Genomic DNA, 72,089 nt, shown 5'->3' on the forward strand with positions numbered 1-72,089 from the left:
CCATAGTAGTTGAGTTCGACATATAGACCCATACATAAGTTCGATTACATACTAACGATTAAAAACTCGAAATTTGGCGATAGCCCGGACGCATTTGACGATACCCTGGACTCACTAGGCGGCGCGCAGGCACGCGGTGGAAGAGTACCACAACGAGATGTAGCGATAAGGCTACATCAACGTCGGAGAGGACGAACGAATCCTGGTAGCTGGCGGTGATAGAAGGTAGGGACAGGACCCTGTGTCCCGTTGTGACTCTGGTGACGGTACCGCATCCAGTCGAGGAGCTGAGGTCCAAGTGCAGGGGTTCTACCCCCAACATCTGTCCACTCGAGAGCTGATGGTAGCTCTGTCCTGCTCGGCTCGCGGATGCGCAAAGGGGGAACCCTCGGATAGTGTGATGGCTGCAGCTCTGTCAACGCGTCGTAAAGACGAGCACGCGTAGCATACAACTCCACAGTCAGAGCTCGGAAAGCACGATCCATTGCCTCAGTGTACTGCACCAGAATCCGCGCGTCGTAGCGACGCGTCACGTAGGGGGCGCAGACAGCGACGTAGGAACGGTCGCTGCGCTCCCGAACGTCAGAAGCGTAGGCAGTGAGATCAGACCCAGTCTCATCCCCAGCAGGAGCATGCGGGATGTATCTGAAAGGGCTCTCCTCCAGGTGAGGGTACGCTCCACGGAGACGGGTGATGGCGATGTAGGCCGCATCATGGACGGCCATCTCGACCGACACTCCAATACCACAGAACACGTGGCGCTCGAGGGTCTCGCCGCCCCTCTGGTCGAAGATGCGAACCTCAGCCTGGTACTGGTACTGGTTATACTCGTGGAAATCCTCGAACACAGTGTACTCGGGGTACCAGCGATATCCCAGCCTGGTCAGGAGATCGACCAAAATGGCCGGGAACCCAGTCGTCTCAGTGGCCTGGGTCAGGCGCACGTGCTGCCTTGCGGGACGCATCTGAAAATAAGATTGACGGATGTCAATGACAGTGTGTGTAATACATATTCACGAGAAAAAGAGTAGATAGTCCAGCGCTCCGGATTGATGTGATTCGAGAACCTAATGTTAGAGTTAGTAAAATCTTTGACCCGAAAGAGAAGAGAAAGTAGAGCCCAGAGTATAGGAAAGGAGTAAAAGATACTAATACCACCCAATTGAGATGTGGGCCCGTAAGCCACAACATCAGTGTTAGTAAAGTTTTTCAAACACTAGACTCAACTTCGGCCAAGGAGTTGGAAAGGGGGCTACCTACAGGCAGTTGGCTCTGATACCAACTTGTGACGCCCTCGGCTTAATCGTACGCTAATCATACACGCAAATGCGTACGATCAAACCCAAGGACTCACGGGGAGATATCACAACACAACTCTAGACACAAATAAAATAACATCAGCTTCATATTACAAGCCAGGGGCCTCGAGGGCTAGAATACGAAAGCTCGATAAACACACGAGTCAGCGGAAGCAACAAATATCTGAGTACAGACATAAAACATGGGGTGCCTTAGAGAAGGCTAGCGCAAAAGATACAACGATCGAACGAGGCGAGGCCTCCTGCCTGGGAACCTCCTAACTACTCCTGATCATCAGCGGCCTCCACGTAGAAGTAGGCACCGTCGGGGTAGCAATCGTCGGTGGCGGGGACCTCCATCTCCTGGGCTTCATCATCTGGTCGCAGCAAACGGATCAAGGGAACAAGGGGGGAGCAAAGCAGCGGTGAGTACTCATCCAAAGTACTCGCAAGTCTTACATCAGAACTATTCTAATAATGCATCAGTATCAAAGAAGGGGGTTATATGTGGACTGACTGCAGCAATGCGAGAATAGAGGGAGAAGGCCTAGTCCTATCGAAGACTAGCATCTTCAGGGTCTTGCAGCAATAGACGAGAGTAGAACAGGGGGGGGTAACACATTAATAGTCATATTGTTGCAGCAATATTAAAGTGAGGTCATGCCTGAAGATCCTCCCTCGACTCCCTGCGAGGAAGCAATCCCGAGGCAAACTAATTCCAGTTAAGTAAAAATTGTAGTTGTAAAAGATCGGGGCACAACTCCAAGTCGTCCTGTAACCGTGGACACGGCTATCCGAATAGTTAATTTTCATCCCTGCAGGGGTGCACCACATGTCCCGTCACGCTCGATAACACTCTGGCCGGACATACTTTTCTGGGTCCTGCCCGGCCTCGGAATATCGACACGTCGCAGCCCCACCTAAGACTAATCAGAGAGGCCAGCCCGCCGGTCTAAAACCTGAGCACAAAGGGTTCATGGGCCCAGTTCCCCTTCACGCTCCTGCACGTGGCGTGGGCGGCCGACGTTAGTCCTAGCATCCCTTAATCACAAGCGCGATGCATCTCGGGACCACTTGGGCGCGCGCCGCTACACTGCTGGCATCTGAAAAGCTTCGGCTGATACCGCGACGCCGAGTACCCATAATTCTTCCCCCGTAGCCGGTTAGTGCGAAAAGGTCTCCGACCAACCCAGATCAAATACCCAAATCCATTAGCATTTTAATTAGGCCAACAACACAGTCTCGCGGGAATCCACCCGTCTTACAACTAAACACCGAAGATCCCGGTAACATGGTCGAGTAACTGTGTGGCTGTAACATCAGGGGAATCCGAGGAATCACCCTCATTGGATTCCGAACGATGTACTCGTCAAGGTGGGCTTAGAGGAATCACCCTCGGGGGTCCCACACTCGCGGGGTGGCACGACAGAGACGTCATCGGGAATGGTGAAAGAGGAATCACCCTCGATAACCACGACCGACTAGCTATACTACAGAGATATCATCAGGAGTACTTAACGAGGTGTCACCCTCGGTACCCGATAGTATCCCTATAGCGTCGTACAACGAAGGGGGGGTGAATGTGATGTGTCGGGTCTGGCTTGTCGATCAGAGATCGACATTTGAAAACAAGCGGGGCAACTGATCTATGGGGTCAAAGGGGATGACTGCTCCACCTATACTAAGCAGGTTAAAGGTACATGACTGAAAGTAGCAGTTCATCAAAAACAGGCTATGCATCAGATATAGGAGCTAACTACAACAGTAGCAAAATACTAATGCAAGCAGTAGAAAGAAAGACATAGGCGATATAGGAATGATCAAGGGGAGTTTGCTTGCCTTGCTGCTCTGCGGCAAAGGACTGATCGGCAGGGTCGTAGATGTACCCGGCAGCAGCGTCAGTCTCGGGGTCTACCGGTAAGAAGAGGGGGAAGAAACAATAAATAATAGCACCGATGCAACACAAAGCATGACATGGAAAGATGCAGGCTAGACATGAGTTAACGCAGCAACATCCGTCATAGACGGGTCGGAAGAATATCTGACGATATTTTCCCGGGTCTCGGGCTACTACCGGTTACACTGGAAACGATGGAAAAGTTCCATGTTTGCTATGCTAGGGACGCGTGACAGACGAACGGGCCGTGTATCCGGGTTCGTCTCGCTTTGCTGATCAACTTTCATGTTGAAATTATTTTGATCTGACTTACGGATTATTTAATATTAATTTTCAAAGTTTTATTAATTATTTAGGAATTAAAAACAGATTTAAAAGATTTAATAAAATCCTATTATGACATCATCGCGATGTCAGGCTGACATCACATTTGACCGGTCAACTAACCAGCGGGTCCCGAACGTCATAGGCACAAGTTTTATTTAAGATTAAATATTTATTAATCAGGTTAATTCAACGAGGGACCCACGTGTCATACTCTAATTATGTTAATTAATTATTTTAACTAAATATCTATTTATTTATCTATTTTAAGAAAACATTATTTTTAATCATCGCGTGGGGCCTCCCTGTCATAGACCCGGGTGCATTGGCCCCACCGGTAAGTGGCCTAAGGCTATTTTCTCATTTATTTTTATTAGATACCTAACCGTGCAAATACCGTATTTCTCTAAATATCCAAATACACAAATACATACATCACATCTCATACATACATACGGAATACAACCTTTGTTTTTATTTCTTTTTCTTTTCTCTCAACACTCATCTCTCATCTCTCTGTTAACAGAGACAGAGAAGTTCTTTTGCTACTCCACCTAGAAGAACACAAACTTCGAATCCTTCTACCGGAGTCCACCGTCGACGGATCGAGGCCCCGTTTGCCGGAACGGAACCGTGACGTCGAGGAGAACGGTAAGGTGGGAGGAGCCCGAGGAGGGGCTCACCGACGGTGACGTGACGGCCCGGTGAAGCCGGAGTTCGCACGTAGTTGACGGTGGAGACGGACGTGGAGGCGGTGACGGTGACGGTGATGGTGACGTGCCGGCGAGGAGGAGCCGGTGAGGAGGGCCCCTGGTGAGGAGAGGCCCCCGGAGGTGGAGCCGCCGACGGGGAGGGGCGGCCACCGTAGAGAGGGCCGCCGGAGAGGGACCTCCCGGAAGGGGCCGGCCGCCGAGATGGGGGGGGCCGAGGTGGCCGGCACCCCTGCCGGCGGGGTGGAGGCCGAGAGGGGGCTCGCCGCGGAGAGAGGGGAGGAGCCGCCGGGGGGTGAGGGGGATGAGGGGCCGCCGGGGGTGAGGGGGATGAGGGAGGCGGCCGTGGGGAGAGGAGGCCGCCGGCGTGGTGAGGGGGACCGAGGGGGGCGCCGGTGGGAGGAGGAGTGGCCGCCGGGGGGGAGGCCGCCGGCGGGAGGAGTGGCCGCCGGTTGGGGAGGGAGAGGGGCGAGGTGGAGGCGACGTGGGAGGGAGAGGCGAGAGGGGCAGAGGGGGGCGACGGGATCTCGGGGGTGGGGGGGCTCGGTCATGGGAGGGAGCCACGGGAGGGGGTGGGGCCCTCGTGGGGGAGGGCTGGCGACGTGGGGTGGGGCCCCCCACGAGGGGGGGGGCTGGCGGCGGCGGCGCACAGGGGAGGGGAGGGAGCAGCGAGGGGAGGGTGGCGCCCAGGAGGGCGTTAGGGTTTGGGGGGGCCGGCTGGGCCACTTGGCCCAGTTTGGGCCGGCTGGGAGGGGGGCTTTCTCTTTTTTTTTTTGATTTGTTTTATTTTGTTTTCTCTTTTCCCTTTTCTTTTTATTATTTCTTTCTTTCAGTTTTCTTTCTTTCTTTTATCATTATATTTACTATTTGAATTTTTCTTTTGAAACACTTTCTCTTATTATATTTTCTTTTACAAATTATTATACGTACTTTTAATCCTATCTTTCATATACCTATTCTTTTAATATTCGTAATGAACTTATAAGGTACTTTTCTTTTGTTTCCAAATCTTTTAATCCGGACAGACGCGAATCAACGCGGGTCGGAGATGGGAATTCGATGACGCGGCATCGTTAACGGTTGATCACTGTAGCTTAATTACAATTACTACTGTAGCAAAAGTCGAGGATGTCACAGTCACGCGAAGTAATGGAGTCCTTGTAGCTTGCTACAACTCGTCTACATTCGCTGGTGACCGGCACCTGCTTTGCTCGGTCATGTATGCATGTCCCTGTGCGGAACTGCCACTTTGGTTTATGACTAGACATGTCGATCCGGGTTCTTTGTCATTGGATTGCTAGCGACACAATTGCATACGCGAGTCAAAAGGCGCAAACGGTCCCGGCTAAGGTAAGGCTGCAGCCGTGGGGTTAACCGTGCATGAGACCGCGAAGAGATGCGATGTGTTACAGGCTGGATTCCTATGGCTTAGGATCGGGGTCCCGACAATCTCTCACTCTTGATCATCAGTATAGTGATCATCGCATCTTCACTTTGATCGATCTGATGTAATTCTTTTGTGCGGTGCGTTTGCTGGGATCGGATGAATTGTGGGTTTATGTTCAGCTTATTCATGATAAATGTTTGAGTCTTCTCTGAATTCTAAATAAGATTCTTATGTGTATTATCATTTGCTTTTGCCAAGTAGATTGATCTTTCTTCACTCAGAGGGGTGCGTTGTAGTGGGTTCAGTGTGACAGATTTCTATATCCCCGTGACAGAAAGGGACAAGATATGTCTTTGTATTGTTGCCACTAAGGATAAAACAATGGGGTTAGTTCATATTAATTTAATTCTCTTTGTCTACATCATGTCAATGTTCTCCAAGCATTACTTTGTTTTACTTAATACTCTAGATGCATGCTGGGTAGTGGTTGATGTATGGAGTAATAGTAATAGGTGGAGGTAGGAGTCAGCCTATTTGCGTATGGACGTGATGCCTATATACACATGATCATTGCCGTGAATATCACATAACTATGCGCTTTTCTATCAATTGCCCAACAGTAATTTGTTTGCCCATCGTACGCTTACTTTCATGAGAAATGCCATTAGGGAAAACTATGGCCCCTGGGTCTCTTCACTTATAAGTTTACAAATGTTATAATTTTCTTGGTGGCTTTGTTTATTTTTATTTACTTTTCACTTTGCAACTTCTATCTACACATTTTACTTGCTTGCAAATAATGAGACAAGGGGATTGACAACCCTCTTGCCCGCATTGAGTGCAAGTGTTTGTTCTTTTGTGTACAGTCGTTGAAGGCAGGGGTTGGTTGTTACTCCTATTGGTTTGATGATCCTTGGTTCTCTACCGAGATAAATACTTACCTATATTGTGTTGCATCACCCGTTCCTCTTCACGGAAAACCCAACACACATCACAAGTATCACACACGGGGGTTCAAGTGCTGGTGCTCGCATTATTCGTGGATTTCTTTCAAGATTTCTGGCGATGTGCATTCATTGGGAGAGATGTTCCTTTTGATGACGAGGCACCTACAGTGACTTCATAAATCTCAAGATGATATGCCGGCTCAGTCTATCGAGGTGCTCACAGGTGTAGGGTGTGTGTGTTTGTTCATAGGGGTAAGTGTATGTGCGTTTATATGAGTGCTTGCGTCTGTACAATGTTAAAAAAGGATGGTACTGCAGCTTCATGATATAATCCTTAAGTAGCTCCAACAATCTCCTTTGCCTTATGTTCAACTCCTTCTTCGTGAATATATACTTCAGGATCTTGTGATCGGTGAACACCTTGCAAGTCTTCCCTAGCAGATACTACCTTCACTGCTTCATGGGATCCAGGAAGCATCAAAGTAGACTTGGAAGGGCTTCTCAATGTCAGGTAAGCACAAAACAAGTGTGGTCACCAATCTCTTCTTCAACTCCTAGAAACTTTCCTCACAATCTTCCACCCATCAAAACTTCTTCTCTTTATTAAGCAGATCGGTCATGGGTTTTGCTATCTTCGAGAAGTTGTCAATGAATTTATGGTAGTAACCAGCCATTCCGAGAAAGCTGCGGATCTCACCCACATTCTTAGGGGAAACCCATTCATATACTGTTGACAAATTGGACTGATCCAGTGCCAATCCTACCCCTTGATATGACATCACCTACGAATCCCACCTCTTTTAGCAAAAAATTACAATTTTTGAATTTGGCGTACAGTTGGTGTACCCTCAACTTTTGCAAAACCAATCTAAGGTGCTCCATGTGCTCCTCCTCATTCCTTGAGTATATTACAATGTTCTCGATAAATAGAACTACAAATTTGTCCAAATACTCCATGAATACCTTGTTTATCATCATGTCCATGAAGTATGTAGGAGCGTTTGTCAGCCTGAAGGACATGACTGTGTACTCGTATAGACCATACCTTGTGGTGAAAGATGTATTAGGTATGTTTGCTTCTCCTATCTTGAGTTGTAAATAACTAGACGTCAAATTAATCTTTGGGAACACCTTGGATCCATCCAACTAGTCAAAAAGATCGTTGATGCGGGGTATAGGGTACTTGTTCTTGATTGTGACCTCGTTCAAGTCCCTATACCCCACACACATACATACTAAAGGTTCCATCTTTCTTCATCGCAAATAGGATAGGTACTCCCCAAGGTGAGCAACTAGGCCTTATAAATCCTTTTCCAACTACTCTCTGAGATGCTTCTTCATCTCCGCCAGATCATCAACTCCCATCTTGTATGACCTCTTGGCTATTGGTATGGCTCTAGCAAGCAAGTCAATCAGAAATTCCACATGTCAGTCGAGTGGCATGCCCGGCAATTCCCCTGGAAAAGCATCCAGAAATCACTGTACTACCCATACTCCTCGATGCTAACCCCCTTAAGAGAATTCAACTTGACTCCTGGAATATCACAAGATAGATTATGCATATATCTTTGTGTGTGTGAAGTTGATTCCCAAGTATTTTCATGGTGCATCCCTCTTAATAGTGTGGTTGCCCTATGGACTCAAAAAGACAATGAAAAATACTGGCAACACTTATTTTCCTTTTTTTAGTAGAGGGGAACCTAACCATCCATTCACTCTTCCATGATTTGACAACACCGTTTACAACTAGAGCGCGGCGATAGAGCAATGTGTATGGTGTCATAAATACCAAAAACATTAAGAGCATAAATTTTCTTTCACGTAACAAGGTTCGGATGTTTGAGTGGTTATTCAACCTTGACACGCTAAACACATGAGAAAATTTACACTAGAAAACGCTGCTCAACTCCACCACATGCGAGATCTATGGATTGCCCATTGAGGATAGGAATCACTTGATCTTCACTTTCCCGACTCCTACATGTATTTGGGTTCCTCTTGGTGTGCACCAATATTCTCACCAATCAGCTCTATTGGGTCTGGTCCACTGCCCAATTGACACAATGTGTTGGTTTGGTCTTTTATTCTTCTCTTAGTTTTCTGGAAAATTTGGGATGCAAGAATCAATTTTGTAATCTCTAACATCCTCCTCAGCCCACACTCTGGTCACACCGCTTGAGGCAAGCCAGCCTAAAGGAATATGTCAGTTTGTGGAGCATTTTTTGTTTGCTCACTTGTCTTCACTCTTGTAAAACAAAAAATAGAAATATTCAGGTGGGAGCCGCCCCCCGCCCTCGATGGCAATTTCAAAAAAAGATACTCCGGTAAAGGTGGGCATAGAATGCTTAGGGTTGGGTTGCTCGTCAAGGGATAACAATTACAACCAGGGGAATCATATGTATCTGTACTATTAAAGGGGGATCTGACGTCGTGATGGTTCGACCTGGAGCGACCTCCCCCTCTATGCTATCGATACATCCTTCCTCCCACCAATTTTTTGCAGTCCCTCTGAAAACCAGAGACAAGTAAATAATAGAACCAAGCGGTTCAATTAAACCCCTCCTTCCACGGCAAAACCACCCCACCAACCCTCCCGTGTTCCCTCTAAGAATAAGCAAAAAGTGAAAAAGAGAGAAAACAACCACGATCACACGACCCACGAACAGAGGCATCCACGCCCTCATCTTTCCCAACCCCTTACTCCCTATGTCGTTCTCTCCCGAGAGGAAGGATGCTGCTACAAGATCCTCCGATCACTTACCATAGACTATGACGTGCACCACGCACAGGTCTCCGACCTCATTCAGTGGTACGTGAGCTTCTACGCATCGGGAAGGGTGCGGACGAGAAGCCGGGGCAAATAGAGACAGGATGGCGGCTGGCAGTGCCACATCATCTTTGTACCGTGATTGCACAACCTAGCGGCCCTCAAGCTACTGAGAAGTTCCTCCAAGTCATCCTAGACGATCTTCTCGCCTCCTTGCTCGGTGAGATCTATATTGTCATTGCCACGCTTGTTATTGCGATACTTCCACCAAAAAGTGTTTAACCCAGATGTCCTCTTGTTGGTTCTGTGTGTAATTAGCACTTGCAAAATTTTAGTGCAGGTAGGAGAACGCTCCGGTGTTGTGTGCATCTCAAGGGTGACGTCGCTTAGCCCAGCGGCTCTAGTGCTCCACGAGATAACCTGGGATGATCCTGCCTCCTTGCTGGAGATTGGAGAAGATTTTGGTTAATGAAGTTTGTGTCTGACTCACCTTTAAATTGTTCAATATGCTCTCATGTGCTTTCGTTGATGATTTTGTTCTTATTTTTCAGCTCATGGATACAATCAGGAATCAGATAGACCTGGTGAGAAGGCTGGTGTTTTAGCACATTGTTTCAGCTACTTTCCTTCGGCGATTCCTCGTTAGTTTGGAATATTTTGTTTCTGATTATGATTTCTGCACATTGAGACTATTACTCCTGATGCAACAACTGAAACTTCGAAGATGTAACCATTTGGTACCAAGAGTACATATTTAGCTTGCACAACATGGGTACAATACCAATATACCATACACACGTTTGAAATTTCCATAGGGATGAAATAAAAACTTTTTAGTGTTTGAAACACGGTCAATCACAATTTTCTGGATGAAAGTTTTAGGTTTGTTAGTACTTGGCATGAGTGATGGTATTCTCTTCATTAACTCCAGGGGAGCACCTGATTTTCATCGATGTCGTCTCAAATACATGCTCACATCTGTACAGGTTGAAAGTTTGGCATCGTTTTCTTTTAATAAAAGGGTTCCCCACTCTATTCTACACCTTATGTTCTCTTGTCATAAAAAAAGTTATGTTAGATGCCCCTCCAATTGCTGAATGTGAAGCTAAATTTTCTGTCCCGACACATGCGCTGACCCATACGCTGTTGTCTTACATGTATCATCTTGCCTGGCTGAACCTCAGACAACAACAAGGACGACCATAATTAATGGCGTGTTGGACCTAGCCCTCGTTCATGGTGATGTTTTCATTTTCTACTAACTTGTTGTTTGGTGTTAGGAAGTTAAGAACAGGTAATTGATGACCAGTCAAGCAGTATTTTCCTAAATGCATATAGAGTTATAGTCTAGTCATAATCACTCGAATCTATCTAACTGACTTTGATTTGATCATTTTGTGGAGCAATCATACATGGGGAGCACTAAAACAAGCTGACATGGCCTATACCCCCTTCGAGGATGATGACCAATGTGCTTTCTTTCAAGCAAATATTATTTAGCACGGGTATACCGGCCACAACAACGACTAGAAATCTCGGTTTTCTTAGCTTTAAAATTAGTACTACTCAACATACTTTCAAGGATTGCGTTCATCTTTGCAAGGTGCGGGTGAACCTCTTAATGCTCATAATACAGAGAAAAATCTTGGATCTTGGTCTGGTTAGTGTTCCAGTTTTGCTCGTATTGTTCATAAGCTAGCCAATGATTATAGGAATTGTGGATCTTTGTCTCTTGTGCTGCAGTTGTTTATGTTGTAATTACATCTGGAGTTTTATCTGAATAATAATTCCATACTATGCACGTGTGAGTTCAATTAGAGTGATGTGCTATCTAATGTCTCTTGGGGATATTTTAGTCTTGAAGGAAGGTCATCCATTACCCTAGAAGGCACGCCATGCACAGCAACGGTGACAACTTGTACCAATCTAGGTGGCCATATGGGTAAATTCATGAGTTCACCTCATGTAAGAGATTGGAATTAAAAAGTGTGTCCTATCTGGTTTAGGTCTCCGACAAATCAACATATTATTCAGAGCGGCATGTGCATTTATTAACATATAGAGCTCCTACGCTAATATTTTTAACCAAGGAAAATTTGTTGTACGCTGGTCTGTTAATACGTGATAAGTTCTTGGCGAGTGGGAACTATTATTATAACTAGCAGGCGGAAGACGAGGAGGCACACCATGCTGGTGGATCATCCCGCGCGTGCATGTATGTTATGTTGTTTTTCTATTTTTAGATGAGAAAAGGAATGACAATGGGTTTCTGGTTGAGCTTGCTGCAATGATTTATGTAGATGAATCCTTTTTATATAGACTGTAATCGTTTCATCATTTCGTACCGTCATTAGATTTGAGTGCAGAACATCAACTGTGAAGCGATATGACAAACCATTCACATATGGAGTGTGTCCTTTATATGCATATATGAATGCTTGCACGGCTTCGCAATGATCATCGAAAGAGATAACCACATATTCTCTCATCTTTTGAATTATTGACTCAATATCTATGTCAATCTTTGATTTATAGTGGTGATTGTTGCTTCAGTAGAGAGGTTTAACAAATGAATGTATAGTGCCACATGGCGCATAGTCTTGTGTAAATTGGCATCACCCATGAATGCATCTTTGAAAAATTTGTTGTTGTGGTTAATTTTAGCACTGTATATATGGAAAATCAATTGATTGTGAGTGTTTTAGTAATGTAAGTAGTTGTAAGGAAACTTTGGTGTTGATTAGGACAGTGAACTAATTTACACTAAACTTCTACCGAAACAATATGCAACAGAAATCATCATTGTCTTTAGGGCACGGTTCAAGATCAAAAAGAAACACTTGGATAGTTTCACAAGTTGGATAGATAATAATATGTAATAAAATGTTCTTCTTTCCTAGAACCGGAATTGGCTAATTTTGGCTTACCATACTTGTATTTATTATTTTTATAATATATGTCGTAGAATATTTTGTTCTATGGTTAGAGGTTTAAAAAAAACTAATTACGATTGAGACTTGAATAAAAAATTATATAATGGCTGTTCATTTTGTTCTATATGCCTTTTTTTCTCACAACATGTAAAAATTTAAAATAAAACGCAGAAAGAATCATTTCAAATAGGTACAGATAAAGTTGATGTATAGAGCTTGAATATGCATAGGAGAATTTTATTGAGTTGAAAATTAGGTCTAGCCCACTAGACCATGGAATGCTAAGGTTGTTTACTTGAGTTGAAAAATAGGCCTAGCCTACTGGACCACGGAATGTTAAGGTTGTTTACTTGCGTATGCTCACGCTAAACATGTAGAAAACTTAAGCATTTATGAAGAGAGTGGCTTCATTTCGAATTTCCAGCTATATAGATTTTAACATAAGATTTACCAATTTTGTTATGTATTTCTATTTTTTTCACACTATTGAGCAACTAAGAGGCCGTATACTATGGGGATCTTCTTGATGACTGTGTTGATCGGGCCTTAAGTGCTATACTTGAGTTTATTGTGCACAACATGTCAAAGCATAAAGATATAAATAGTGTATTAAAGTGCTATATTTGATTTTATTGTGCACAACATGTGAAAGTATAAAGATATAAAACAATGTTTATCAGAATAGAAACAAAGAAGCTAATTTTTTAGCTCGTCAAATAGCCTCTTGGTATTAAAATTTGTATAAATTTAAAGTGGCCTCTAATATTTGATGTAATACTGTTTTCAAATATATATATACATATATATTTATATATTGTGATAATTTTACCATTGTTTTGAATTTTCTTGTGTTTTATTTGCTGAAAGTATTGTTCGTGGTCATTTTCATATGAGGCACTATTCAAACTATGAAATGGTTAAATACAGTTAATGTTTCCCAGGACTCGTAGGCTCAACGAAGGTGTCAAGGTCGATCTCGTCAGCAATGGGAGTCGCCGTGTCGGTGAAGGTCTCCATGAAATCTTTAAACTGGAGCTTCTTCGTATTATCCATGTGGAGCGCCTTGAACTTACCTTCCCTAGCTTCTTTGCAATGAACTCGGACGAGCGAAAGGGTCACGTCAACTCCACATCACGCAACAGACTTCTTCCATGCCTACACCCTGTTGGGAATCTAGTCCAAGCGGCTCATTATGGACTCCAGATCAGTCTGGAAAGTGTCTTCAGGACACAGCTCCTTGTCAATCTTCCCCAACATAGCTCGCAGTTGGGCGACGTATGCCTGGACCTTTAAGAGACGAGCTTTGAGGCGAAACATATCTACGGCCACGACATCTGAAATAGGTGACTTGGTGGGGTCCACGTATGGCTCTACCTCTTCAGTCTCCTTATCAAAGTCTATGCAGAATTTTGTGGGAAGGAAAAATGAAAAGTCAGTCACAATTCATTTGGTAAAGTTCGAAGAGATTCACTCAGCGAAAGAAGCATACCAATAAGCCTCTCGATCATTTTTTTTCAAGAAGTCCCTCACATGATTTTCCATGGCGTTCCCCCTTTTCGCCATTTGCTCAAGCTTTTTCCCCATTCGAGTCGTTCTTTCTTCAGCTTCGTGTTTTCTTCTTCCAACTTGCCGATTTCCAAGAGCTTCTTCCCACCAGCCTCGGACCTGTCCTTAACCTCCGTAAGGACCTTGTCCTTGTCCTCGAGTGCTTTCTTCAAGGCATCCAAGTCATTGGTCTTCACTTCTAGATCCAGCTGAAGCTGGTTCTTCTCTGATGCCAAGTTAGCATACTTGACTCCAACTTTACAGGCTTTCTGAAAAACATGAAAGAAATAGTTCAGTCGACACTAATATTTTTCCACTCCCGAGTGGAGAAGTACAGTTCAGTCGACCGAATGGCGGCCCACCGCACCCACCCAGAAGACTGTAAATGCGAAAAAGGAGTATGCGTCCAAGTTCTTAAGACTACTGCCCTTCGTAAACGATTGACAATAGTCTCGGGGACTACACCGAGTGGGCACATTAAGCGTGCCCCCACTGGATACAAAACCACTCGACCAGGTCCGGCCTGACTGAGCCACGAAAAAGAACCAGAATATGTCTTCCAATTAGACCCCTATCGATGCAAGCACTCGACAGCGGTCTCGGGGACTACACCCAGTGGGTGCACTCAGCGTCCCCCCACTGGATACAAAACCACCCGACCAGGTCCGTCCTGGCTGAATAAAAAAGAGAGAAGAAGACTTGAAATCAAACCCTTGCCGATGCAAGCACTCGATAGCGGTCTCGGGGACTACACCTACTGGGTTCACTCAGCATGCCTCCACTGGGTCAGAGACAAAGAACCATATGACATAGGAAAATACCGAACTGGCATCGTATGCCAACTTGCTAGCCTCAAACACCTCTATGGTCTGCTGCATCATCTGTTCAGCTAGAATCATGGCTTGTTTAGCAGCTCTAGTTTGATCTTCTGGGACACGTTGCAGAGAATATGCAAGTGCTGAAGAATTCGGCATCACAGCAGAGGTAACAGAAGTTACTAGAGGAGGCGCAGTCGGCACTGTTGTCACAACAATTGAACCAGTCGAAGGAGCTGTAATCAGAGCAGTTGAACTGGCTGGAGGAGCACTCGACAACGGCGCTTCAGGCATGTCCTTAGTCAATTCGGCAGACGAAAGTTGCGGTTCTCCCTCGTCATCCAAGAGGATGACGTCTATAGTTGACAGTCAACAGTGCCAGTTAGTTAAGTCGACAGATTTCATCTAGAAAACAGAGCAGAATGAAGACTTGTCATACCTTGTTGAGAGGCATGCATGTCCACAGCATCCAAGTCCATGGGATCTTCTTCATCCCCAATAGGCGACGCCACCGAGGTAGCAACTCTGGCAAGTAAATTTTACTCGGTTGTCAAAAGCATGGAAATTTACAATAACAAAAGAAAGAAAGAGATAGGCACTCACGTTGAAGCGACTGGCACGGCGATCCTCATTCGAGGCAGAGCCTTCTGAGGCTTAGGAGCGTCAAGCTAGGGTTGTTTGGCGGCTTTTTCTGCAGATTCAGCCGTGGTAGCTCTGTCACGCTTCACGTTCCTAGTGCTGGACACTAAGGTCTTGCTTGGGGTAGCCACTGGATCATGGCGATGCTTGGATCGTGACTCGGGGCGTGGAGGAGACTGGTTTTCTTCCTCACTCTCACCCGAATCGTCTTCACTCCCCTTGACGTCTTCAGCATAGCCGCTGTCAACGCTGTCAGCTTTGCATTCTCCACCACATCAAGCTGAGCCTTGTTGGGTACGGGTGAATGCATGTTTGTCCACTCCTGCAAGATACAAAAGTAGCAAAATTAGTCGGCCGAAGATTCAGTCACTCGACAAAGATATGAAAGCAATCAGAATAGAAATAACACACCAGATTTCGTGGCTTGTTTTCAGCAGAGTATGGCAAGACTCGCTTGGCTCCTAATGGATTGTCGCAGGCTCCAGTGATGCTTTTGAGCCACTGAGCCACGGTTTTCTCAAAAACCTCCTTCGGGTGCGATCAAGTGGCGTCCTCAGGGCCCGAGTAGTGCCACATGGCATGATCCCTCGCCTGAAGATGTTGAATACACCGACCAAGGAATGTTTCGAGCAAGTCCATCCCCGTCACTACGCCACGAACCAAGTTAACCACCTCATTTACCAACATCCCCACCTGAGTCTTCTCATCATCGAACACGTTTATCGTCCTAGGAGCAGTTGGTCACTCCGAGGTGAATGGGGGAAGGCCAGTCGACATGTTTGGAGATGCAATATCATTACATTAAAACCAAGTCGACTGCCAGTTCCGGACTGACTCACGAAGGGTCATCTGAGGATTCGTACTCCTACTCCTCTTTTGAATCCCCAGACCACCACACAGCTAAATGACATGAGTCCTTCTATCACTCGGGTTTGCTTTCTTCACTCCTTGGGAGTGCATAATGAAGATGTATTTAAACAGTCCCAGTGAGGAGGACAGCCCAGAAAGCATTCACGCATCGTATCGAATGCAACAAGATACGCGATGGAGTTGGGAGGAAGATGATGAAGTTGCGCACCAAAATAATGCAGGAAACTGCGGAGGAAGGGATGAGGGGGCAGAATGAAACCTCGCTCAATGTGAGTAAGGAGGAGGACTCGTTCCCCTTCGCGGGGCTCTGGCTCGAGCTCTCCTTCAGGTAACTGCTACCTCTTGAGCTTGCGTTGGTTTTTCCCTTGAAGAGGAAAGGGTTATGCAACACAGCAGCAGTAAGTATTTCCCTCAGTTTGAGAACCAAGGTATCAATCCAGTAGGAGTATCAAGACAAGTCACCAATGTACCTGCGCAAAAACAAACAAACTTGCACCCAACGCTATAAAGGGGTTGTCAATCCCTTCACGGTTAATTGCAAGGTGATATCTGAAGGTGGAAAGTGCAACAAAGTAAAAGTGTAGAGCTGAAAATATGATGTGAAGTAGACCCGGGGGCCATAGTGTTCACTAGAGGATAGCAAATATTACGGTGGGTTAACGAATTACTGTCGAGCAATTGATAGAACCGCGCAAAGTCATGATGATATCTAAGGCAATGATCATACATATATGCATCACGTCCGAGACAAGTAGACCGATACTGTCTGCATCTACTACTATTACTCCACACATCGACCGCTATCCAGCATGCATCTAGTGTATTGAGTTCATCACAAATAGAGTAACGCCTTAAGCAAGATGACATGATGTAGAGGGATAAATTCATGCAATAGATATAAACCCCATCTTTTTACCCTTGATGGCAACAACACGATGCGTCCCTCGCTACCCCTTCTGTCACTGGGTGAGGACACCGCACGGTATGAACCCAAAACCAAGCACTTCTCCCATTGCAAGAGTTATAGATCAAGTTGGCCAAACGAAACCCAAAACTCGAAGAGAATTACAAGGATACGAAATCATGCATATAAGAGATCAGAGGAAACTCAAATAATATTCATAGATAATCTGATCATAAATCCACAATTCATTGGATCTTGACAAACACACACACCGCAAAAGAAGATTTCATCGGATAAATCTCCATGAAGATCATGGAGAACTTTGTATTGAAGATCCAAGAGAGAGAAGAAGCCATCTAGCTACTAGCTATGGACCCGAAGGTCTGTGGTGAACTACTCACGCATCATCGGAGAGGCAATGGTGTTGATGAAGAAGCCCTCTGTGTCTAAATCCCCCCTCTGGCAGGGCACCAGAATAGCTCCCAGATGGGATCTTGCGGAGACAGAAGCTTGCGGCGGCGGAATAGTATTTTTGTGGCTCTCTCTGGCAGTTTGGGATTTTTCGGGGATATATAGGCGGAAGAAGTAGGACAAAAGAGCCACGGTGGCCCCACAAGCTTGCTAGGCGCCCCCAGGCTGCGGCTATGGGGCTTGTGGCCTCCCCTGGGGTCCTTTTCCTTGGTTCCCAAGTCCCCTGCGTATCTTCTGTTACGAAAAAAAATCCGAAGGTTTTATTCCGTTTGGACTCCGTTTAATATTCTTCTCTAAAAAGGGTAAAAAACACGGAAAAACAGGAACTAGCACTTGGCACTGAGTTAATAGGTTAGTCCCAAAAAGATATAAAATAGCATAATCATGCATACAAAACATCCAAAGTTGACAAGATAATAGCATGAAACCATAAAAAATTATAGATACGTTGGAGACGTATCAGTAACCTCCACGACTTTTCAGCCATCATCCCGTGTTTAACAAGCTCCAGAATGTCCTCCTTCTGGACAGTTGACGGGAGAAAATCTCCCTGCATCCACTCTGGCGGCACCGCAGATCGGTTGCCTGGCTTCTTCGACCTTCCGCCCTTCCTGGCGCACTCGAGCTGGCGCGTCTTCCCCTTCGTCATTGCCGCGGCGACAGAGACGGGTCAAAGCAGCAGCTGTGAGGCAGAGGTGGAGAGCAAGCAGGGGAGAATCAGGGGAAAGCACTGCTTCAACCCTAGCGTCGGCCGGATTTATAACCGCCCGAGTGAGTCACTGACTGGTGGACCCGTCGGATCTTTGTCTATCCCGATAACACAGAAGACGCGCTACGTGGCGATAAGAACGGCACGATAATCGAGGCGTCGCTGCCCCACTTGCCATGGATGTTGCATCATCATCGCGCAACGTGCGCTGACCGAAATTTCAAATCCCGTGGAATCCGGAGTTGACGAAGTGATTAGTCACATCTCAAGATCTTGCTGACCACTCGGATCACCCCCATTGCTTAAGTTCACTCGGACGTGCTTCACAACAGAATCGATCAGGGTGAATGACGAAGAGTTCAGTCGAGACGGAGTTCTATCAAGTTCGGAAGTATGTTCAAAATCGGTGTGCCTCGATAGAATCTGCATCAACCCCCTTCCTCACTCGAACCCCGATCCATTCGGGGGCTAATGATGGGGATATGTACCTAGGGTAGGTTCACAAGCCTGACCCAGATGTCCTACCTAAGGGTACCTCATTATTAGCTTGAAGGTCACAAGGAAGACTCCGACTGGATAGCCATGGCGTCTAAGTCACTAGGTAACCAATCACTCATAGTATTTTCCCCTTCGCTCGACAACCAACTTCAACTCGAAAGAAACCATTCGACGCAGAAGAACAGAAGCCACTCCAGGGAGGCCAACAGGCGAGAGTTTGGCTGGTCATCATGAGTAGCATTAATTACGCATGTTATCAGTAACGTACATCTTTAAACTCTACTGATCGAACCCTTAGATTCTGGGACTTGATGATGGGTAGCATACTCTATATAAGCCAGCCCTTCCCTCTGGCACAAGGGTCCACATCCCTGTGACACACATTCTACACCGTAAGAGCTCCAGAGCAATGAGTCGTAGAGTTATTACCTCCACGTTAGGGGCCTGAACTCATACATCTTGCGTATAAGCTTACCGTATCTAGGACTCTGTCCTCTTCTTTCGTACCCTACATCTCTATTGTCAGGTTCATTCCCACGACACCGGTTCCCCAAGTGGCACTCAAGACGTCACATAGGAGCTCCCTCTTATTTGTCCGTGCATGCAGTTATGTCTCTTAAAATTGTTCAAACACAAGCATGATGCTCCAGGGTGTTGTGCCCGTACACTCTTATTTTCTTCCTACATAGAACATGTCAGCCTATAGGTTGATTCTGAGGATGCAAACGACCCGGAAGCATGGGGGAATTTGGGTATGCCTTTTCTTTCTCATGTCTCATGTCCGTGCAGTGTCCTAGCTGTCCGCCTGGGCAAAGGTTTTTTTTTAAAGATCCAGCAACGTTGACGTTCATCGATAATAGCAGGAAGCAATGAAAAATAATAAGGTGATGAAGGTCCTAGGACCAAAGATCCGAAGATCAAAGAGAAGAAAAAAAAACAGCCCTAATAGCTGCAGCTCAACACTACACACAAACCAGACTAGGCAGCGCAGCTCCGGCTCAGACGATGAGCTACGATGGAACACGCCTCCGATATTGCTCAACGCCGTCATCGTTGCCACAACAACCACCGTGCACGTCTAGTTATAGGAAGCACCAAAGGGATCAAAGTCTTCAAGACGGTGCCCTAAAGAGGGGAACAACGTTGAAGACGACGCCACCGCCCGACCCTACAGCAGGATCTGGGCTTTCACCCGAAGAACTTGATCCGGAAGAACTAGTTGTAATCTTCCCAACAATGGCTCCAAGGAGGATAGCGACGCCCCGCAGGCGCCGTCGCCGTCGGCCGGTCAGCACCGGCCAGGCTTTCACCCGAACAGCCACTCCCGCGCAACAGGTCGAGGACGACCTGTACCTCCATTGGACCCTGCACCCCCCACCACACAGCGAGCACGCCACCGCTGTGCAGGGCCACGAGCAAGCCTTCCAACGACGGGCCTGCAGAGACCAGATCGGATCCTGCACCCCGCATCCAACCGCTGCCGGAGCCTCCCGGCAAACTTGACGCGCTCCCAAAACCTTGCATCCGCGTCCCCCGCTCGATGGAGGATGCAACCTCCGCGGCGCCATTCTTCTCCCATCAGAAGGATGCAAAGGGTGAGAGGCAAAAGGCAGGGTCCGGTTAAAGATGTTCTAAGAAGGGCCCAATAAAAAGGAAAAGATACAACAATATTTAATCGAAAAGTGGCAAATCATATAGATAGGCACACAATGGACTACTTTCTAGTTCAGCAAATACCTCGCGCACTTAAACTAACTAGTAATCATGCACCGTACAATGCGCATTGCATCTAATATAGATGTAACATAAGTATATTGTAAAACCTACGAATGTTTAACAATAAGCAAACAACAATATCATCTCATCCATGCTCCAACGAAATATACAAAGACGACACAAAAGTTTCACGATGGATATGGGACTAAGATGTACTAAAATAGTTAAACCAGAGGAATTCACATACTTCAAGTTTTACAAACCCATACTGCAAATATTTAATTTCATGTCTTGCAAAAGTCCAGTCATCCCATGAGTGATGAGATGCATTTGCATTGAGAATCATAAACGACAGAGTGGAAATATCAGCTTTGCAATAAGATGCATGAGGCATCAATTATTATTTTTTAAACGAAGATGCTAGGAGGGTCGGTTTTGAATTAATAAAGCCCACAAAGTAGACAGAGTACAGGATTCAAGCACGCAAACAAGGTTCACATCGGCTACAACAGATGCAAATAGGGTCCATTACATGCACAACGGCCAACCCAGAGCACGCAGGCTGAGCAAATAAAAGAGAGATGCATACCGCCCTAGGTTGTGTTTTGAGGCGCCCTTGCAATATTGTACTTCCTTCATTTCTAAATATAAGTGTTTTTAAAGATTTGACTAATAAAGTACATATGGGTATATATAGACATACTTTAAAGTGTAGATTCACTCATTTTGTTTCGTATGTAAACTCCTAGTAAAATCTCTTAAAAGACTTATATTTAGAAACGAAAGGAGTAGATCATTCGGAACCGCCCCATTACCGTCTTCGTCATCTCAGTCCTCGTTCCTTCCCAGCTGGGCCCACCACTGTTGCATAAAAATAGTGCCTTTGTAGATACAATCAGTGAGGTGAGAGGGGAAAACACCCTCAATAGTAAGACCATCTCTAGTAGAGCCCTCAAACCCTCAAACCCTTAAAAATAACCGTCTTTTTACAGTTTTCATCGAAAAAACGGCGTAGACTAGAACCCTTAAACCTTTAAACCCGTAAAAAAAATTAGAGGTCCAACCCTCAAACCCCTTCCCAGCCTGTAGAAGTGAGGGTTGGGAGGGAAAACTGCCCCTAACCCGCACTTCACTTCCCACCTCGCGCGGGAGGCAGTTCGCGCGCGAGGAAGTCGCCTCGGCCGCCGCGGCCCCGCCTCCCCCCGCGCTCCGGCCGCCGCCCCGCGCTCCCTCCGCGCCCCGGCCGTCGCCCCGCCGCCCCTCCGCGCCCCGGCCGTCGCCCCGCCGCCCCTCCGCGCCCCGGCTGCCGCCCTCCTTGCGCCGCCGCCCTCCGCATCTCGGCCTCCCGCCGCCGCCCCGCCGCCCCCGCTCCCCGGCCGCCGCCCCTCCGCGCCCCGCCACCCTCCGCATCTCGGTTGCCGCCCACCGCGCTCCGGCCGCCGCCCCGCCTCCCGGGAATATTCCGTTATAAGGGTTGGGTTTGAGGGTTCTAGTCTTTGCCCCTGTTTTTCAACCCTTAAAGTGTCAAAAATGGGCAATTCTCAACCCTTAAAACTGGTTTAGATTTAAGGGTTTGAGGGTTCTACTAGAGATGCTCTAAGCTTGTTCCATATATTGCAAAGTGACAAGAAAAGCACCCCAACACTCCACCATAAAAAAAAAATTGGCCGCTCGGCGAAACAAGTCCACGCAGGCTAGGAGGTCCTTAAAAGAATCGGGGTTCCAGAAAACCCCACCCGCCTCACGTACGTTACTGGAGGCGAACCTAACTACTCCCTCATCTTATAGAAACTAAATAATTTCAAAACACTTAGAGCATCTCTAGTAGAGCCCTCAAACCCTCAAACCCTTAAAAATAACCGCTTTGTTTTACAGTTTTCATCGGAAAAACGGCGTAGACTAGAACCCTTAAACCCGTAAAAAAATTTAGAGGTCCAACCCTCAAACCCTTCCCAGCTTGTAGAAGTGAGGGTTGGGAGGGAAAACTGCCCCCAACCCGCACTCCACTTCCCACCTCGCGCGGGAGGCAGTTGGTTCCCCGCGCGCGCGAGGAAGTCGCCTCGGCCGCCGCCGCCCCGCCTCCCCCCGCGCTGCGGCCGCCGGCCCGCGCTCCCTCCGCACCCCGGCCGTTGCCCCGCCGCCCCTCCGCGCCCCGGCCGCCGCCCTCCTTGCCCTGCCGCCCTCCGCATCTCGGCCGCCACCCACCGCGCTCCGGTCGCCGCCCCGCCGCCCTCGCGCCCCGGCCGCCGCCCCTCCGCGCCCCGCCGCCCTCCGCATCTCGGTCGCCGCCCACCGCGCCCCGGCCGCTGGCCCACCGAGCCCCGGCCGCCGCCCCGCCTCCCGGGAATATTCCGTTATAAGGGTTGGGTTTGAGGGTTCTAGTCTTTGCCCCTGTTTTTCAACCCTTAAAAGTGTCAAAAATGGGAAATTCTCAACCCTTAAAACTGGTTTTAGATTTAAGGGTTTGAGGGTTCTACTAGAGATGCTCTTAGGCGCCGATGCATAAAATTTTACCTCTTTTCTTATTTTTTTAACATAAATAAATGAATCAACTAATAAGAGACATGGGATGTGTATGTTTTTAATGACTTGAGACTACCTACCACGACATGCAGTGGTCAATTCATTGTATGCAGTGATAATAAATTCACAAATTAGGAGTGATTTCTCTCGTTTTCCTCTCCGTCTTGGTCACGATGCACAATCTAAGATGACTTAGGCTGCCCGTAATGGTAGTATCATATGTAGTATCATGGATGCCAACTAAGCAATTTTGATGAGGTGACATATAATTAAATGAAGAAAAAGAGGGTTGAGTATCATATCATGATACCATATGATATTATATGATATGCTACTATGTGTCTTGCATGACAATAAATGAACTAACCTACTCCCTCCGTCACGGTTTAGAAGGCGTGCATGAGAATTCTATAGGACCTAGGTGGTTATTGATTGGTTGTGAAATGAGTTGAAAAATAGCATTCAAACTATGCATGAATATAAAAGTAGTACTCCCTCCGTCACGGTTTAGAAGGCATGATTGAAAATCTCTGGAACCAAGGTAGTCATCGATTGGTTGTGAGATGTAGCAGGTGTAAATACTAATGCGCCTAATCAACTGAGAAAATACTAGTACTAATGTGTGAGCAGCAAATTGGGAGGGCGCATGCATGAGTAGTACTAGTACTAATTAATAGGAATAATTGCTTTCGCACCTTAAACCTTGTCTATTTTGAAAACGCACGCAAGTTTAACTGTGCCTTCTAAGCCGTGACGGAGGGAGTACAACGGAGTACTAATTAGCTGCTATGAGTAAATGCAATGGCCTTAAACCTTGTCTTTTCTAGAAATGCACGTAAATTTAAATGTGCCTTCCAAACCGTGATGGGGTAGTATGATACTAACATATGATACAATGCATTACGGATGTGGTATCATACAGTAATATCATATGCATGATACTAGTATATAATACTACTCATTACAACCAGCCTTATACACTCTGGATGGAGTACTCCCTTTGTCAATTATTATATTAATAAAAGAGTGTTTGGTGATCCAAACACTTTTATATTAGAGGATCTTCAATAGATGGTACATATATAAAAAATAATCAACTTTTAAAGTGTTGAGAGCCAAAAACGCTGCTCCAACACATAGTTCATATGTAAAAAAATTACATCACCGCCTTCGGAGATCTAAAATACAACATGCAAATTTGCATCAGGAGATACACTCATGTAAAACCACGGCCGCTCGTGAAACCAGCAACCACCCGTTCATTTCATTTCCCCGCCGGCCCGCTCGCGACCACCAGCCCGCAATCCGCCCGACCCCTCCCTCTCCCCCCGCCATCGGTAGTCGCCATGGCGGAAACCGACGACCCTGCCGCCGCCGCGGCGAACACGCCCTCCAACCGAGTCCATGCCGGCGCCCCCGGCCGTCGTCCCGGATTCACGCCGCCCCTGTCGGTCGCCATCGCGCCGACTGTTCCTAGGAAGGCAACAAAGGCACGAGGCGAAGGCAAACGGCCGGCGAATCGCGGCCGCAACCCGACCGAAAGTGCGGCTCAGCCGGCCAAAATCTCGAAGGCAGTCGTGGCGGCTCGGGCCGATGATTCACAACCACGGCCAACAGCGTCCTCCAGCAGCCAAGGAGCCGTTCCTCGACCTCCGCCGCCACCATCGCCGACCGTGGAGAAAGATGTGGCCAAATCGGTGGCCAGCGCCTTCGACATGTTTGATGATATGTCACAAAGGTAAAAATAATTCTTTTGTGCTCTCGTTTGCTGTTTCAAATTGAATGTGTTGCCGAATGTTTCGACGTCCAATTGTAATCTTGATGATGAAGCTTTCATGCATGCGGAAAAAGTGGCAAATGATATTCATGTGCATTTTAATTTGTTGGGCGAAAAACTTTGATTGGTACGATGCATTTTTGGTAGAGGGATTTGAAACTATTATGATGGTGCATTTTTGTTAGGGATTTGCAACTATGATGATGATGCACTTTAATTTGAAATTTTAAGTGATATTTCAATCCAAAACCGCGTATGTACAACGGCTGAACAGGAGCCGTGCGGCCGGCGGTCGGTTTTACATCTTCGTATTGGACCGTCTATTGTAGTTGCTCTTTTACGTCTTTATTTTGGACCATCTATTGGAGTTGAGCGTTTTTTTCAAGATGTAAAAAGCATTTTTTGGTGATCCAAAATTTTACATTACCAGTTTGAAACATAAAAATATACATCATATATTGAAGATGCTCTTAGTTGACAGAGGGAGTACATGATATCTAAAGAACACGTGGTTCGAATCCTCGGATATCGCGCACACGACACGGAGGCCCGTTGATGGGCTGTGGCGCTTAGGCCAACTGCAGCGCACGACCCCAAACAGATGTCCGTTTGGCCTGGATTATGTCCGTTTGGGGCGGGCAATGGGGTCATGTCCGGGCCTTTTCTGGGATGTGGTGGTCTTGCGCCCAACGCGCTGACGCATCCTTTTGCTGCATCATGTCTGCCACCTTTCTCAAACGCAAATATTCGAATAACCACGGCCCGCATTTCATGCAAGCGGCCCTTGTTCACGTCGGCAACACAGCCAGCCTAAACGACCTTGCCGGCAATACAGTCAGCCTCCAAAATGAATACTTTTGTCGCCGCCAACACAGTCAGCCTCCCAAATGAATAGTTTTGTCACTGGCAACACAACCAGCCTCCAAAATGAATAGACTTGTCGCCAGCACACAACCAGCGGCCGACACCCATGACAGCCTCCAAACAGAACGACCACGGCCGAACAGACCACCTAGTTCACGTCGTCGACGTCGAGCATCTCCTTTTGTTGGGCCTCGAACCAGCTCCTCGCCTTCTCGCTCATCTTGCTCAAGTTAACGCTCGTGATCACTAGCGCCACCTCCTTTGCTTTGGTTGCGACATTAGTGGCCTCAATGTCGAGCTGCCTCTACCGGGATGCCTCCTACATGTGGATCTTCCTCTTCTTGGCCGCCTCCTTCATCTCAAACTTCTTTGTTTCAAGCTTGAGGTATTGCTTCATTCACTTCTCCTTGTCTTGCCGCTTTTTCATGTCCCTCACTTACTTTTGAGACATCATGCCATGCAAAGTCTCATGCAAGGCAAAGGATGCTGCATCACGCTTGTCGTCCATCTTGGAGTTGGTCTTGCCCCTCGTCCTCTTCAATGCCTCACCATCTTTGCGATTCCGCGTCCAGCTTTGCGAGCTCCACCGGCATGAGTTCCGACCGCGGCTTCTTTGGACCCTTGGCCTTCTTCTTCTTCACCTTTGGGAGCTGGTCGACGGCCTGGCCGCTGGAATTCGACGGGGCATCGGCCATGGCGGGAGGGTGGTGAACAGAGGGGGGGCGTGGGAAGGTTTTGGCGGGGGGAGGGGGATGTCGCGAAATGGGGCGGCGGCCGGGTGCTTTTTGCCACTAACGGGCGGGCCAGGGAGGATAAGCGTGTGCGTCTCACCCGTCCGTGTGCTGCCCATTTCACCTCAAATGCGGCCCAAACTTGGGCCAGGGATGGGTCGAAAGAGAACAAAAATATGTTCGCGCTCGCGCTATGAGTCGTGTGGTATGCCTATTTTGCCCCAAACGGACGCATCCAGAGAGGATGGGATCACACGTTGGAATTGGCCTTAGCTATATTGAGGGAGGTAGGCAACTTGCTATTAAACATCTGCCAAAGAAACATCTTGACTTTAAGTGGGATGCACACTTGCCAAATGCCCCTAGCGATGGCAAGCGATGGACCCTTAGGCCACTTCCAATGCATTGGTGCTAAGATGAGGTGCTAAGCACATTAAATAGTTTAGCAACTAAAGTACCCAATGCATAGTTGCTTAGCTTATTGTAGCTAATCCTCCTTATTTAATGCTTTTGTAACTAAAGTTGTGCATGCATTGGTGCATTTCTTTCATTTAATCCTTTTACCTAGGTTCACGCACTTAGCATTGTTTGTTCCTAGGATCACCACACTCATCTCTCTTCTATTAATTAGTTTGTTATTAGGGATCGTAGTGATTTCAAAAAAATTCCTACGCCATGCAAGGATATATCTATGGACAAACCAGCAACGAGAGAGGTTGTAGAGCATCTTCATACCTTTGAAGATCGCTAAGCGGAAGCGTTACTATGAATGCGGTTGATGGAGTCGTACTCACAGCGATGCAGATCGCGATGGATTCCGATCTATGTGTCGAACCACGGCACCTTCGCATTCAACACACGTATAGCCCGATGACGTCTCCTCCTTCTTGATCCAGCAAGGAGAGAGGAGGAGTTGAGGGAGAGCTCCGGCAGCATGATGGCGTGGTGACGATGGAGCTATGTGGTTCTGCGGCAGGGCTTCGCCAAGCGCTCCGAAGAAAGAAGAAGAGAAAGGTAGGGCTGCGCCGTGGGAGAGAGATGAATAATTGTGTCTAAAAAATTCCAGAATCTCAAGTATATATAGAGGGGAGGAGAGGGCGGGCTGCCTTGGTCCCTCCTCCATGGAGGAGTTCGGCCGAACTTGGGAGGAGTCCACCTCCCACAAGGGAGGTGGATCCCTACCTTTTAAAACCCCTATTGCCTTATCTCCTTATCCCTCGCCTCATGGGCCTTTAAGGAAGGCCTTGGCCAGCCTAATAAGGGTCGGTCCACCTCCTCTAACAGCCCATGAACTCCTTTGGTCGTCACACCCCTCCCGGGGGTCCTCCGGCACCCTCCCGGTACACTACCGATGAGCCCAAAACTTTTCTGGTGACCAAAACAGGACTTCCTATATATCAATCTTTACGTCCGGACAATTCCGGAGCTCCTCGTGACGTCCGAGATCTCATTCGGGACTCTGAAAAACCTTCGGTAACCACATACTATTCCCTTTATAACTCTAGCGTCATCGAACCTTAAGTGTGTAGACCCTACGAGTTCGGGAGACATGCAAACATGACCAAGACATATCTCCGGCCAATAACCAACAGCGGGGTCTAGATATCCATGTTGGTTCCCACATGTTCCACGATGATCTCATCGGATGAACCACGATGTCAAGGATTCAATCAACCCCGTATGCAATTCCCTTTGTCTACCGGTATGACACTTACCTGAGATTCGATCGTCGGTATCCCTATACCTTGTTCAATCTTATTACTGGCAAGTCTCTTTACTCGTTCCATAACACATCATCCCGTGTCTAATAATACGTCTCCATCGTATCTACTTTCCCAAACTCTTTAGCCCTTGTTTTGGACTCTAATTTGCATGATTTGAATGGAACTAACCCGGACTCACGCTGTTTTCAGCAGAATTGCCATGATGTTGTTTTTGTGCAGAAATAAAAGTTCTCGGAACGTCCTGAAAATTTACGGAGAATATTTCTGGAAAATATGAAAAATACCTGCGCAAAGATCCACCGGAGGGGGTGAGCCAGTGGGCCACAAGCCCTGTGGCCGCGGCCACCCCCCCAGGCCGCGGAGTCAGGGCTTGTGGGGCCCACGTGGCTCTGCCGCCCCTAAACTCAGCTCTATTTATTCCCTTTCGTCCCAGAAAAAAAATCAAGAGAGAAGATTTCATCGTGTTTTACGATCCAGAGGTGCCGCCACATCCTGTTCTTTATTTGGAGGGCAGATCTAGAGTCCGTTTTGGGCTCCGGATCAAGGAGATTGTCGCCATCGTCATCATCAACCTTCTTCCCTCTCCAATTCCATGAAGCTCTTCATCGTTCGTGAGTAATCTATTCGTAGGCTCGCTGGGCGGTGATGAGTAGGATGAGATCTATCATGTAATCGAGTTAGTTTTGACGGGGATTGATCCCTAGTATCCACTATGTTCTGAGATTGATGTTGCTACTACTTTGCCATGCTTAATGCTTGTCACTAGAGCCCGAGTGCCATGATTTCAGATCTGAAATTATTATGTTGTCAACAATATATGTGTGTTTTATATCCGATCTTGCAAGTTGTAGTTACCTACTATGGGTTATGATCCGGCAACCCCGGAGTGACAATAACCGGAACCACTCCCGGTGATGACCATAGTTTGAGGAGTTCATGTGTTCACCAAGTGCTAATGCGTTGGTCCGGTTCTTTATTAAAAGGAGAACCTTAATATCCCGTAGTATCCATTTGGACCCCGCTGCCACGGGAGGGATGGACAATAGATGTCATGCAAGTTCTTTTCCCTAAGCATGTATGACTACACACTGAATGCATGCCTACATCACATTGACGAACGGGGGCTAGCCACATATCTCTCCGTGTTATAACTGTTGCATGATGAATGTCATCCAACGAATCACCGATCCATTGCCTACGAGTTTGTCCCACTGCTGCTGTTACTTTCTTTGCTCTGCTGCTGTTACTACTATTGCTACTAGTGTTACTTGCTGCTACTGTTACTTGCTTTCTCCTGCAGCTGCTGCCACTACTGTTGCTACTACTGTTACTTGTTGTTGTTGTTACTTGCTACTGTTGCTACTTGCTACTGCTGTCACTATTGCTGTTCCTTGCCACTCTTGTTACTCGTTACATTGCTGCTACCTGCTACAATAATTTTTTGGCACCATTGTCGAGGAAGAATAGTTCTCCGTCCACGGGCAACTTCTGGCGCTATTGATACAACAGTTAGGAATAATGTGCCGTCAACAGATCGTTTCTGGCACCATGGCTATCATACTACTTTGCTACTGATACTTTGCTTGCAGACACTAATCTTTCAGGTGTGGTTGAATCTGACACATTCAGCTACTAATACTTGAGAATATTCTTTCACTTCCCGTCGTGCGAACCAACAAATTTGGGTTGAATACTCTACCCTCGAAAACTGTCGCGATCCCACGCTGGTGGGCCATTGCAAGACAATTGCTAATTGTTGAGCAACTCGAAGCAACTCTTTTCTGGCTCCGTTGCCGTGGAGGCATCAAGTCAGGAATAGTTGCACGTCAACAGCATTTTTCTGGCGCCGTTGACGGGGAAGGATAACTATATTCTCTGAGTCACTTGGGATTTATATCTGAAGATCACTATGAAGAATCTGAAAGATCCAAGAACTAAAGTCTTGACCTCAACTATGAGGGGAGGTAAGGAACTACCATCTAGCTCTGCACTTGATTCACCTTCAATTATGAGTAAGTTTGCGACACCACCTCCTGCTAGAAATCTTGATATGTCGCCCGTGCTTGATGATGCTTATGGTGCTATGCCTGATACTGCTAGAGATGCTATGCCTGATACTGCTAGAGATGCTATGCTTGATACTGCTTTGCTTGATGATGCTAGAGATGCTATTTTGCCTAATGATGCTATGCTTGATACTGCTAGAGATACTACTTTGCCTGATATGCCACTAGGGGTATTCCTTGATGCTCATATTGCTAGAGTTACTGCCAATGCTCGTGATGCTTCTGAAACTGCCGATACTATTGAGATAGAACCTTCTTTTGCTCCTGCTAGATCTAGCTCTCCTAGATATGAATTGCCTGATATACCTGAGGGTTATGTTATGGAGGAAGAGATAGCTGAGGATTTTCTTGCGTGTAAGGATGCCTATGACGCTGAGAAATTACTTCTCAAGTGGAAGGAAAAATCTCCAAAAGCTAGGATGAAATACGACCCGAAGTTTGCCACTTCACCTATCTTTATCACCGATGATGATTTTGAATTCTCTGTCGACCCTGAGATAATCTCCCTAGTCGAATCTGATCCTTTCCACGGTTATGAGTCTGAGACGGTCGTATCCCATCTTACCAAACTACACGATATAGCCACCCTTTTCACTAGTGAGGAGAAGATCCGTTACTACTATATCCTTAAGATGTTTCCTTTCTCTCTAAAGGATGACGCTAAAGCCTGGTTCACTTCTCTTGCTCCTGCATGTGTGAGTAGTCCCCAGGATATGGTCTATTACTTCTGTGAGAAATATTTCCCTGCCCATAAGAAGCAATCTTCCTTGTAGGAAATATACAACTTTGCTCAACTCAAAGAAGAGAGTCTCCCACAAGCTTGGGGGAGGCTCATCCAGCTACAGAATGCTTTGCCTAATCACCCTCTTAAGAAGGAGATACTTGATATCTTCTATAACGGACTTACCGATGCCTCTAGAGACCACCTAGATAGTTGTGCCGGTTGTGTTTTTAGGGAATGAACTGTAGAACAAGCTGAGATCCTAGTGAATAACATCTTGATCAACAATAATGCTTGGACTATTCCCGAACCACCTCCTAAGCCAACTCCTATGAAAAGAGGTATTCTATTCCTCAGTCCCAAAGATATGCAAGAAGCCAAGAAATCTATGCAAGATAAAGGCATTAGATCTGAAGATGTCAAAAATCTACCACCTATCGAAGAGATCCATGGTCTCGATAACCCGATACAGGTAGTAGAAGTAAATTCTCTGCATAGATTCAATGAGAGTGATATTCCTTTTGACAAACCTGCTAGCCTATGCTTTGATGAATTTGACAACTTTGTTGCCAAACAATAGAGTTTCAATGATTATGTTAGCAGACAATTGGAACAAAGTACTCGTATGCTTAGTCATTTAAGTGCTTGTGTAGACAGAAATGTCAATGATCTAAAGCTTCTGAGTAAACATGCCTCTATGGTTATTACTCAGGTAGAACAAGTACTTAAAGCTCAGAATGACTTGCTCAATGAATTAAATGACAACTCTGTCAGAGTCATTACTAGAGGAAGCAAAATGACTCAGGAACCTTTGTATCCTGAAGGGCATCCTAAGAGAAATGATCAAGATTCTCAAGGAATTAATGCTGATACACCCAGTCATCCTAAGAATAAGAAGAAGGATGATAGAAACCTAAATGTCAATTCACCAAATACTGTCACACCTGAAGAACCAAATGATATTTATGCGTCTGATGCAGAAACACAATCTGGTGATGAACATGAACCTGGTGACAATATGGACAGCGATGTTCATAATAATGCTCAACCTAGCAATGATAAGGATGTGGAGATTGAACCTACGGTTAATCCTGATAACCCACAACCTAAGAGATACGATAAGAATGATTTCACTGCTAGGAAGCATGGTAAAGAAAGCGAGCCATGGGTTCAGAGACCTATGCCCTTTCCTCCTAAGCCATCCAAGAAAAAAGATGATGAGGATTTTGAGCGCTTTATTGAAATGATAAGACCCGTCTTTCCGCAGATGCGGTTAATTGATATGCTCAAAATGTCTCCATATGCCAAGTACATGAAAGATATCGTGACTAATAAATGGAAGATACCAGATCTTGAGATCTCCACCATGCTTGCCAATTACACTTTCAAAGGTGGAACTCCTAAGAAACTTGGTGATCCCGGAGTGCCCACTATATCTTGCTCCATTAAAGGAAACTATGTAAGAACTGCCTTATGTGACCTTGGAGCCGGTGTTAGTGTTATGCCTCTCTCCCTTTATCGTAGACTTGAACTGGATAAGTTGACACCCACTGAAATTTCTCTGCAAATGGCCGACAAATCAACTGCTTTCCCTGTCGGCATTTGTGAGGATGTGCCTGTTGTGGTTGCTAACACCAATATCTTAACAGACTATGTTATCTTGGATATTCCCGAGGACGATGCCATGGCTGTCATCATCGGAAGACCCTATTTAAACACTGCAGGGGCTGTTATAGATTGCAACAAAGGCAATGTCACTTTCCATGTCAACGGTAATGAGCATACAGTGCACTTTCCGAAGAAACGATATCAAGTACATTGCATCAATGCTATCGAAAAAACTTCATTGATTCTTATTGGGAGCTTTGAATGCCCTATTCCTCGTGTCAAGATGAAGTATGATTTGCTTGATGGGGAGATACATATCCCCATTGAGGTGACCTAGTGACTATTCGAAAATTCTCCGTTCTCTTTTGCGATTCGAGAAAGTTTTGTCATGAGGATTTGATCAACCACATTGACATTTTTCTTTCGATGACCATGAGATGGATGAATCGAGGAGTCACAAACCTCTGTTCCAAGCTTTCACTTTCGGTTGCCTAGAAGAAAAATGATAGGTTTAGTTTAGTTTTCCTTGTTTCCTTTTTAGCGTCCCGGAGAAAAGTACCCCCAAAATAAAAGTTCTCCGATGGTCTTGAAAATCAAATATGATTTTTTCTGGATTTTTTGAAAAATACTGGGACTGAGAGCTAGCCTGGGGGCCACACCAGTGGGCCACAAGCCCTGTCGCCGCGGCCTCCCCCCCGGCCGCGGCCACTAAGCTTGTGGGGCCCACAGGGACCCCCTCCACTCATTCCAGCTCCCATCCTCTTTTTCTACCTCCACAGAAATTCGCAGCTCAAACCCGTGTTCTTGCTCATTTGGCTGTGATTTTCGACCTCCTTGCTCAAAGCACCATTCTCCGAACCGTTTTGGGGAAATTACTCCTTGGTAAGTGACTCCTCCATTGGTCCAATTAGTTTCTACTCTAGTGCTTTATCCTTCGCGTATTCTTGCTACCTTGGTGACCTTGTTCTTGAGCTTGAAATGTTGATTTTAGCTGGTCCCAGGCAGTTTTAGTGCGTGATACGGTCTCTAGGAACTAGTAGGAGTAGTTGCTACAAGGTGTGGTTGGTCTTTATTCACTTTTCTCTTGAACTTCAAAAATTTCAGCAAAAAGAAATTATGTTCAGGAGGAAGTTTCATGGTGGTTCCTCAAGTAAGAAGGGTCCCCGTCTTTCTATTCGGGAGCCCGATCCTTATTAACTAAGGAAGCACCTGTACAGCCATGTGAATGGCCTTCCGATGAGTTCATGATCGAAGCAGGCTTCAAGGATGAGTTTGATACACTTGTCCGTAATGCCGGGTTAGAAGAATTCCTCTGAGATAAATGTGAACAATATGCTATGCTCACTGCCTCTTTCGTGCGTAGATTTAAATTTTCAGTTGACCGTGACTCAACCATATTGTTTGATCTGTATGATAAATCCTACACCATGGATTTGGAGGATTTCAATAGGATTTGCAAGATACCCGATGGGGGTAGTCTTAATGATCCTGCTAAGTCTTCGGTTAGAGATTTTGTCTCTAGTATAACTGTTGGAGAAACTCGAGACATCACGCAAGCTACCATAGGAAGCATTCATTTCCCAGACTTGCACTACTTTGCCCTCTTCATAGGTAGATGCATTAACGGCAAGGTTGAACATTGTGACCTATGCGCATCCGACCTTAGTATCCTTAAGAGCGCAGTGACGGGGGACAAAATCTTCAACATGGGAGCTATTATCGCAAGGAGGCTGAATAAGAATGTTATTGATGGGGATTTCTTTGGCGGGATCTATGCCACTCGTATAGCAATTTTCTTGGAATACCCATCCGCGCAGGAGATCCCCTGCTCCATACAGCTTTCCTTGACCGTGTCGCTATGACACGCTACCAGTTCCTTGAGAGGGATGATGAATCCCTCCTATACCGATTGATATTTAACCGACATCGTGTTTTCCATATTACCCTTCCTGCTCCTGCTTTCTTTGACTTTCAGGTAAAACGGAGATACTACATAACCACAGGAGAGGCAGAGGAGTATGAGAGGGAGGCGAAGGATGCTCGTCTCCGTGAGGCAGCTATTCAAGCAGTGGATGCAGCGCTCCCGTATAACCCCGATTAGGATTTTGGGTTTTGAGAGGACCGTCCTTGGGAGTAGACCAAGTTAGGACAAAATCCTAAGCTTGGGGGAGTACGTGTTTGCACCAACTTTACATTCGTGCTTATGCTTTCACTTTGTTAGTTGGTGTTTACACTTTGCCACTTTATTATCCACGCTAGTTTATTTTCGTTTTCTTGTTTTCTTGTTTTGTATCCTTTTGAGAAAACCCAAAAAGATTTTCCTGTCTTGTTTTGCTTGTTGGGAGCTTTCCCGTGTAAATAGTTTTCTTTTTCTTTGGGTCAAGGTAGAAGATATTGGTTACAATGTTTAGTGGCTCTTGCATGCATACTTGTTTAGCTTTCAAAGAGCCATATTACTTTGTCTTCTCCTTTTGTGTTTGCCTGCAGATTCAGCTTAGTCCAATGCATGAGCACTCTTATTATTGTTCACATCGTTCAATCGTACAAGTGAAAGGCAATAATGATGATATATGATGAAGTGACTAAGACTGGAAAAGCTGGTATGAACTCTACCTATTTTGTTTTTGTAAATATGACTAGCTTGTCGTCCCAAATTCAGCTTTGTTGAGAGAGAATCATGTTTGCAGTGACAACTTAGAGATCATAGTTTCTGATGCCATGCTTAATTAGCTAGATCTTATAATGGTTTGTCTTGAATGCCAACATAGATTTTGAGATGACTATGATGTAGTATGATAGGTTGGTATTCTCCTTTGAATGATTCAAATGGCTTGACTTGGCGCATGTTCATGCATGTAGTTGAAACAAAATCAACATAGCCTCTATGATGTTCGTGTTCATGGTGATTTATATCCTGCTCATGCTTGCAATCAATGTTAGTCAAACTCATTGCTTCTTGATGACTATTGTCGCTCTATAGTTGGTTGCTTCCCAGTCTTTTGCTAGCCTTCACTTGTACTAAGCGGGAATACTGCTTGTGCATTCACTCTCATAAACCAAAAGATGTGCCATGAGATTCCACCATACCTACCTATTTGCGGTATCTGCCTGCCGTTCTAAGTAAATTTGCATGTGCCATTCTCTAAACCTTCAAGAAATAATCTGTTTTGCATGCCCGAACCGCTCATATGGTGACAGGGAGCTATTGATATCTTCCATGTTAGGCGTGTTATCCTCGACATGTGTTTATTCACTGTCATTCACGAGAAAGGGGTCGGTAATTGGAATGCCCAGTTCCACGCTTAAATCGAAAACATAACTGTAAAACAAGACTCCCTCCGGATTGCTGTTAGTATGGACGGTACCCGAGGATTCGGCTAGCCGTGGAGTGTGATTGATTGGTGGGGGGGGTTAAAACTTTACTTTTCTGTTTGGGAACCGCCTATAGCATGAGTAGCGTGGAAGATATTGAGAACTCTTGGTCATGGCGTTGACAATGAAAGCATGCCACCCAAAATTATTATCTCTGTTTTCAAAGCTTGAGCTCTCGCACCTCTACAAATCAATGCTTCCCTCTGCGAAGGGCGTGTCTATTTATTTTCCCGTTGAGTCATCCTCTTCTTATATAAGCACCAATTAGAGAGCACCTCTGTCATTTTTATGATTTTCTTTTGATTGATATTGAGTATGACTATGACTGGATCTTGTTGCTATGAATTACAATGTTTAGTCAGCCCTTGATCTTTGAAAGTGCTCTGCATTTATGTTTTGCGGTCTCAGAAAGAGCTAGCGAGATGCCACCTATTCATATTGCTTCATGCTTGTTTTGATTGAATTGTTGGTATCTGAAACTCATTATTATTTGCTCGCTAGCTGATTATGCCATTGATATTAGTTTATCGTGAGACCTTTGTGTCACTTGCTTATGTGGTTAACTTGTGATCTTGCTGAAATTCTGGTTATGAGTTAGACATAGTTGCAACAACAAGATCAAATAGAGTTTGTCAAAGTTTTTCTTTCTCTTTCACTTTGTCAACTGAGTTGCTTGAGGACAAGCAAGGTTTTAAGCTTGGGGGAGTTGATACTTCTTCATCGTATCTACTTTTCCAAACTCTTTTGCCCTTGTTTTGGACTCTAATTTGCATGATTTGAATGGAACTAACCCGGACTGACGCTGTTTTCAGCAGAATTGCCATGGTGTTGTTTTTGTGCAGAAATGAAAGTTCTCAGAACGTCCTGAAAATTTACGGAGAATATTTCTAGAAAATATGAAAAATACCTGCGCAAAGATCCACCGGAGGGGGTGAGCCAGTGGGCCACAAGCCCTGTGGCCGCGACCACCCCCCAGGCCGCGGCGTCACGGCTTGTGGGGCCCACGTGGCTCTGTCGCCCCCAAACTAAGCTCTATTTATTCCCTTTCATCCCGGAAAAAATCAAGAGAGAAGATTTCATCGTGTTTTACGATCCAGAGGCGCCGCCACATCCTGTTCTTCATCTGGAGGGCAAATCTGGAGTCCGTTTTGGGCTCCGGATCAAGGAGATCGTCACCATCGTCATCATCAACCTTCTTCCCTCTCCAATTCCATGAAGCTCTTCATGGTTTGTGAGTAATCTATTCGTAGGCTCGCTGGGCGGTGATGAGTAGGATGAGATCTATCATGTAATCGAGTTAGTTTTGATGGGGATTGATCCCTAGTATCCACTATGTTCTGAGATGGATGTTGCTACTACTTTGCCATGCTTAATGCTTGTCACTAGGGCCCGAGTGCCATGATTTCAGATCTGAAATTATTATGTTGTCACCAATATATGTGTGTTTTAGATCCGATCTTGCAAGTTATAGTTACCTACTATGTGTTATGATCCGGCAACCCCGGAGTGACATTAACCGGAACCACTCCCGGTGATGACCATAGTTTCAGGAGTTCATGTGTTCGCCAAGTGCTAATGCGTTGGTCCGGTTCTTTATTAAAAGGAGAACCTTACTATCCCGTAGTATCCATTTGGACCCCGCTGCCACGGGAGGGATGGACAATAGATGTCATGCAAGTTCTTTTCCCTAAGCACGTATGACTACACACGGAATGCATGCCTACATCACATTGACGAACGGGAGCTAGCCACATATCTCTCCGTGTTATAATTGTTGCATGATGAATGTCATCCAACGAATCACCGATCCATTGCCTACGAGTTTGTCCCACTGCTGCTGTAACTTGCTTTCCTCTGCTGCTGTTACTACTATTGCTGCTACTATTACTTGCTTTGTCTTGCTGCTGCTGCCACTACTGTTGCTACTACTATTACTTGTTGTTGTTGTTACTTGCTACTGTTGCTACTTGCTACTGCTGTCACTACTGTTGTTCCTTACCACTGATGTTACTTGTTACACTGCTGCTACCTGCTACAATACTTTTCTGGCACCGTTGTCGGGGAAGAATAGTTCTCCGTCCACGGGCAACTTATGGCGCCATTGATACAACAGTTAGGAATAGTCTGCCGTCAACAGATCGTTTCTGGCACCATTGCTATCATACTACTTTGCTACTGATACTTTGCTTGCAGACACTAATCTTTCAGGTGTGGTTGAATCTGACACATTCAGCTGCTAATACTTGAGAATATTCTTTCACTTCCCGTTGTGCGAACCAAGAAATTTGGGTTGAATACTCTACCCTCAAAAATTGTCCCGATCCCACACGCTGGTGGACCATTGCAAGACAATTGCTAATTGTTGAGCAACTGGAAGCATCAAGTCAGGAATAGTTGCACGTCAACATCTAACTCCTTGGTCACAGTGAGCTCAGTATGATGATGAATTACCGAGTGGGCCCAGAGATACCTCTCCGACACACGGAGTGACAAATCCCAGTCTCGATTCGTACAACCCAATAGACACTTTCGGAGATACCCGTAGTGCACCTTTATGATCACCTAGTCACGTTGTGATGTTTGGTACACCCAAATCACTCCTACGGTATCTGGGAGTTGTACAATCTCATGGTCTAAGGAAATTATACTTGACATTAGAAAAGCTTTAGCAGACGAACAACACGATCTCGTGCCATGCTTAGGAATGGGTCTTGTCCATCACGTCATTCCCCAATGATGTGATCCCGTTATCAATGACATTCAATGTCCATGATCAGGAAACCATGATCATCTATTGATCAACGAGCTAGCCAACTAGAGGCTCACTAGGGACACATTGTGATCTATATATTCACACATATATAATGGTTTCTGATTAATACAATTATAACATGAATAATAGATAATTATCATGAACTAGGAAATATAACAATAAGGACTTTATTATTGCCTCTAGGGCATATTTCCAACAGTCTCCCACTTGCACTAGAGTCTATAATCTAGTTACATTGTGATGAATCGAACACCCATAGAGTTTTGGTGTTATCATGTTTTGCCCGTGGAAGAGGTTTAGTGAACGGGCTGCGATCCGTACGTACTTTACAAATATCTATATCTCCATCCTCGATGTATCCACGAATGGAGTTGAAGCGGCATTTGATGTGCTTGGTCTTCTTGTGAAATCTGGGCTCCTTTGCAATGGCAATAGCTCCAGTGTTGTCATAGAACAGAGTCATAGGGCCCGACGCACTTGGAATCACTTCTAGGTCGGTGATGAACTCCTTCATCCAGACTCCTTCATGTGCTGCTTCCGAAGTAGTGATGTACTCCACTTCACATGTAGAGGCCGCCACGATGCTTTGCTTGCAACTACACCATCTAACTGCCCCATTATTCAAAATATACACGTATCCAGTTTGTGACTTGGAGTCATCCGGATCTGTGTCGAAGCTAGCATCGACATAACCCTTTACGACGAGCTCTTTGGCACCTCCATATATGAGAAACATATCTTTAGTCATTTTCAGGTACTTTAGGATATTCTTGATCGATGTCCAGTGATCCACTCCTGGATCACTCTGGTACCTCCCTACCAAACTTATGGCAAAGTTCACATCAGGTCTGGTACATAGCATGGCATACATAATAGAGCCTATGGCTGAAGCATAGGGGATGGTACTTGATACGTCTCAAACGTATCTATAATTTTTGATGGTTTCATGCTGTTATCTTGTCATCTTTGGATGTTTTATGTACCTTTTATATCTTTTTTGGGACTAACTTATTAATTCAGTGCCAAGTGCCAGTTCCTGTTTTTTCTGTGTTTTTGGCTTTTTTCAGATCTGATTTTGGAATGGAATCCAAACGGAATAAAATCCCCGAAATAATTTTTTCCCGAACGGAAGAAGATCAAGGGGCTTGAGGGCCAAGCCAAGAGAGCTACAGGGGGCCCACAAGCCCCCTATCCGCCACCAGGGGGCGGCCAGCAGGCTTGTGGCCTCCCTGGCGCCCCCCTGACCTAGCTCCTTCGCCTATATATTCCCTAAAATACAGGAAAAAAATCAGGGAATCCACGAAAACACTTTTCCGCCGCCGCAAGCTTCCGTTTCCGCGAGATCTCATCTGGAGACCCTTCCCTGTGCCCTGCCGGAGGGGACTTTGGAGTTGGAGGGCTCCTACATCAGCATCATCGCCCCACCAATGACTCGTGAGTAGTTCACTTCAGACCTACGGGTCTGTAGTTAGTAGCTAGATGGCTTCTTCTCTCTCTTGGATCTTCAATACAAAGTTCTCCATGATCTTCATGGAGATCTATCCGATGTAATCCTCTTTGGCGGTGTGTTTGTCGAGATCCGATGAATTGTGGATTTGTGATCAGATTATCTATGATATATATTTGAGTCTTTGCTGATTTCTTATATGCATGACTTGATATCCTTGTAAGTCTCTCCGAGTCTTGGGTTTTGTTTAGCCAACTAGATCTATGATTCTTGCAATGGGAGAAGTGCTTGGTTTTGGGTTCTTACCATGTGGTGACCTTTCCCAGTGACAGTAGGGATAGCAAGGCACACATCGTGTAGTTGCCATCAAGGGTAACAAGGTGGGCTTTGTCGTAGATATGAGATAGTCCATCTACATCATGTCATCTTGCTTAAGGCGTTACTCTGTTCTTTTGGACTTAATACACTAGATGCATGCTGGATAGCGGTCGACGTGTGGAGTAATAGTAGTAGATGCAGAAAGTATCGGTCTACTTGTTTTGGACGTGATGCCTATAGATATAATCATTGCCATAGATGACGTCACGACTTTGCACGGTTCTATCAATTGCTCGACAGTAATTTGTTCACCCACCGTCTACTGGCTTTCATGAGAGAAGCCACTAGTAAACACTACGGCCCCCGGGTCTATTCACACCTATCGTTTCCACTTTCGCTTTTACTTTGCTTTGTTACTTTGATGCTTTCAGTTCTCACTTGGCGAACAATCTATAAGGGATTGACAACCTCTTCATAGCGTTGGGAGCAAGCTTTTTGTGTTTGTGCAGGCACTTGTGATACTCGTTCACTGGATCGATACCTTGGTTCTCAAACTGAGGGAAATACTTACCACCGTTGCGCCACATCACCCTTTCCGCTTCGAGGGAACACCAACGCAAGGCTCCAAGGCCACGGGGGAAATCCTTTGCATATTTGCCTAGGAAGTCCCTTAAGGCGTAGCCGTAGCAGAAGGATTCCTGGTGCCGTCAGCACGTTTCTGGCGCCATTGGAAGGTCTTTTGTTTCAGTAGGAGAAGCATTTCTGGCGCCGTTGCCGGGGAAGGAGAGATCTATCCAAGTAGGTCTCACAAACTCATCTCTTGCATTTACTTTTTTTGCCATTTGCCTCTCGTTTTCCTCTCCCCCACTTCACTTTTGCCATTTTCATTTGCCTTTTTAGTTTGGCTTTTTTCGTTTGGCTTTTTCTCTCGCTTGCTTTATGTTCGCTTGTGTGCCATGTGCCTTCAATATGCTTGCATCTTCGCTTGCTGAAAATCTAGTGATATGGATCCTCATCCACTTGCTAATCTCTTTAAGAGATCCCCTTATGTGGAACCAATTGCTAGTGAATTGAGTGCACTTGACTATCTTTATGGAGTTTTGCTTGAGATGCGTGAATCTGAAAATCGCGATGAAGAAACTTATGAAGTGATTCACGAAGGCTCCTTGAATGAAAAGCATGATTGCAATGGTTTCACTATAAATCCTATTAGTGACAGTCATGCTAAAAATGTGCAAAACCCTAAGCTTGGGGATGCTAGTTTTGCTATGTCCCCTACTTGTTGCAATAATCATGATTGGGGTGATGATATTTCTTATGATCTTGAAAATTTGTTCAAGCCTCATGATGATTATGATATTTGCAACAATATTGAAAGTGGGATCGGAGAACTCATGACTTTAGTTGATGATAATCCCACTATTTTTGAAGAGCCTCAACTTTGCATGCATGTGGATCATGAAAATTATATCCTATGTGATAGTTACATTGTTGAATTCGAATATGATCCCACATGTAATTGCTATGAGAGAGGAAAATATTGTGGTAGAAACTTTCATGTTACCAAATTACCTCTCGTTATGTGGAGATTGCTATTGTCTCTTTCTTCTTCCTTGCATATGGCAACTATTGGTTGTCTTGACAATCTGTTTTCCTATAAAACGCCTATGCATAGGAAGTATGTTAGACTTAGATGTGATTTTCACATGCTTTAGGATGCTCTCGTTGTGCTGCAATTCTTGTCTTTTGTGAGAGCATCACCTTTTGCCTAGCTAAGGGCGTTAAACAATAGCGCTTGTTGGGAGGCAACCCAAGGAATCTATCATTTTTATTTCTTTTTTATGTTTTCCACACTTTCATAATTCTGTTATGATTGTGCTTTTTGTGTTTCTTTTTGCGTTTGTGCCAAGCAAAACCGTTATGATTAGTCTTGGGGATGAATGTTTGGTCATGCTGGAAAAGACAGAAACTTTCTGCTCACAAAAAGAATTTTCAGTTTTCTTCTGTAAGAGCTTTTGAGTTGATTATTTTTTCTGCAGATCTCTACGCAAATTATTCCGACTGTCATAATTTTTCAGAATTTTTGAAGTACCGGAAGTATACGAAGTATACAGATTGCTACAGACTGGTCTGCTGTTAACAGATTCTGTTTTTGTTGTGTTGGTTGCTTATTTTGATTAAACTATGGATAGTATCGGGGGGTATTAGCCATGGAATATTGAAAATACAGTAACCCAACATCAGCATAAGTATAATTTAAGTTTTCTACAGTACCTAGGAAGTGGTGGTTTACTTTCTCATACTAATGTTATCACGGGTTTCTGTTTAAGTTTCGTGTTGTGAAGTTTTCATGTTTTGGGTGAAGTTCTTATGGACAAAGAGGTAAAGAGTGGCAAGAGCTCAAGATTGGGGATGCCCAAGGCACCCCAAGAGATTCAAGGATGCCGTAAAAGCCTAAGCTTGGGGATGCCCCGGGAAGGCATCCCCTCTCTCGTCTTCAATCCATCGGTAACGTTACTTGGGGCTATATTTTTATTCACCACATGTTATGTGTTTTTGCTTGGAGAGTCTTGCATCGTAGGAGTCTTTTATTTTTGTTGTGTCACAATCATCCTTGCTGCACACCTAGAGAGAGAGACATGCACTCACCATGATTTTGTCGAGCTTCACTTATATCCTTTGGTAGACAATTCAGCTCACATGTGCTTCACTTATATCTTTTAGAGCACAGCGGTGCGTGGCTTGGTAGTTGATCTATGCTTTGAAAGTAGTCTCAAAAGGGGTAGTTATCCAAAGGGATACGAAAACTTCTACCTTCATGTGCATTGAATAGTTAGAGAAGTTTGATTCATCTCAATTAGTTTTGAGTTGTGGTTTTGGTAATATTGAAGTCATGCTAGTAAGGTGTTGTGGATCTAGAAATACTTGTGTTGAAGTTAGTGATTCCCGTAGCATGCACGTATGGTGAACCGCTATGTGATGAAATCTGAGCTTGATTAGTCTATTGATTGTCATCCTTTGCATGGCGGTCGGGATCGCGCGATGGTTTATACCTACCAACCCTTCCCCTAGGAGTATGCGTTAAATGCTTTGTTTCGATTACTAATAAAACTTTTGCAACAAGTATATGAGTCCTTCATGACTAATGTTGAGTCCATGGTTTAGATGCACTTTCACCTTCCACCATCACTATCATCTTAGTGCCGTGCAACTTTGGTCGATGCACAAAACCCACCATTAGCCTCCCTCAAAACAGCCACCATACCTACCTACTATGGCTTTTTCAAAGTCATTCCGAGATATATTGCCATGCAACTACCACCATGACATGTGCCACCACTTCTACATTGCCATTGCATGATCGTAAGATAGCTAGCATGATGTTTCCATTAATGTCTATGCCATGCTAGATCATTGTCACGGTACACTACCGAAGACATTCCATATAGAGTCATCGTTGCTCTAAGTTTTGAGTTGAAAGTGTGATGATCATCATTGATGGAGCATTGTCCCACGTGAGGAAATAAAAGAGGCCAGATATTCCCACAAAAAATAGGCCAAAGAGCCCACCAAAAAATAAAAAAAAATGAGAGAAAAAGAGAGAAGGGACAATGCTACCACCTTTCCACACTTGTGCATATTAAGCACCATGATATTCATAATTGAGAGTCTCTCGTTTTCTCACCACCATATAGCTAGTGGGAAATTTTCATTATATAACTTGGCTTGTATATTCCAATGATAGGCTTCCTCAAAATTTCCTTAGGTCTTCATGAGCAAGCAAGTTGGATGCACACCCACTAGTTTTCTTTAAGAGCTTTCAGATACTCTTAGCTCTAGTGCATCATTTGTATGGCAATCCCTACTCATTCACATTGATATCTATTGATGAGCATCTCCACGGCTCATTGATATGCCTAGTTAATGTGACCATATTCTCCTTGTTTTTTCTTGCAACCTCCACCACACTCCACACCACTTATAGTGCTAAAACCATGGCTCACGCTCATGTATTGCGTGAGAGTTGAAAAGGTTTAGAAAGTAAAGGCGTGAAACAATTACTTGGCCAATACCGGGGTTGTGCATGATTTAAATTCGTTATGCAATGATGATAGAGCATAGCCAGACTATATGCTTTTGTAGGGATAACTTTCTTTTGGCCTTGTTATTTTGAAAGTTCATGATTACCTTGATAGTTTGCTTCAATTATTATTGTTTCCACGTCAATAGCAAACTATTGTTTTGAATCTAATGGATCTGAACATTCACGTCATATAAGAGGAGTTACAAAGGACATCTATGCTAGGTAGCATGAAAGCATCAAAAATACATTCTTTATCACTTCCCTACTCGAGGACGAGCAGGAGTTAAGCTTGGGGATGCTTGATACGTCTCAAACGTATCTATAATTTTTGATGGTTTCACGCTGTTATCTTGTCATCCTTGGATGTTTTATGTACCTTTTATATCTTTTTGGGACTAAGTTATTAATTCAGTGCCAAGTGCCAGTTCCTCTTTTTTCTGTGTTTTTGGCTCTTTTCAGATCTGATTTTGGAACGGAGTCCAAACGGAATAAAATCCCCGAAATAATTTTTTCCCGAACGGAAGAAGATGAGGGGGCTTGAGGGCCAAGCCAGGAGGGCTACAGGGGGGCCACAAGCCCCCTATCCGCCACCAGGGGGGCGGCGGCTGGCAGGCTTGTGGCCCCCCTAGCGCACCCTGACCTAGCTCATTCGCCTATATATTCCCTAAAATAGAGAAAAAAATCAAGGTATCCACGAAAATACTTTTCCGCCGCCGCAAGCTTCCGTTTCCGCGAGATCTCATCTGGAGACCCTTCCCGATGCCCTGCCAGAGGGGACTTTGGAGTTGGAGGGCTTCTACATCAACATCATCGCCCCTCCAATGACTCGTGAGTAGTTCACTTTAGACCTACGGGTCCGTAGTTAGTAGCTAGATGGCTTCTTCTCTCTCTTGGATCTTCAATACAAAGTTATCCATGATCTTCATGGAGATCTATCCGATGTAATCCTCTTTGGCGGTGTCTTTGTCAAGATCCGATGAATTGTGGATTTGTGATCAGATTATCTATGATATATATTTGCGTCTTTGCTGATTTATTATATGCATGATTTGATATCCTTGTAAGTCTCTCCGAGTCTTGGGTTTTGTTTGGCCAACTAGATCTATGATTCTTGCAATGGGAGAAGTGCTTGGTTTTGAGTTCTTACCGTGTGGTGACCCTTCCCAGAGATAGTAGGGGCAGCAAGGTATACATCGTGTAGTTGCCATCAAGGGTAACAAGGTGGGCTTTATCGTAGATATGAGATTGTCCATCTACATCATGTCATCTTGCTTAAGGCGTTACTCTATTCTTTTGGACTTAATACACTAGATGCATGCTGGATAGCGGTCGACGTGTGGAGTAATAGTAGTAGATGCAGAAAAGTATCGGTCTACTTGTTTTGGACGTGATGCCTATAGATATAATCATTGCCATAGATGATGTCACGACTTTGCGCAGTTCTATCAATTGCTCAACAGTAATTTGTTCACCCATCGTCTACTTCCTTTCCTGAGAGAAGCCACTAGTAAACACTACGGCCCCCGGGTCTATTCACACCTATCGTTTCTACTTTCGCTTTTACTTTGCTTTGTTACTTTGTTGCTTTCAGTTCTCACTTGGCGAACAATCTATAAGGGATTGACAACCCCTTCATAGTGTTGGGAGCAAGCTTTTTGTGTTTGTGCAGGCACTTGTGATACTCCTTCACTGGATCGATACCTTGGTTCTCAAACTAAGGGAAATACTTACCACCGCTGCGCTACATCACCCTTTCCGCTTTGAGGGAACACCAACGCAAGGCTCCAAGGCCACGGGGGAAATCATTTGAATATTTGCCTAGGAAGTCCCTTAAGGCGTAGCCGTAGCAGATGGATTCCTGGTGCCGTCAGCACGTTTCTGGCGCCATTGGAAGGTCTTTTGTTGCAGTAGCAATCCTCTTCTTATAAAAGCACCAATTAGAGAGCACCTCTGTCATTTTTATGCTTTGCTTTTAACTGTGATTGAGTATGACTGTGACTGGATCTCCTTTGCCAGGAATTATAATGTTTAGTCAGCCCTTGGTCTTTGAAGGTGCTCTGCATTTATGTTTTGCGGTCTCAGAAAGAGCTAGCGAGATACCATCTGTTCACACTGCTTCATGATTGTTTTGATTGAAGTGTTGGCGTTTGAAACTTGTCATTATTGCTTGCTAGTCGATTATGCCATTGATATGAGTTTACCGTGAGACCTAGATGTCATTTGCTTATGTGGTTAGCTTGTGATCTTGCTGAAATTTTGGTTATGAGTTAGACATTGTTGCAACAACAAGATCAAACAGAGTTCATAAAAGTTTTTCTTTTGTATCTTTTAGTTTGTCAACTGAATTTCTTGAAGACAAGCAAGGTTTTAAGCTTGGGGGAGTTGATACGTCTCCATCGTATCTACTTTTCCGAACTCTTTTGCCCTTGTTTTGGACTCTAATTTGCATGATTTGAATGGAACTAACCCGGACTAACGCTGTTTTCAGCAGAATTGCGATGGTGTTATTTTTGTGCACAAATAAAAGTTCTCGGAATGACCTGGAAATTTACGGAGAATTTTTGTGGAATATATAAAAAATACTGGTGCAAGAATCAACCGGAGGGGTGGAGCTGTGAACCCATAAGCACACCAGGTGCGGCACCCCCTGGCCGCGCCTGGCAGGCTTGTGGGGCCCACAAAGCTCCACCTCCTCCAATCTCAGCTCTATTTAGTCCCTTTCGTCCGGAAAAAATCAGGGAGAAGAGTTCATCGCGTTTTATGATATAGAGGCACCGCCACCTCCTGTTCTTCCTCTGGAGGGCAGATCTAGAGTCCGTTCTGGGCTCCGGAGAGGGGAAATCGTCGCCATCGTCATCACCAACCTTGATTCATTGCCAATTCCATGATGCTCTTCACCGTTCATGAGTAATCTCATCGTAGGCTTGCTGGACGGTGATGAATTGGATGAGATTTATCATGTAATCGAGTTAGTTTTGACGGGGATTGATCCCTAGTATCCACTATGTTCTGAGATTGATGTTGCTACTACTTTGCCATGCTTAATGCTTGTCACTAGGGCCCAAGTGCCATGATTTCAGATCTGAACCTATTATGTTGTCGCCAATATATGTGTGTTCTTGATCCTATCTTGCAAGTTGTAGTCACCTACTATGTGTTATGACCTGATAACCCCGGAGTGATAATAGCCGGAACCACTCCCGGAGATCACCATAGTATGAGGAGTTCATGTATTCACCTAGTGTTAATGCGTTGGTCCGGTTCTTTATTAAAAGGAGAACCTTATTATCCCGTAGTTTCCATTAGGACCCCGCTACCACGGGAGGGATGGACAATAGATGTCGTGCAAGTTCTTTTCCCTAAGCACGTATGACTACATACGGAATACATGCCTACATTACATTGACGAACTGGAGCTAGTTACATATCTCTCTGTGTTATAACCGTTACATGATGAATAGCATCCGACATAATCATCCATCACTGATCCAATGCCTACGAGTCTTTTCCTACTGGTTCTTGCTATGTTACTTTGTCGCTACTGCTATCACTGCTGCTACTGTTACTCTGTTGCTACTGCTGTTACTCTGCTGCCACTGCTGTCACTTTGCTGCTACTGGTCACTGTTGCTACTGTTGCTATCACACTACTTTGCTACTGATACTTTGCTACAGATACTAAATCTTTCAGGTGTGGTTGAATTAAAAACTCAATTACTAATACTTGAGAATATTCTTTGGCTTCCCCTTGTGTCGAATCAATAAATTTGGGTTGAATACTCTACCCACAAAAACTGTTGCGATCCCCTATACTTGTGGGTTATCAACATCCAGGTCCCGCTATTGGATATTGATCGGGGAGTGTCTCAGGTCATGTCTGCATAGTTCTCGAACCCGTAGGGTCTGCACACTTAAGGTTCTATGACGTTTCAGTATAGTTGAGTTATAGGTGTTGGTGACCGAAGGTTGTTTGGAGCCCCAGATGAGATCACGGACGTCACGAGGGTTTCCGGAATGGTCCGTAAACGAATATTGATATATAGGATTCTTTCATTTGGTCTCCGGAAAGATTTCAGGCATTACCAGCAGTGTACCGGGAGTGACGAATGGGTTTTGGATCTTAACTCGGAGGGGCCCACCCACCCGGGAGTGAGCCTGGTGGCCCAGGGGTGGCACACTAGCCCTTAGTGGGCTGGTGAGGCCAGCCCAAGCGGGCTATGGTCCTAGGAAGAAAAACCAAAGATAAAATAAAAAAGGGAAGAGGGAGGTGGGAAGGAAGAGGAGGACTCCTCCTTCCAAAACCAAATTGGAGTTAGAGTCCTCCTCTCCTCCTTGGCTGGCGCCCTCGGGGCTCCCTTGAGCCCCAAGGCTAGCCCCTCCCCTCCTCCTATATATACTAGAGATTTTAGGGTTTTTGAGACACAACTTTGCCACGTGCAACTCAAATCAATACCTCGTAGTTCTTCCTCTAGATCAGATTTCTGCGGAGCTCGGGCGGAGCCCTGCAAGAATAGATCATTACCATCATCGGCGTGTCCTCACGCTGCCGGAGAACTCATCTACTTCCCCGTCTCTCTTGCTGGATCAAGAAGGCGGAGATCGTCATCGAGCTATACGTGTGCTGAACACGAAGGTGTCGTCCGTTCGGGTCTAGATCGGGACGGATCGTGGTTCAACGGTGATTTGAATCACGAAGCTGTACCACTACATCAACCACGTTTCTTAACGCTTCCGGCTTAGCGATCTACAAGGGTATGTGGATCCGATCTTCCTCTCGTAGATGAACATCACCATGATAGGTCTTCGTGTGCGTAGAATTTTTTTGTTTCCCATGCAACATTCCCCAACAGCAATTGCTAACATGATTCGGACCGACTTGAGAATCATTACGGGTGATAAGGTCTCACCATAGTCAATCCCTTGAACTTGTCGATAACCCTTTGCGACAATTCGAGCCATATAGATGCTCACATTACCATCTGTGTCAGTCTTCTTCTTGAAGATCCATTTATTTTCTATGGCTCGGCGATCATCGGGCAAGTCCACCAGAGTCCGTACTTTGTTCTCATACATGGATAATTGATACGTCTCCAACGTATCTATAGTTTTCGATGGTTTCATGCTATTATCTTGTCAAACTTTGGATGTTTTGTATGCCTTTTACATCTTTTTTGGGACTAACTTATTAACTCAGTGCCAAGTGCCATTTCCTGTTTTTTCCGTGTTTTTTACCCTTTTCAGAGGAGGATTTTAAACGGAGTCCAAACGGAATAAAACTTCCGAAAAGATTTTTTCCGAAATAGAAGACGATCGAGGGACTTGAGAACCAAGGCAGAGGGTCACCACGGACCCCACAAGCCCCCTAGCCGCGGCCAGGGCGGATGCGCCTCCCAGGCTTGAGGGCTCTGTGGGCCTCCTCTGCCCTAGGTCTTTCACCTATATATTCCCTAAAATCCCAGAAAAAATGAGGAGATCCACGAAAATACTTTTCTGTCGCCGCAAGCTTCTGTCTTCGCAAGATCCCATCTGGGGCACGTTTTGGTGCCCTGTCGGAGGGGGATTCGGATACGGAGGGCTTCTTCATCAACACGATGACCTCTCCGATGATGTGTGAGTAGTTCACCATAGACCTACGGGTCTGTAGTTAGTAGCTAGATGACTTCTTCTCTCTCTTGGATCTTCAATACAAAGTTCTCCACGATCTTCATGGAGATCTATCCGATGCAATCTTCTTTTGCGGTATGTTTTTCAAGATCCGATGAACTGTGGATTTATGATCAGATTATCTATGAATCTTATTTGAGTTTCTTCTGATCTCTTATATGCATGATTTTATATCCTTGTAATTCTCTTCGAGTTGTGGGTTTTGTTTGGCCGGCTTGATCTATGATTCTTGCAATGGGAGAAGTGTTTGGTTTTGGGTTCATACCGTGCGGTGACCTCACCCAGTGACACAAGGGGTAGCTAGGCACGCATCATGTTGTTGCCATCAAGGGTAAAAAGATGGGGTTTTCATCATTGGTTTGAGTTTATCCCTCTACATCATGTCATCTTGCTTAAAGCGTCACTCTGTTCGTCATGAACTCAATACACTAGATGCATGTTGGATAGCGGTCGATAAGTGGAGTAATAGTAGTAGATGCAGAAAGTACCGGTCTACTTGTCTCGGATGTGATGCCTATATGTATGATCATTGCCTTAGATATTGTCATGACTTTGCGCGGTTCTATCAATTGCTCGGCAGTAATTTGTTCACCCACCGTAATATTTGCTATTTTGAGAGAAGCCTCTAGTGAACACTATGGCCCCCGGGTCTACTTCACATCATATTTTCAGCCTTACTCTTTTTCTTCGTTGCACTTTCCGCCTTCAGATCTCACTTTGCAATCGATCTTGAAGGGATTGACAACCCATTTATAGCGTTGGGTGCAAGCTCTTTTGTGTTTGCGCAGGTACTCTGGACTTGACGAGATTCTCCTACTATATTGATACCTTAATTCTCAAACCGAGGGAAAAACCAACGCAAGCAAGTCTCCGTCAACGTGTAAATTTTTGCGCTGTTGTTTGAGAAGTAGCAGCAGGATTTTTGGCGCCGTTGCCGGGGAGCATCAAGTCAAGAGCTCATCCAAGTAAGTGTCGCAAACTCATCTCTTGCATTTACTTTTTTGCCTCTTGTTTTCCTATCCCCCACTTCTGAAAAACAAAAATTTACAATTTGTTTTGCCTTTTTCGTTTGCCCTTTTCTTCGCTTGCCTTTTTCGTTCACCCTTTTCTCTCGCTTGCTTTCTGTTCGCTTGTGTGCTTGTTTGCTTGCGAAAGTCACCATGAATGAAAACACCAAACTTTGTGACTTCTCGAATACTAATGATAATGATTTTATTAGTACTCCGATTGCTCCCCCCACTAGTGCAGAATCATACGAAATCAATGCTGCTTTGCTGAATCTTGTTATGAAAGAGAGATTCTCCGGCCTTCCTAGTGAAGATGCCGCATCCCATCTTAATACCTTCATTGAGCTTTGCGATATGCAAAATAAGAAAGATGTGGATAATGATGTGATTAAATTGAAGCTTTTTCCGTTCTCATTGCGAGATAGAGCAAAAACTTGGTTTTCGTCTTTGCCCAAAAATAGTATTGATTCTTGGAATAAGTGCAAAGATGCTTACATATCCAAGTATTTTCCGCCGGCTAAGATTATCTCTCTCCGTAATGATATCATGAATTTCAAGCAACTTGATCATGAACATGTTGAACAATCTTGGGAGAGAATGAAATTGATGATTAGAAATTGTCCCGCTCATGGCTTGAGTCTTTGGATGATTATACAAATCTTTTACGCTGGCTTGAATTTCGCTTCTAGAAATATCTTGGACTCCGCCTCAGGTGAAAAGTTCATGGAAATCACGTTAGGAGAAGCTACAAAACTACTAGACAATATCATGACGAACTTCTCTCAGTGGCACGCTGAAAGGTCACCTACTAATAAAAAGGTATACGCTATAGAAGAAATTAACTCGTTCAGTGCTAAGATGGATGAGTTAATGAATTTGGTTGCTAGTAGAAGTGCTCCTTTAGATCCTAATGATATGCCCTTGTCTTCCTTGATTGAGAGTTGCAACGCTAGCTTGGACGTTAATTTTGTTGGTAGGAATAATTTTGGCAACAACAATGCTTTTAGAGGAAACTATGTTCCTAGGCCTTTTCCTAGTAACTCCTCTAATAACTTTCGCAACTCCGACAACAATACTCATGGAAATTACAATATATTACCCTCTGATCTAGAGAGTAATATCAAAGAGTTTATCAACTCACAAAAGATTTTCAATGCGTCCATAGAGGAAAAACTACTCAAAATTGACGAATTGGCTAGGAGCGTTGATAGAATGTCTAGTGATATTGATGCTTTGAAAGTTAGATGTGCTCCTCCCAAGATCAATATGGATGAAACTTTGAAAGCTATGTGTGTTTCCATGAGTGTGAGCAAAGAAAGAACCGCCCAAATTCGTGCTAGACATGAATGGCTTAAAAGGGCGTGTTCTCGTGATAAGAATCACGAAGATCTGAAAGTGCTTGGTGTGACACCCATTGAATCTTTGTTTTCTTGTGTTAAACCTAATGATGATGGGGCTGGATATGAATCCACTTTGGTTGAAAAACGCCCCAATGATTCGGAGTCCATCTATCTTGATGCTAAAAGCATTGAAAGTGGAGTAGAAGATATTAAAACTTTGAGTAGTAATGAAATTACTACTTTAGATTTCAAGGAATTCAATTATGATAGTTTCTCCTTGATTGAATGCATTTTATTGATGCAATCCATGCTAAACTCTCCACACACTTATAGCCAAAACAAGGCCTTTACCGATCATATCATCGAAGCTATGATAAAATCTCTTGAAGAGAAACTTGAATTGGAAGTTTCTATCCCTAGAGAGCTCCATGATGAGTGGGAACCTACTATCAAAATCAAAATCAAAAACTATGAATGCAATGCTTTGTGTGATTTGGGTGCTAGTGTTTCCGCGATTCCAAAGTCTTTATGTAATGTTCTGGGTTTTAATGAGATTGAGGAGTTTTCTCTTAATTTGCATCTTGCGGATTCTACTGTCAAGAAACCCATGGGAAGGATCAATGATGTTCTTATTATTGCAAATAGGAACTATGTACCCGTGGATTTCATTGTGCTTGACATTGATTGCAATCCTACATGCCCTATCATTCTTGGTAGACCTTTCCTAAGGACTATCGGTGCTATCATCGATATGAAGGAAGGGAATATTAGATTTCAATTTCCTTTAAAGAACGGCATGGAACACTTTCCTAGAAAGAAAATAAGATTGCCTTATGAATCCATGATGAGGGCTACTTATGGTTTGAGCACCAAAGACGATGATACGTGATTCTATCGCTTTATGCCTAGCTAAGGGCGTTAAACAATAGCGCTTGTTGGGAGGCAACCCAATGAATTTATATTTTTATTTCTATTCTGTTGCGTCCACACCATCATAATTCTGTTATGATTGTGTCTTTTGTGTTTCTTTTTGTGTTTGAGCCAAGCAAAACCTTAATGACTAGTCTTGGTGATGGTTGTTTGATCCTGCTGGAAAAATACATAAACTTTTCGCTCACGAGATTATTTTTCATTTTTATTCAGAAAGAGCTTTTGAGTTGATTCTTTTTGCTGCTGGTTCATATGGCTTATTCCCACGCAGTCGTAATTTTTCAGAATTTTTGAGGTACCATAAGTATACGAAGTATACATATTGCTACAGACTGGTCTGTTTTTGACAGATTCTGTTTTTTTTGAGTGGGTTGCTTGTTTTGATGAAACTATGGATAATATCGGGCGGTACTAGCCATGGAAAAATGAGAATACAGTAATCTAACACCAATATAAATAGAAATCAAGATTGCTACAGTACCTAAAGAGGTGGTATTTTGTTTTCTTATGCTAATGATATCACGAGTTTCTGTTTAAGTTTTGTGTTGTGAAGTTTTCAAGTTTTGGGTGATGTTATCATGGACAAATGGATAAAGAGTGGAAAGAGATAAAGCTTGGGGATGCCCAAGGCATCCCAAGCCAAATTCAAGGACACAAAAAGCCTAGGCTTTGGGATGCCCCGGGAAGGCATCCCCTCTTTCGTCTTCAATCCATGAGAACGTTACTTGGAGCTATATTTTTATTCACCACATGATATGTGTTTTGCTTGGAGCGTCTTGTATCATAGGAGTCTTTTATTTTTGTTGTGTCACAATCATCCTTGCTGCACACCTTTTGAGAGAGACATGCGCTCATCGTGAATTTGCTAGAATGCTCATTGTGCTTCACTTATATCTTTTGAGCTAGATAATTTTTGCTCTATGTGCTTCACTTAGATCTTTTAGAGCACGGCGGTGCGTGACTTGGTAGTTGCCTTGTGCTATGAAAGTATTCCCAAAGGTGATAGGTACCCAAAGAGGATACAAAAACCTCCATCTTCATGTGCATTGAGTAGAAAGAGAAGTTTTGATTCCTCTCAATTAGTTTTGAGACGTGGATTTGGTAATATTAATAGTTATGTTAGTAGGGTGTCGTGAATCTAGAAATACTTGTGTTGAATCTAGTGATTCCCGTAACATGCACGTATGGTGAACCGCTATGTTTGGAAGTCGGAGCATAATTGATCTATTGATTGTCATCCTTTGTGTTGAGGTCGGGATCGCGCGATGGTTAACACCTACCAACCCTTCCCCTAGGAGTATGCGTTTAGCACTTTGTTTTGATTACTAATAAAAACTTTCACAACAAGTATGTGAGTTCTTCATGACTAATGTGAGTCCATGGTATAGATGCACTTTCACCTTCCACCATTGCTAGTCTCTCTAGTACCGCGCAATTTTCGGCGGTGCACAAACCCACCATATGCCTTCCTCAAAACAGCCACCATACCTACCTACTATGGCAATTTCATAGCCATTCCGAGATATATTGCCATGCAACTCCCACCGCTCCGTCTCCTGACTTGTGCCGTCACTCTCATATTGCCATTGCATGATCATAAGATAGCTAGCGAGATGTTTCAACGTCATAAGCCAAGCTAGATCGTTGCACATCCCGGTACACTGCCGGAGGCATTTCCTATAGAGTCATCTTCGTTCTGAGCTTTGAGCTGTGAGTAAATAAAAGTGTGATGATCATCATTATTAGAGCATTGTCCCATGTGAGGAAATAAAAAAAGGCCCAAGTTGCCCACACAAAAAAAGAGGCCAAAGAGCCCAAATAAAAAAAGAGAGAAAAAGAGAGAAGGGACAATGCTACTATCTTTTTCCACACTTGCGCTTCATAATAGCACCATGTTCTTTATGATTGAGAGTCTCTCATTTTGTCACCACCATATGCTAGTGGGAATCTTTATTATATAACTTGGCTTGTATATTCCAATGATGGGCTTCCTCAAATTTCCCTAGGTCTTCGTGAGCAAGCAAGTTGGATGCACACCCAATAGTTCTCCTTTTGAGCTTTCACATACTTATAACTCTCGTGCATCCTTTGTATGACAATCCCTACTCATTCACATTGATATCTATTAATAGGCATCTCCATAACCCTTTGATACGTTGAGTCAATGTGACCATCTCCTCCTTTTTGTCTCACAACCACCACCACACTCTATTCCACCTATAGTGCTATATCCATGCCTCACGCTCATGTATTGCGTGATAGTTGAAAAAGGTTTGAGAAAGTAAGAGTGCGAAAACAATTACTTGGCCAATACCGGGGTTGTGCATGATTTAAATTAGTAGTGTGAGGATGATGGAGCATAGCCAGACTATATGATTTTGTAGGGATAACTTTCTTTGGCCTTGTTATTTCAAAAGTTCATGATTACCTTCCTAGTTTGCTTGAAGTATTATTGTTTTCATGTCAATAGCAAATTATTGTTTTGAATCTTACGGATCTGAACATTCATGCCACATGAAAGAAGTTACAAAGGACAACTATGCTAGGTAGCATTCCACATCAAAAATTCAGTCTTTATCACTTCCCTACTCGAGGACGAGCAGGAGTTAAGCTTAGGGATGCTTGATACGTCTCCAATGTATCTATAATTTTTGATGGTTTCATGCTATTATCTTGTCAAACTTTGGATGTTTTGTATGCCTTTTATATATTTTTTGGGACTAACTTATTAACTGAGTGCCAAGTGCCAGTTCATGTTTTTTCCGTGTTTTTGACCCTTTTCACAGGAGGATTTTAAACGGAGTCCAAATGGAATAAAACTTCCGAAAAGATTTTTTCTGAAACAGAAGACGATCGGGGGACTTGAGAACGAAGGCAGAGGGTCACCAGGGACTCCACAAGGCCCCTAGCCACAGCCACGGGGGCCGCGCCTCCTAGGCTTGTGGGCTCCCTGGGCCTCCTCTGCCCTAGGTCTTTCGCCTATATATTCCCTAAAATCCCAGAAAAAATCAGGAGATCCACGAAAATACTTTTGCGGCGCCGCAAGCTTCTGTCTCCGCAAGATCCCATCTGGGGCACGTTCTGGTGCCCTACCGGAGGGGGGATTCCGATACGGAGGGCTTCTTCATCAACACGATGACCTCTCTAATGATGCGTGAGTAGTTCACCATAGACCTATGGGTCCGTAGTTAGTAGCTAGATGGCCTTTTCTCTCTCTTGGATCTTCAATACAAAGTTCTCCATGATCTTCATGGAGATCTATCCGATGTAATCTTCTTTTGCGATGTGTTTGTCGAGATCTGATGAATTGTGTATTTATGATCAGATTATCTATGAATCTTATATGAGTTTCTTCTGATCTCTTATATGCATGATTTTATATCCTTGTAATTCTCTTCGAGTTGTGGGTTTAGTTTGGCCAACTTGATCTATGATTCTTGCAATGGGAGAAGTGCTTGGTTTTGGGTTCATACCGTGCGGTGACCTCACCCAGTGACAGAAGGGGTAGCGAGTCACACATCGTTTTGTTGCCATCAAGGGTAAAAAGATGGGGTTTTCATCATTGGTTTGAGTTTATCCTGTTGGGGAACGTCGCATGGGAAACAAAAATTTTCCTACGCGCACGAAGACCTATCATGGTGATGTCCATCTACGAGAGGGGATTTCCGATCTACGTACCCTTGTAGATCGCACAGCAGAAGCGTTAAGAAACGCGGTTGATGTAGTGGAACGTCCTCACGTCCCTCGATCCACCCCGTGAACCGTCCCACGAACCGTCCCGCGATCCGTCCCACGATCCGCTCCGATCTAGTGCCGAACGGATGGCACCTCCGCGTTCAGCACACGTACAGCTCGACGATGATCTCGGCCTTCTTGATCCAGCAAGAGAGACGGAGAGGTAGATGAGTTCTCCGGCAGCGTGACGGCGCTCCGGAGGTTGGCATGGAGGTATGTGGTCGGGCTACCGTGGCAAAAGTTGTCACAAATCAGCCCTAATTGCTCCATATATATAGGAGGAGGGAGGGGAGGCTTGCCTTGAGGCTCAAGGAGCCCCAAGGGCTGCGCACCAAGGGGAGGAGGAGTCCTCCTCCAATCCTATATATATAGGATTGGAAAGTGGAGTCCTTCTCTCCTTTCCCACCTCCTTTTTTTTTCTTTTCTCTTTGATTTTCTATCCTTGGCGCATAGGGCCTTCTTGGGCTGTCCCACCAGCCCACCAAGGGCTGGTGCGCCACCCCCAAGGCCTATGGGCTTCCCCGGGGTGGGCTGCCCCCCCCCCCCGATGAACACCCGGAACCCATTCGTCATTCCCGGTACATTCCCGGTATCTCCGAAAACCTTCCGGTAATCAAATGAGGTCATCCTATATATCAATCTTCGTTCCCAGACCATTCCGGAAACCCTCGTGACGTCCGTGATCTCATCCGGGACTCCGAACAACATTCGGTAACCAACCATATAACTCAAATACGCATAAAACAACGTCGAACCTTAAGTGTGCAGACCCTGCGGGTTCGAGAACTATGTAGACATGACCCGAGAGACTCCTCGGTCAATATCCAATAGTGGTACATGGATGCCCATATTGGATCATACATATTCTACGAAGATCTTATCGTTTGAACCTCAGTGCCAAGGATTCATATAATCCCGTATGTCATTCCCTTTGTCCTTCGGTATGTTACTTGCCCGAGATTCGATCGTCAGTATCCGCATACCTATTTCAATCTCCTTTACTGGCAAGTCTCTTTACTCGTTCCGCAATACAAGATCCCGCAACTTACACTAAGTCACATTGCTTGCAAGGCTTGTGTGTGATGTTGTATTACCGAGTGGGCCCCGAGATACCTCTCCGTCATACGGAGTGACAAATCTCAGTCTTGATCCATACTAACTCAACGAACACCTTCGGAGATACCTGTAGAGCATCTTTATAGTCACCCAGTTACGTTGCGACGTTTGATACACACAAAGCATTCCTCCGGTGTCAGTGAGTTATATGATCTCATGGTCATAGGAACAAATACTTGACACGCAGAAAACAGTAGCAACAAAATGGCACGATCAACATGCTATGTCTATTAGTTTGGGTCTAGTCCATCACATGATTCTCCTAATGATGTGATCCCGTTATCAAGTGACAACACTTGCCTATGGTCAGGAAACCTTGACCATCTTTGATCAACGAGCTAGTCAACTAGAGGCTTACTAGGGACAGTGTTTTCTCTATGTATCCACACATGCACTGTGTTTCCAATCAATACAATTATAACATGGATAATAAACGATTATCATGAACTAAGAAATACAATAATAACTAACTTATTATTGCCTCTAGGGCATATTTCCAACAGTCTCCCACTTGCACTAGAGTCAATAATCTAGTTCACATCACCATGTGATTCCAACGAATCCAACACCCATATAGTTATGGGGTCTGATCACGTTTTGCTCGTGAGAGAGGTTTTAGTCAACGGTTCTGAAACTTTCAGATCCGTGTGTTCTTTACAAATCTTTATGTCATCTTATAGATGCCGCTACTATGTGCTATTCGGAAATACTCCAAATATCTACTCTACTATACGAATCCGTTTCACTACTCATAGTTATTCGGATTAGTGTCAAAGCTTGCATCGACGTAACCCTTTATGACGAACTCTTTAACCACCTCCATAATAGAGAAAAATTCCTTAGTCTATTTAGTTACTAAGGATAACTTTGACCGTTGATCAGTGATTCAATCCTGGATCACTCTGTGTACCTCTTAACAGACTTGCTGCAAGGCACACATCAGGTGCGGTACGCAGCATGGCATACTTCAGATTCTACGGCCAAGGCATAGAAGACGATCTTCATCTATTCTCTTTATTCTGCCGGGGTCGGGTTTTGAGTCTTACTCAAATTCAAACCACACAACGCAACCAAGAACTCCTTCTTTGCTGATCTATTTTGAACTCCTTCAAAAACTTGTCAAGGAATGCATCTTGTTGAAACTTCTATTAAGCGCTTTCGATCTATCTTCATAGATCTTTGATGCTCAATGTTCAAGTAGCGCAATCCAGGTATTCCTTTGAAAACTCCTTTCAAACAAACTTGTATGCTTTACAGAAATTCTACATTACTTCTAATCCACAATATGTCAACCACATATACTTATCAGAAATTCTATAGTGCTCCCACTCACTTCTTTGGAAATACAAGTTTCTCATATACCTTGTACAAACCCAAAATCTTTGATCATCTCATCAAAGTGTATATTCCATATCCGAGATGCTTGCACCAGTCCATTGAAGGATCGCTGGAGCTTGCATACTTGTTAGTATCTTTAGGATCGACAAAACCTTCTGGTTGTATCACATACAATGTTTGCTCAAGGAAACCGTCGAGGAAACAATGTTTTGACATCCTATGTGCAATATTTCACAAATAATGCAACAACTACTAACATAATTCTAACAGACTTTTAGCATCGCTACGAGTGAGAAAGTCTCACCATAGTCAACTGTTTGATCATGTCGGAAACATCTTTGCGACAAGTCGAGCTTTTCTTAATAGTGACTTATCAACATCGTCGTCTGTCTTCCTTTTAAAGATCCATCTTTACTCAATAGTCCTACGACCATCAAGTAGTTCTTCCAAAGTCTACACTTTGTTTTCATACATGGATCCTCTCTCGGATTTCATGGCCTCCAGCCATTTGTCGGAATCCGGGCCCACCATCGCTTCTCCACAGCTCGTAGGTTCATTATTGTTCAACAACATGACCTCCAAGACAGGTTTACCATACCACTCTGCAGTAGTACGCGACCTTGTCGACCTACGAGGTTTGTGGTAACTTGATCCGAAGCTCAATGATCACCATCATCCGCTTCCACTTTAATTGGTGTAGGCGCCACACGAACAACTTCCTGTGCCCTGCTACACACTACTCGAAGTGATGGTTCAATAACCTCATCAAGTTCTATCACCCTCCCACTCAATTCTTTAGAGAGAAACCTTTCCTCAAGAAAGAACCCATTTCTAGAAACAAACACTTTGCTTCTGGATCTGGGATAGGAGATGTATCCAACTGTTTTGGATATCTTATGAAGATGCATTTATCCTCTTTGGGTTCGAGCTTATCAGACTAAAACTTTTTCACATAAGCATCGCAGCTCCAAACTTTCAAGAAACGACAGCTTAGATTTCTCTAAACCTTAGTCTATACTGTGTCATCTCAACAGAAATACGCGGTGCCCTATTTAAAGTGAATGCGGTTGTCTCTAATGCATAACCCATAAACGATAGTGGTAATTCCATAAGAGACATCATAGTATGCACCATATCAAATAGGGCGTGGCTAAGACGTTCAGACACATCATCACACTATGGTGTTCCAGGTGGCATGAACTGTGAAACAATTTCCACATTGTCTTAATTGCGTACCAAAACTCGTAACTCAGATATTCATCTCTATGATCATATCGTAGATAGTTTATCCTCTTGTTACGACGAACTTCACTCCTGAAACAGAATTGAACCTTTCAATATTTCAGACTTGTGGTTCATTAAGTAAATACTCTTGTATATGCTCAAATCGTCATTGAAGTAAGAACATAATGATATCCACTGCGTGCCTCAACACCCATTGGACTGCATACATTAAAATGTATCACTTCCAACAAGTTACTATCTTGTTTCATCTCAATGAAAACAAGGCCTTGCTCATGTGGTATGATTTGCATGTCACTAGTGATTCAAAATCAAGTGAGTATAAAGATCCATCAGCATGGAGCCTCTTCATGCAATTTATACCAACATGACTCAAGAGGCAGTGCCACAAGTAAGTGGTACTATCATCATTACCTCGTATATTTTTGGCACCAATATCGTGAACATGTGTAACACTATGATCGAGATTCAATAAATCATTGAAGGTGATTATTCAAGCAAATAGAGTAACCATTATTCTCTTTAAATGAATAAACGTATTGCAATAAACACGATCCAATCATGTTCATGCTTAACGCAAGCACCAAATAAAAAATATTTAGGTTTAACACCAATCCCGATGGTAGATGGAGTGTGCGATGTTTGATCATATCAACCTTGGAAACACTTCCAACACGTATAGTCACCTCGCCTTTAGCTAGTCTTCGTTTATGCCGTAGCTTTCATTTCGTGTTACTAATCACTTAGCAACCGAACCGGTATCCAATACCCTCGTGCTACTAGGAGTACTAGTAAAGTACACATCAACATCATGTATATCAAATATACTTCTTTCGACTTTTGCCAGCCTTCTTATCTACCAAGTATCTAGAGTTGCTCCGCCTCAGTGACCGTTCCCCTCATAACAGAAGCACTTAGTCCCGGGCTTGGGTTTAATCTGGGGTCTCTTCATTAGTGCAGCAACTGCTTTGCCATTTCACGAAGTATCCCTTCTAGCCCTTGCCTTTCTCGAAACTTAGTGGTTTTACTAACCATCAACTATTGATGCTCCTTCTTGATTTCTACTTTCACAGTGTCAAACATCGTGAATCGCTCAAGGATCATTGTATCTATCCTTGATATGTTATAGTTCATCACGAAGCTATCACAGCTTGGTGGCAGTGACTTTGGAGAACCATCACTATCTAATCTGGAAGATTAGCTCCCACTTGATTCAAGTGATTGTCGTACTCAGACAATTTGAGCACACACTCAACTATTGAGCTTTTCTCCTTTACTTCGTGGACAAAGAATCTTGTCGAAGGTCTAATACCTCTTAACAAGGGCACAAGCATGAAATCAAAATTTCATCTCTTTAGAACATCTCTTATGTTTCGTGACGTTTCAAAACGTCTTCGGCGCCTTGCTTCTAAGCCATTAAGTATTTTGTACTGAACTATCGTGTAGTCATCAGAAACGTGTATGTCGGATGTTCACAACATCTACAGACGACGCTCGAGGTGCACCACACCGAGTGGTTCATTAAGGACATAAGCCTTCTGCGCAGCAACGAGGACAATCCTCGGCTTTACAGACTCAGTCTGCAAAGTTTGCTACTATCAACTTTCAACTAAATTTTCTCTAGGAACATATAAAAATAGTAGAGCTATAGCGCAAGCTACATCATAATTCGCAAAGACCATTAGACTATATTCATGACAATTAGTTCAATTAATCATATTACTTAAGAACTCCCACTCAAAAAGTACATCTCTCTAGTCATTTGAGTGGTACATGATCCAAATCCACTATCTCAAGTCCGATCATCATGTGAGTGAAGAATAGTTTGAGTGGTAAGCATCTCTATGCTAATCATATCAACTATATGATTCATGCTTGACCTTTTGGTCTCATGTGTTCCGAGGCCATGTCTGCACATGCTAGGCTCATCAAGCTTAACCCGAGTGTTCCGCGTGTGCAACTGTTTTGCACCCGTTGTATGTGAACGTTGAGTCTATCACACCCGATCATCACGTGGTGTCTCGAAACGAAGAACTGTCGCAACGGTGCACAGTCGGGGAGAACACAATTTCGTCTTGAAATTTTAGTGAGAGATCACCTCATAATTCTACCGTCGTTCTAAGCAAGATAAGGTGCATAAAAGATTAACATCACATGCAATTCATAAGTGACATGATATGGCCATCATCATGTGCTTCTTGATCTCCATCACCAAAGCACCGGCATGATCTTCTTGTCACCGGCGTCACACCATGATCTCCATCATCATTATCTCCATCAACGTGTCGCCATCGGGGTTGTCGTTCTACTCATGCTATTACTACTAAAGCTACGTCCTAGCAATATAGTAAACGCATCTACAAGCACAAACGTTAGTTTAAAGACAACCCTATGGCTCCTGCCGGTTGCCGTATCATCGACGTGCAAGTCGAAATTAACTATTACAACATGATCATCTCATACATCCAATATATCACATCACATCGTTGGCCATATCACATCACAAGCATACCCTGCAAAAACAAGTTAGACGTCCTCTAATTGTTGTTGCATGTTTTACGTGGTGACCATGGGTATCTAGTAGGATCGCATCTTACTTACGCAAACACCACAACAGAGATATATGAATTGCTATTTAACCTTATCCAAGGACCTCCTCGGTCAAATCCGATTCAACTAAAGTTGGAGAAACCGACACTCGTCGGTCATCTTTGAGCAACGGAGTTACTCGTAGCGATGAAACCAGTCTCTCGTAAGCGTACGAGTAATGGCGGTCCAAGCCGCTTCGATCCAACAATACCGCGGAATCAAGAAAAGACTAAGGAGGGCAGAAAAACGCACATCACCGCCCACAAAAACTTTTGTGTTCTACTCGAGATGACATCTACGCATGAACCTAGCTCATGATGCCACTGTTGGGGAACGTCGCATGGGAAACAAAAAAATTCCTACGCGCACGAAGACCTATCATGGTGATGTCCATCTATGAGAGGGGATTTCCGATCTACGTACCCTTTTAGATCCCACAGCAGAAGCGTTAAGAAACGCGGTTGATGTAGTGGAACGTCCTCACGTCCCTCGATCCGCCCCGCGAACCGTCCCACGAACCGTCCCGCGATCCGTCCCACGATCTGCTCCGATCTAGTGCCGAACGGACGGCACCTCCGCGTTCAGCACACGTACAGCTCGACGATGATCTCGGCCTTCTTGATCCAGCAAGAGAGATGGAGAGGTAGATGAGTTCTCCGGCAGCGTGACGGCGCTCCGGAGGTTGGTGATGATCTAATCTCAGCAGGGCTCCGCCCGAGCTCCGTAGAAACGCGATCTAGAGGAAAAACCATGGAGGTATGTGGTCGGGCTGCCGTGGCAAAAGTTGTCACAAATCAGCCCTAATTGCTCCATATATATAGGAGGAGGGAGGGGAGGCTTGCCTTGAGGCTCAAGGAGCCCCAAGGGCTGCGCACCAAGGGGAGGAGGAGTCCTCCTCCAATCCTAGTCCAACTAGGATTGGAAAGTGGAGTCCTACTCTCCTTTCCCACCTCCTTTTTTTTCTTTTCTCTTTGATTTTCTATCCTTGGCGCATAGGGCCTTCTTGGGCTGTCCCACCAGCCCACCAAGGGCTGGTGCCCCACCCCCAAGGCCTATGGGCTTCCCCGGGGTGGACTGCCCCCCCCCCCCCCCCCGATGAACACCCGGAACCCATTCGTCATTCCCGGTACATTCCCGGTAACTCCGAAAATCTTCCGGTAATCAAATGAGGTCATCCTATATATCAATCTTCGTTTCCGGACCATTCCGGAAACCCTCGTGACGTCCGTGATATCATCCGGGACTCCGAACAACATTCGGTAACCAACCATATAACTCAAATACGCATAAAACAACGTCGAACCTTAAGTGTGCAGACCCTGCGGGTTCGAGAACTATGTAGACATGACCCGAGAGACTCCTCGGTCAATATCCAATAGCGGGACCTGGATGCCCATATTGGATCCTACATATTCTACGAAGATCTTATCGTTTGAACCTCAGTGCCAAGGATTCATATAATCCCGTATGTCATTCCCTTTGTCCTTCGGTATGTTACTTGCCCGAGATTCGATCGTCGGTATCCGCATACCTATTTCAATCTCGTTTACCGGCAAGTCTCTTTACTCGTTCCGTAATACAAGATCCCGCAACTTACGCTAAGTCACATTGCTTGCAAGGCTTGTGTGTGATGTTGTATTACCGAGTGGGCCCCGAGATACCTCTCCGTCATACGGAGTGACTAATCCCAGTCTTGATCCATACTAACTCAACGAACACCTTCGGAGATACCTGTAGAGCACCTTTATAGTCACCCAGTTACGTTGTGACGTTTGATACACACAAAGCATTCCTCCGGTGTCAGTGAGTTATATGATCTCATGGTCATAGGAACAAATACTTGACATGCAGAAAACAGTAGCAACAAAATGACACGATCAACATGCTATGTCTATTAGTTTGGGTCTAGTCCATCACATGATTCTCCTAATGATGTGATCCCGTTATCATGTGACAACACTTCCCTATGGTCAGGAAACCTTGACCATATTTGATCAACGAGCTAGTCAACTAGAGGCTTACTAGGGACAGTGTTTTGTCTATGTATCCACACATGCACTATGTTTCCAATCAATACAATTATAGCATGGATAACAAACGATTATCATGAACTAAGAAATATAATAATAACTAATTTATTATTGCCTCTAGGGCATATTTCCAACATATCCCTCTACATCATGTCATCTTGCTTAAAGCGTTACTCTGTTTGTCATGAACTCAATACACTAGATGCATGCTGGATAGCGGTCGATGTGTGCAGTAATAGTAGTAGATGCATAAAGATCGGTTTACTTGTCTCGGACGTGATGCCTATATGTATGATCATTGCCTTAGGTATCGTCATGACTTTGTGCGGTTCTATCAATTGCCCGGCAGTAATTTGTTCACCCACCGTAATATTTTCTATTTTGAGAGAAGCCTCTAGTGAACACTATGGCCCCCGGGTCTACTTCACATCATATTTTCAGCCTTACTCTTTTTCTTCATTGCACTTTCCGCCTTAAGATCTCACTTTGCAATCAATCTTGAAGGGATTGACAACCCCTTTATAGCGTTGGGTGCAAGCTCTTTTGTGTTTGCGCAGGTACACTGGACTTGACGAGATTCTGCTACTGGATTGATACCTTGGTTCTCAAACTGAGGGAAATACTTACTGCTCCTGTGCTGCATCACCCTTTCCTCTTCAAGGGAAAAACCAACGCAAGCAAGTCTCCGTCAACGTGTCAATTTTTGGCGCTGTTGTTTGAGAAGTAGCAATCCTATCTCGGATTTCTTGGCCTCAAGCCATTTGTTGGAATCCGGGCCCGCCATCGCTTCTTCATAGTTCGAAGGTTCACTGTTGTCTGACAACATGATTTCCATGATAGGGTTGTCGTACCACTCTGGTGTGGAACGTACCCATGTCGGCCTTCGAGGTTCAATAGCAACTTTATCCGAAGTGTCATGATCATCATCATTCACTTCATCTCTAGCCGATGCAGGCGCCTCAGAAACATTTTTTTGCGCTGCGCTACTCTCCGGTTCGAGAGGAGGTACAATTAACTCATCAAGTTGTATTTTCCTCCCACTTACTTCTTTCGAGAGAAACTCTTTCTCTAGAAAGGATCTGTTCCTAGCAACAAAGATCTTGCCTTCGGATCTAAGATAGAAGGTGTACCCAATAGTTTCCTTAGGGTATCCTATGAACATGCATTTTTCCGCTTTGGGTTCGAGCTTCTCTGGTTTAAGTTTCTTCACATAAGCATCGCAGCCCCAAACTTTCAGAAACGATAGCTTAGGTTTCTTGAGAAACCATAATTCATACGTTGTCGTCTCAATGGATTTAGATGGTGCCCTATTTAAAGTGAGTGCGGCAGTTTCCAATGCATAGCCCCAAAATGAAAGCGGTAAATCGATTAGAGATATCATAGATCGTACCATATCCAATAGAGTGTGATTACGATGTTCAGACACACCGTTACGCTGTGGTGTGCCAGGCGGCGTCAGTTGTGAAACAATTCCACATTTCCTTAGGTGTGTGCCAAACTCGTGACTCAAATATTCTCCTCCACGATCAGATTGTAAGAACTTTATTTTCTTGTCACGTTGATTCTCGACCTCATTCTGAAATTCCTTGAACTTTTCAAAGGTTTCAGACTTGTGCTTCATTAAGTAGACATACCCATATCTACTCAAATCATCAGTGAGGGTGAGAACATAACGATAGCCTCCGCGAGCTTCAATGCTCATTAGACCGCATACATCGATATGTATTATTTCCAATAAGTTGGTCGCTCGCTCCATTATTCCGGGGAATGGTTTCTTGGTCATCTTGCCCATGAGGCACGGCTCGCATGTGTCAAATGATTCAAAATCAAGTGACTCCAAAAGTCCATCAGTATGGAGTTTCTTCATGCGCTTTACGCTCATATGACCAAGGCTGCAGTGCCACAAGTATGTGGGACTATCATTATCAACCTTGCATCTTTTAGCACTCACACTATAAATATGTGGATCATTACGATCGAGATTCATTAGGAATAAACCATTAACTAACGGGGCATGACCATAAAACATACCACTCGTATAAATAGAACAACCATTATTCTCAGATTTAAATGAATAGCCATCTTGCATCAAGCGAGATTCCGATACAATTTTCATGGTTAAAGCTGGTACTAAATAACAATTATTAAGGTTTATAACTAATCCCGAAGGTAGATGCAGAGGTAGCGTGCCGACGGCGATCACATCGACCTTGGAACCATTCCCGACGCGCATCGTCACCTCGTCCTTAGCCAGCCTACGCTTGTTCTACAGTTCCTGCTTAGAATTGCAAATGTGAGCAACAACACTGGTATCAAATACCCAGGAGCTACTACGAGCGCTGGTAAGGTACACATCAATAACAAGTATATCACATATACCTTTGACGTTGCCGGCCTTCTTGTCCGCTAAGTACTTGGGGCAATTCCGCTTCGAGTGTCCGGTTCCCTTGTAGTAATAGCACTCGGTCTCAGGCTTAGGTCCTTTCTTTGGCTTCTTCCCGGCAACTGGCTTACCGGGCGCGGTAACTTCTTTGCCGTCTTCTTGAAGCTTTTCTTACCCTTGCCCTTCTTGAAACTGGTGGTCTTATTGACCATCAACACTTGATGCTCTTTCTTGATTTCTACCTCCGCAGATTTCTGCATTGAATACAACTCGGAAATAGTCTTTTCCATCCCTTGCATGTTGTAATTCATCACAAAGACTTTATAGTTAGGTGGAAGCGACTGGAGGATTCTATCAATGACCGCATCATCCGGAAGTTCAACTCCCAGCTGAGTCAGGCGGTTGTGCAACCCAGACATTCTGAGTATGTGCTCACTGACACAACTATTCTCCTCTATCTTACATCTAAAGAACTTGTCGGAGACTTCATATCTCTCGACCCGGGCATGAGCTTGAAAAACAAGTTTCATCTCCTCGAACATCTCATATGCTCCGTGTTGCTCAAAACGCCTTTGGAGCCCCTGTTCTAAACTGTAAAGCATGCCACACTTTACGAGAGAGTAGTCATCATTCCGCGACTGCCAGTCGCTCCTAGCGTCCTGGTCTGCCATGGGAACGGGAGGATCACCTAGCGGTGCAGTAAGGACATATGCCTTCTTGGAAGCCATGAGGATGAGCTTTAAGTTACGAGCTCAGTCCACATAGTTGCTCCCATCGTCTTTCAGCTTGATTTTCTCTAGAAACGCGTTGAAGTTGAATGAGACATTTGCGTTGGCCATTGGATCTACAATATTTGTAAAGACACTTTTAGACTAAGTTCATGATAATTAAGTCCATCTAATCAAATTACTAATGAACTCCCACTTTGATCGACATCCCTCTAGTCATCCAAGTGACATATGATCCACGTCGACTAACCCGTGTCCGATCATCATGTGAGACGGACTAGTCATCGATGGTGAGCATATCTATGTTTATCGTATCAACCATACGACTCATGTTTGACCTTTCGGTCTCCCGTATTCGAGTCCATGTCTGTACATGCTAGGCTCGTCGAGTCAACCTAAGTGTTCTGCATGTGTAAACTGGCTTACACCCGTTGTATGCGAATGTTAGAATCTATCACACCCGATCAACACGTGGTGCTTCGAAACAACGAACCTTCGCAATGTTTCACACTTAGGGGAATACTTATCTCGAAATTTCAATGAGGGATCATCTTATCTTTGCTACCGTCGTTCTAAGCAATAATATGTAAAACATGATAAACATCACATGCAATCATATGGTGGCATGATATGGCCAATATCATCTTGTTCCTTTGATCACCATCTTTGGGGCACCATGATCATCATCATCACCGGCATGACACCATGATCTCCATCATCATGATCTCCATCATTGTGTCTCCGTGGAGTCGTCAGACCAACTATTACTTCTACTACTATAGCTAACCGTTAGCGATAAAGTAAAGTAATCAACATGGCGTTGCATATCGCACAATAAGTTAAGACATCTCCTATGGCTCCTGCCGGTTGCCATACTCATCGACATGCAAGTCGTGAATCCTATTACAATAACATGATCAATCTCATACATCACATATGTAACATCACATCATTTTGGCCATATCACATCACATAGCATACCCTACAAAAACAAGTTAGACGTCCTCTAATTGTTGTTGCAAGTTTTACGTGGTTGGTTAGGGTTTCTAGCAAGAACGTTTCTCACCTACGTGACAGCCACAACGTTGATATGCCAACGCTATTTACCCTTCATAAGGACCCTCTTCATCGAACCCGATCCGACTAAAGTGGGAGAGACAGACACCCGCTAGCCACCTTATGCAATTAGTGTATGTCAGTCGGTGGAACTAGTCTCACGTAAGAGTACATGTAAAGTCAGTCCGGGCCGCTTCATCCCACGATGCCGTTGATCAATATAAGACTAGTAACGACAAGCAAATTGACAAATCAACGCCCACAAATTTTGTGTTATACTCTTGCATAGAATCTACGCACAAAACCTTGGCTCGGATGCCACTTTTAGTGATCGTAGTAATTTCAAAAAAAATCCTACGCCATGCAAGGATCTATCTATGGAGAAACCAGCAACGAGAGAGGTTGTAGAGCATCTTCATACCTTTGAAGATCGCTAAGCAGAAGCGTTACTATGAACGCATTGATGGAGTCGTACTCGCAGCGATTCAGATCGCGGTGGATTCCGATCTATGTGCCGAACCACGACACCTCCACGTTAAACACACGTACAGACCTGTGACGTCTCCTCCTTCTTGATCCAACAAGGATAGAGGAGAAGTTGAGGGAGAGCTCTGGCAGCATGACGACGTGGTGACGGTGGAGCTATGTGGTTCTTTGGCAGGGCTTCGCCAAGCGTTGTGGAGGAGGAAGAAGAGAGAGGTAGGGCTGCGCCGTGGGAGAGAGATGAATAATTTGTCTCAAAAATCCCAAAACCTCAAGTATATATAGGGGGAAGGAGAGGGAGGGATGCCTTGGCCCCTCCTCCAAGGAGGAGGAGTTCGGCCGAACTAGGGAGGAGTCCACCGCCCATAAGGGAGGTGGATCCCTTCCTTTTAAAACCCCTTTTGCCTTATCTCCTTATCCCTAGCCGCATGGGCCTTTAGGGAAGGCCTTGGCCAGCCCAATAGGGGCTGGTCCACCTCCTCTAACAGCCCATGAACTCCTTTGGTCGTCACACCCCTTCCAGGGGTCCTCCGGCACCCTCCCAGCACTCCCCGTACATTACCGATGAGCCCGAAACTTTTTCGGTGACCAAAACATGACTTCCTATATATCAATCTTTACCTCCGGACCATTCCGGAGCTCCTCGTGATGTCCGGGATCTCATCTGGGACTCCTAACAACCTCCGGTAACCACATATTATTCCCTTTACAACTCTAGCGTCATCGAACCTTAAGTGTGTAGACCCTACGGGTTCGAGAGACATGCATACATGACCGAGACATCTCTGTGGCCAATAACCAACAACGGGGTCTGGATATCCATATTGGTTCCCACATGTTCCACGATGATCTCATCGGATGAACCATGATGTCAAGGATTCAATCAATCCCGTATGCAATTCCCTTTGTCTACTAGTATGATACTTGTCCGAGATTCGATCGTCGGTATCCCTATACCTTGTTCAATCTCGTTACGGCAACTCTCTTTACTCGTTCCGTAACACATCATCCCATGGCTAACTCCTTAGTCACACTGAGCTCAATATGATGATGAATTACCGAGTGGGCCCAGAGATACCTCTCCGTCACAAGGAGTGAAAAATCCCAGTCTCGATTCGTACAACCCAATAGACAGTTTCAGAGATACCCATAGTGCACCTTTATGATCACCCGATTAAGTTGTGACGTTTGGTATACCCAAAGCACTCCTGGGTATCCGGGGGTTGTACAATCTCATGGTCTAAGGAAATGATACTTGACATTAGAAAAGCTTTAGCAGACGAACAACACAATCTAGTGCTATGTTTAGGATTGAGTCTTGTCCATCACATCATCCCTAATGGTGTGATCCCGTTATCAATGGCATTCAATGTCCATGATCAGGAAACCATGATCATCTATTGATCAACGAGCTAGTCAAGTAGAGGCTCACTAGGGACACATTGTGATCTATATATTAACACATGTATTACGATTTTCGGTTAATACAATTATAGCATGAATAATAGACAATTATCATAAACTAGGAAATATAATAATAACCACTTTATTATTGCCTCTAGGGCATATTTCCAACAATTGCCACATTAGATTTTTTTTACCTATGTGTCAGTCTTAACACCTGTACAAGGTGGAGCGTTGGGAGTAGCCTTAGTCAACTTGAAATAAAGACATCTACATTAGTGCAGACGGCTGCTATGTTTAGCATATATACACACATCAGTTATAGATACCGTATAAAATAAACGTACAACCGGACGCCTGCCGTAAATACTCCATCTGCTCGTACATATTGGACCTACGAACGTGTGATCTATCAAGCCCACAACATGCAACGGGCTGGTACAATGAAAAAGAAGTTGTCTATAAACAGTGATTTAAAAGGAAGTAGACCATCGATATTTCTACGGACAGGCTCGAGCGTTCTCCCTTTTCTTTCTCTCACGCCACTACTTTTTCTATGTTTCTAGTATTACAGACGGCTGACTAGATGGTGTTCTACATGTCGTGA

Source organism: Hordeum vulgare, chromosome 5H (genome assembly GCF_904849725.1).
Source record: "Hordeum vulgare subsp. vulgare chromosome 5H, MorexV3_pseudomolecules_assembly, whole genome shotgun sequence".
Lineage (NCBI taxonomy): Eukaryota > Viridiplantae > Streptophyta > Magnoliopsida > Poales > Poaceae > Hordeum > Hordeum vulgare.